The sequence below is a fragment of the Eleutherodactylus coqui genome, chromosome 1 (assembly GCF_035609145.1).
Source record: "Eleutherodactylus coqui strain aEleCoq1 chromosome 1, aEleCoq1.hap1, whole genome shotgun sequence".
Lineage (NCBI taxonomy): Eukaryota > Metazoa > Chordata > Amphibia > Anura > Eleutherodactylidae > Eleutherodactylus > Eleutherodactylus coqui.
Genome location: NC_089837.1, coordinates 5197851 through 5269939, shown reverse-complemented (window position 1 = coordinate 5269939; position 72089 = coordinate 5197851). Strand labels below are relative to the sequence as shown.

Here is a 72089-nt window from a genome sequence, read left to right as displayed (position 1 = left end):
TACCTGAAGTACGGATCCCTTGTTCTCTATCAGCGGTCGCGCTCGCGTACGGATGTGAGGTTAATACGGATCCGTAAATACCTGAAGTACTGACCCCTTGTTCTCTATCAGCGGTCGCGCTCGCGTGCGGATGTGAGGTTAATACGGATCCGTAAATAACTGAAGTACTGATCCCTTGTGTTCTATCAGCGGTCGCGCTCGCGTTGCGGATGTGAGGTTAATACGGATCCGTAAATACATGAAGTACTGATCCCTTGTTCTCTATCAGCGGTCGCGCTCGCGTGCGGATGTGAGGTTAATACGGATCCGTAAATACCTGAAGTACTGACCCCTTGTGTTCTATCAGCGGTCGCGCTCGCGTGCGGATGTGAGGTTAATACGGATCCGTATATAACTGAAGTACTGATCCCTTGTTCTATCAGTGGTCGCGCTCGCGTGCGGATGTGAGGTTAATACGGATCCGTAAATACCTGAAGTAATGATCCCTTGTGTTCTATCAGCGGTCGCGCTGGCGTGCGGATGTGAGGTTAATACGGATCCGTAAATACCTGAAGTACTGACCCCTTGTGTTCTATCAGCGGTCGCGCTCGCGTGCGGATGTGAGGTTAATACGGATCCGTATATAACTGAAGTACTGATCCCTTGTTCTATCAGCGGTCGCGCTCGCGTGCGGATGTGAGGTTAATACGGATCCGTAAATACCTGAAGTACTGATCCCTTGTTCTCTATCAGCGGTTGCGCTCGCGTACGGATGTGAGGTTAATACGGATCCGTAAATACCTGAAGTAACGATCCCTTGTTCTCTATCAGCGGTCGCGCTCGCGTGCGGATGTGAGGTTAATACGGATCCGTAAATACCTGAAGTAACGATCCCTTGTTCTCTATCAGCGGTCGCGCTCGCGTGCGGATGTGAGGTTAATACGGATCCGTAAATACCTGAAGTAATGACCCCTTGTTCTCTATCAGCGGTCGCGCTCGCGTGCGGATGTGAGGTTAATACGGATCCGTAAATACCTGAAGTAATGACCCCTTGTTCTCTATCAGCGGTCGCGCTCGCGTGCGGATGTGAGGTTAATACGGATCCGTAAATACCTGAAGTACTGACCCCTTGTTCTATCAGCGGTCGCGCTCGCGTGCGGATGTGAGGTTAATACGGATCCGTGAATACCTGAAGTACTGACCCCTTGTTCTCTATCAGCGGTCGCGCTCGCGTGCGGATGTGAGGTTAATACGGATCCGTAAATACCTGAAGTACTGATCCCTTGTGTTCTATCAGCGGTCGCGCTCGCGTGCGGATGTGAGGTTAATACGGATCCGTAAATACCGGAAGTAATGATCCCTTGTTCTCTATCAGCGGTCGCGCTCGCGTGCGGATGTGAGGTTAATACGGATCCGTAAATACCTGAAGTAACGATCCCTTGTTTTCTATCAGCGGTCGCGCTCGCGTGCGGATGTGAGGTTAATACGGATCCGTAAATGCCTGAAGTACTGACCCCTTGTGTTCTATCAGCGGTCGCGCTGGCGTGCGGATGTGAGGTTAATACGGATCCGTAAATACCTGAAGTAACGATCCCTTGTGTTCCATCAGCGGTCGCGCTCGCGTGCGGATGTGAGGTTAATACGGATCCGTAAATACCTGAAGTAACGATCCCTTGTTCTCTATCAGCGGTCGCGCTCGCGTGCGGATGTGAGGTTAATACGGATCCGTAAATACCTGAAGTAACGATCCCTTGTTTTCTATCAGCGGTCGCGCTCGCGTGCGGATGTGAGGTTAATACGGATCCGTAAATACCTGAAGTAACGATCCCTTGTGTTCCATCAGCGGTCGCGCTCGCGTGCGGATGTGAGGTTAATACGGATCCGTAAATACCTGAAGTAACGATCCCTTGTTTTCTATCAGCGGTCGCACTCGCGTGCGGATGTGAGGTTAATACGGATCCGTAAATACCTGAAGTAACGATCCCTTGTGTTCTATCAGCGGTCGCGCTGGCGTACGGATGTGAGGTTAATACGGATCCGTAAATACCTGAAGTACTGACCCCTTGTTCTCTATCAGCGGTCGCGCTCGCGTGCGGATGTGAGGTAAATACGGATCCGTAAATACCTGAAGTAACGATCCCTTGTTTTCTATCAGCGGTCGCGCTCGCGTGCGGATGTGAGGTTAATACGGATCCGTAAATACCTGAAGTACTGACCCCTTGTGTTCTATCAGCGGTCGCGCTCGCGTGCGGATGTGAGGTTAATACGGATCCGTAAATACCTGAAGTAACGATCCCTTGTGTTCTATCAGCGGTCGCGCTCGCGTACGGATGTGAGGTTAATACGGATCCGTAAATACCTGAAGTACTGACCCCTTGTTCTCTATCAGCGGTCGCGCTCGCGTACGGATGTGAGGTTAATACGGATCCGTAAATACCTGAAGTAACGATCCCTTGTGTTCTATCAGCGGTCGCGCTCGCGTGCGGATGTGAGGTTAATACGGATCCGTAAATACCTGAAGTACGGATCCCTTGTGTTCTATCAGCGGTCGCGCTCGCGTGCGGATGTGAGGTTAATACGGATCCGTAAATACCTGAAGTACTGACCCCTTGTGTTCTATCAGCGGACGCGCTGGCGTGCGGATGTGAGGTTAATACGGATCCGTAAATACCTGAAGTACGGATCCCTTGTGTTCTATCAGCGGTCGCGCTCGCGTGCGGATGTGAGGTTAATACGGATCCGTAAATACCTGAAGTAACGATCCCTTGTTCTCTATCAGCGGTCGCGCTCGCGTGCGGATGTGAGGTTAATACGGATCCGTAAATACCTGAAGTAATGACCCATTGTGTTCTATCAGCGGTCGCGCTCGCGTGCGGATGTGAGGTTAATACGGATCCGTAAATACCTGAAGTAACGATCCCTTGTTCTCTATCAGCGGTCGCGCTCGCGTGCGGATGTGAGGTTAATACGGATCCGTAAATACCTGAAGTACTGATCCCTTGTTCTCTATCAGCGGTCGCGCTCGCGTGCGGATGTGAGGTTAATACGGATCCGTAAATACCTGAAGTAACGATCCCATGTTCTCTATCAGCGGTCGCGCTCGCGTGCGGATGTGAGGTTAATACGGATCCGTAAATACCTGAAGTAACGATCCCTTGTGTTCTATCAGCGGTCGCGCTCGCGTGCGGATGTGAGGTTAATACGGATCCGTAAATACCTGAAGTAACGATCCCTTGTGTTCTATCAGCGGTCGCGCTCGCGTGCGGATGTGAGGTTAATACGGATCCGTAAATACCTGAAGTAATGACCCCTTGTTCTCTATCAGCGGTCGCGCTCGCGTGCGGATGTGAGGTTAATACGGATCCGTAAATACCTGAAGTAACGATCCCTTGTTCTCTATCAGCGGTCGCGCTCGCGTGCGGATGTGAGGTTAATACGGATCCGTAAATACCTGAAGTAACGATCCCTTGTGTTCTATCAGCGGTCGCGCTCGCGTGCGGATGTGAGGTTAATACGGATCCGTAAATAACTGAAGTACTGATCCCTTGTGTTCTATCAGCGGTCGCGCTCGCGTTGCGGATGTGAGGTTAATACGGATCCGTAAATACCTGAAGTACTGATCCCTTGTTCTCTATCAGCGGTCGCGCTGGCGTGCGGATGTGAGGTTAATACGGATCCGTAAACACCTGAAGTACTGACCCCTTGTGTTCTATCAGCGGTCGCGCTCGCGTGCGGATGTGAGGTTAATACGGATCCGTAAATACCTGAAGTAATGATCCCTTGTGTTCTATCAGCGGTCGCGCTCGCGTGCGGATGTGAGGTTAATACGGATCCGTAAATACCTGAAGTAACGATCCCTTGTTTTCTATCAGCGGTCGCGCTCGCGTGCGGATGTGAGGTTAATACGGATCCGTAAATACCTGAAGTACTGACCCCTTGTGTTCTATCAGCGGTCGCGCTGGCGTGCGGATGTGAGGTTAATACGGATCCGTAAATACCTGAAGTAACGATCCCTTGTGTTCCATCAGCGGTCGCGCTCGCGTGCGGATGTGAGGTTAATACGGATCCGTAAATACCTGAAGTACTGACCCCTTGTGTTCTATCAGCGGTCGCGCTCGCGTGCGGATGTGAGGTTAATACGGATCCGTAAATACCTGAAGTACTGACCCCTTGTGTTCTATCAGCGGTCGCGCTCGCGTGCGGATGTGAGGTTAATACGGATCCGTAAATACCTGAAGTAACGATCCCTTGTTTTCTATCAGCGGTCGCGCTCGCGTGCGGATGTGAGGTTAATACGGATCCGTAAATACCTGAAGTAATGATCCCTTGTGTTCTATCAGCGGTCGCGCTCGTGTGCGGATGTGAGGTTAATACGGATCCGTATATACCTGAAGTAACGATCCCTTGTGTTCCATCAGCGGTCGCGCTCGCGTGCGGATGTGAGGTTAATACGGATCCGTAAATACCTGAAGTACTGACCCCTTGTGTTCTATCAGCGGTCGCGCTCGCGTGCGGATGTGAGGTTAATACGGATCCGTAAATACCTGAAATACTGATCCCTTGTTCTCTATCAGCGGTCACGCTCGCGTGCGGATGTGAGGTTAATACGGATCCGTAAATACCTGAAGTAACGATCCCTTGTTTTCTATCAGCGGTCGCACTCGCGTGCGGATGTGAGGTTAATACGGATCCGTAAATACCTGAAGTACTGACCCCTTGTGTTCTATCAGCGGTCGCGCTCGCGTGCGGATGTGAGGTTAATACGGATCCGTAAATACCTGAAGTAACGATCCCTTGTTTTCTATCAGCGGTCGCACTCGCGTGCGGATGTGAGGTTAATACGGATCCGTAAATACCTGAAGTAACGATCCCTTGTTTTCTATCAGCGGTCGCGCTCGCGTGCGGATGTGAGGTTAATACGGATCCGTAAATACCTGAAGTAACGATCCCTTGTGTTCTATCAGCGGTCGCGCTCGCGTACGGATGTGAGGTTAATACGGATCCGTAAATACCTGAAGTAATGATCCCTTGTGTTCTATCAGCGGTCGCGCTCGCGTGCGGATGTGAGGTTAATACGGATCCGTAAATACCTGAAGTAATGATCCCTTGTGTTCTATCAGCGGTCGCGCTCGCGTACGGATGTGAGGTTAATACGGATCCGTAAATACCTGAAGTACTGACCCCTTGTTCTCTATCAGCGGTCGCGCTCGCGTACGGATGTGAGGTTAATACGGATCCGTAAATACCTGAAGTACGGATCCCTTGTTCTCTATCAGCGGTCGCGCTCGTGTGCAGATGTGAGGTTAATACGGATCCGTAAATACCTGAAGTACTGATCCCTTGTGTTATATCAGCGGTCGCGCTCGCGTGCGGATGTGTGGTTAATACGGATCCGTAAATACCTGAAGTAATGACCCCTTGTGTTCTATCAGCGGTCGCGCTCGCGTGCGGATGTGAGGTTAATACGGATCCGTAAATACTTGAAGTAACGATCCCTTGTTCTCTATCAGCGGTCGCGCTCGCGTGCGGATGTGAGGTTAATACGGATCCGTAAATACCTGAAGTAACGATCCCATGTTCTCTATCAGCGGTCGCGCTCGCGTGCGGATGTGAGGTTAATACGGATCCGTAAATACCTGAAGTAACGATCCCTTGTGTTCTATCAGCGGTCGCGCTCGCGTGCGGATGTGAGGTTAATACGGATCCGTATATAACTGAAGTACTGATCCCTTGTGTTCTATCAGCGGTCGCGCTCGCGTGCGGATGTGAGGTTAATACGGATCCGTAAATACCTGAAGTACTGATCCCTTGTTCTCTATCAGCGGTCGCGCTCGCGTGCGGATGTGAGGTTAATACGGATCCGTAAATACCTGAAGTAACGATCCCTTGTGTTCTATCAGCGGTCGCGCTCGCGTGCGGATGTGAGGTTAATACGGATCCGTAAATACCTGAAGTAACGATCCCTTGTGTTCTATCAGCGGTCGCGCTCGCGTGCGGATGTGAGGTTAATACGGATCCGTAAATACCTGAAGTAACGATCCCTTGTTCTCTATCAGCGGTCGCGCTCGCGTACGGATGTGAGGTTAATACGGATCCGTAAATACCTGAAGTACTGACCCCTTGTTCTCTATCAGCGGTCGCGCTCGCGTGCGGATGTGAGGTTAATACGGATCCGTAAATACCTGAAGTAACGATCCCTTGTGTTCTATCAGCGGTCGCGTGCGGATGTGAGGTTAATACGGATCCGTAAATACCTGAAGTAATGATCCCTTGTTCTCTATCAGCGGTCGCGCTCGCGTGCGGATGTGAGGTTAATACGGATCCGTAAATACCTGAAGTAATGATCCCTTGTGTTCTATCAGCGGTCGCGCTCGCGTGCGGATGTGAGGTAATACGGATCCGTAAATACCTGAAGTACTGATCCCTTGTGTTCTATCAGCGGTCGCGCTCGCGTGCGGATGTGAGGTTAATACGGATCCGTAAATACCTGAAGTAATGATCCCTTGTTCTCTATCAGCGGTCGCGCTCGCGTGCGGATGTGAGGTTAATACGGATCCGTAAATACCTGAAGTAATGATCCCTTGTGTTCTATCAGCGGTCGCGCTCGCGTGCGGATGTGAGGTAATACGGATCCGTAAATACCTGAAGTACTGATCCCTTGTGTTCTATCAGCGGTCGCGCTCGCGTACGGATGTGAGGTTAATACAGATCCGTAAATACCTGAAGTACTGACCCCTTGTGTTCTATCAGCGGTCGCGCTCGCGTGCGGATGTGAGGTTAATACGGATCCGTAAATACCTGAAGTAATGATCCCTTGTTCCCTCTCAGCGGTCGCGCTCGCGTGCGGATGTGAGGTTAATACGGATCCGTAAATACCTGAAGTACGGATCCCTTGTTCTCTATCAGCGGTCGCGCTCGCGTGCGGATGTGAGGTTAATACGGATCCGTAAATACCTGAAGTAACGATCCCTTGTGTTCTATCAGCGGTCGCGCTCGCGTGCGGATGTGAGGTTAATACGGATCCGTAAATACCTGAAGTAATGACCCCTTGTTCTCTATCAGCGGTCGCGCTCGCGTGCGGATGTGAGGTTAATACGGATCCGTAAATACCTGAAGTAACGATCCCTTGTGTTCTATCAGCGGTCGCGCTCGCGTGCGGATGTGAGGTTAATACGGATCCGTAAATACCTGAAGTACTGATCCCTTGTTCTCTATCAGCGGTCGCGCTCGCGTGCGGATGTGAGGTTAATACGGATCCGTAAATACCTGAAGTACTGACCCCTTGTTTTCTATCAGCGGTCGCGCTCGCGTGCGGATGTGAGGTTAATACGGATCCGTATATAACTGAAGTACTGATCCCTTGTGTTCTATCAGCGGTCGCGCTCGCGTGCGGATGTGAGGTTAATACGGATCCGTAAATACCTGAAGTACTGATCCCTTGTTCTCTATCAGCGGTCGCGCTCGCGTGCGGATGTGAGGTTAATACGGATCCGTAAATACCTGAAGTACTGATCCCTTGTTCTCTATCAGCGGTCGCGCTCGCGTGCGGATGTGAGGTTAATACGGATCCGTAAATACCTGAAGTACTGACCCCTTGTTTTCTATCAGCGGTCGCGCTCGCGTGCGGATGTGAGGTTAATACGGATCCGTAAATAACTGAAGTAATGATCCCTTGTTCTCTATCAGCGGTCGCGCTCGCGTGCGGATGTGAGGTTAATACGGATCCGTAAATACCTGAAGTACTGATCCCTTGTTCTCTATCAGCGGTCGCGCTCGCGTACGGATGTGAGGTTAATACGGATCCGTAAATACCTGAAGTACTGATCCCTTGTGTTCTATCAGCGGTCGCGCTGGCGTACGGATGTGAGGTTAATACGGATCCGTAAATACCTGAAGTACTGACCCCTTGTGTTCTATCAGCGGTCGCGCTCGCGTGCGGATGTGAGGTTAATACGGATCCGTAAATACCTGAAGTACTGACCCCTTGTGTTCTATCAGCGGTCGCGCTCGCGTACGGATGTGAGGTTAATACGGATCCGTAAATACCTGAAGTACGGATCCCTTGTTCTCTATCAGCGGTCGCGCTCGCGTGCGGATGTGAGGTTAATACGGATCCGTAAATACCTGAAGTACTGATCCCTTGTTCTCTATCAGCAGTCGCGCTCGCGTGCGGATGTGAGGTTAATACGGATCCGTAAATACCTGAAGTAATGACCCCTTGTGTTCTATCAGCGGTCGCGCTGGCGTACGGATGTGAGGTTAATACGGATCCGTAAATACCTGAAGTACTGACCCCTTGTTCTCTATCAGCGGTCGCGCTCGTGTGCGGATGTGAGGTTAATACGGATCCGTAAATACCTGAAGTAACGATCCCTTGTTCTCTATCAGCGGTCGCGCTCGTGTGCGGATGTGAGGTTAATACGGATCCGTAAATACCTGAAGTACTGACCCCTTGTGTTCTATCAGCGGTCGCGCTCGCGTGCGGATGTGAGGTTAATACGGATCCGTAAATACCTGAAGTACTGATCCCTTGTGTTCTATCAGCGGTCGCGCTCGCCTGCGGATGTGAGGTTAATACGGATCCGTAAATACCTGAAGTAACGATCCCTTGTTTTCTATCAGCGGTCGCGCTCGCGTGCGGATGTGAGGTTAATACGGATCCGTATATAACTGAAGTAACGATCCCTTGTGTTCTATCAGCGGTCGCGCTCGCGTGCGGATGTGAGGTTAATACGGATCCGTAAATACCTGAAGTACTGATCCCTTGTTCTCTATCAGCGGTCGCGCTCGCTTGCGGATGTGAGGTAAATACGGATCCGTAAATACCTGAAGTACTGATCCCTTGTGTTCTATCAGCGGTCGCGCTCGCGTGCGGATGTGAGGTTAATACGGATCCGTAAATACCTGAAGTACTGATCCCTTGTTCTCTATCAGCGGTCGCGCTCGCGTGCGGATGTGAGGTTAATACGGATCCGTAAATACCTGAAGTAACGATCCCTTGTTCTCTATCAGCGGTCGCGCTCGCGTGCGGATGTGAGGTTAATACGGATCCGTAAATACCTGAAGTAACGATCCCTTGTGTTCCATCAGCGGTCGCGCTCGCGTGCGGATGTGAGGTTAATACGGATCCGTAAATGCCTGAAGTACTGACCCCTTGTTCTCTATCAGCGGTCGCGCTCGCGTGCGGATGTGAGGTTAATACGGATCCGTAAATACCTGAAGTAACGATCCCTTGTTCTCTATCAGCGGTCGCGCTCGCGTGCGGATGTGAGGTTAATACGGATCCGTAAATACCTGAAGTACTGACCCCTTGTGTTCTATCAGCGGTCGCGCTCGCGTGCGGATGTGAGGTTAATACGGATCCGTAAATACCTGAAGTAACGATCCCTTGTTTTCTATCAGCGGTCGCGCTCGCGTGCGGATGTGAGGTTAATACGGATCCGTAAATACCTGAAGTAACGATCCCTTGTGTTCCATCAGCGGTCGCGCTCGCGTGCGGATGTGAGGTTAATACGGATCCGTAAATACCTGAAGTACTGACCCCTTGTGTTCTATCAGCGGTCGCGCTCGCGTGCGGATGTGAGGTTAATACGGATCCGTAAATACCTGAAGTACTGACCCCTTGTGTTCTATCAGCGGTCGCGCTCGCGTGCGGATGTGAGGTTAATACGGATCCGTAAATACCTGAAGTAACGATCCCTTGTCTTCTATCAGCGGTCGCGCTCGCGTGCGGATGTGAGGTTAATACGGATCCGTAAATACCTGAAGTACTGACCCCTTGTTCTCTATCAGCGGTCGCGCTCGCGTACGGATGTGAGGTTAATACGGATCCGTAAATACCTGAAGTACGGATCCCTTGTTCTCTATCAGCGGTCGCGCTCGCGTACGGATGTGAGGTTAATACGGATCCGTAAATACCTGAAGTACTGACCCCTTGTTCTCTATCAGCGGTCGCGCTCGCGTGCGGATGTGAGGTTAATACGGATCCGTAAATAACTGAAGTACTGATCCCTTGTGTTCTATCAGCGGTCGCGCTCGCGTTGCGGATGTGAGGTTAATACGGATCCGTAAATACATGAAGTACTGATCCCTTGTTCTCTATCAGCGGTCGCGCTCGCGTGCGGATGTGAGGTTAATACGGATCCGTAAATACCTGAAGTACTGACCCCTTGTGTTCTATCAGCGGTCGCGCTCGCGTGCGGATGTGAGGTTAATACGGATCCGTATATAACTGAAGTACTGATCCCTTGTTCTATCAGTGGTCGCGCTCGCGTGCGGATGTGAGGTTAATACGGATCCGTAAATACCTGAAGTAATGATCCCTTGTGTTCTATCAGCGGTCGCGCTGGCGTGCGGATGTGAGGTTAATACGGATCCGTAAATACCTGAAGTACTGACCCCTTGTGTTCTATCAGCGGTCGCGCTCGCGTGCGGATGTGAGGTTAATACGGATCCGTATATAACTGAAGTACTGATCCCTTGTTCTATCAGCGGTCGCGCTCGCGTGCGGATGTGAGGTTAATACGGATCCGTAAATACCTGAAGTACTGATCCCTTGTTCTCTATCAGCGGTTGCGCTCGCGTACGGATGTGAGGTTAATACGGATCCGTAAATACCTGAAGTAACGATCCCTTGTTCTCTATCAGCGGTCGCGCTCGCGTGCGGATGTGAGGTTAATACGGATCCGTAAATACCTGAAGTAACGATCCCTTGTTCTCTATCAGCGGTCGCGCTCGCGTGCGGATGTGAGGTTAATACGGATCCGTAAATACCTGAAGTAATGACCCCTTGTTCTCTATCAGCGGTCGCGCTCGCGTGCGGATGTGAGGTTAATACGGATCCGTAAATACCTGAAGTACTGACCCCTTGTTCTCTATCAGCGGTCGCGCTCGCGTGCGGATGTGAGGTTAATACGGATCCGTAAATACCTGAAGTACTGATCCCTTGTGTTCTATCAGCGGTCGCGCTCGCGTGCGGATGTGAGGTTAATACGGATCCGTAAATACCGGAAGTAATGATCCCTTGTTCTCTATCAGCGGTCGCGCTCGCGTGCGGATGTGAGGTTAATACGGATCCGTAAATACCTGAAGTAACGATCCCTTGTTTTCTATCAGCGGTCGCGCTCGCGTGCGGATGTGAGGTTAATACGGATCCGTAAATGCCTGAAGTACTGACCCCTTGTGTTCTATCAGCGGTCGCGCTGGCGTGCGGATGTGAGGTTAATACGGATCCGTAAATACCTGAAGTAACGATCCCTTGTGTTCCATCAGCGGTCGCGCTCGCGTGCGGATGTGAGGTTAATACGGATCCGTAAATGCCTGAAGTACTGACCCCTTGTGTTCTATCAGCGGTCGCGCTCGCGTGCGGATGTGAGGTTAATACGGATCCGTAAATACCTGAAGTAACGATCCCTTGTTCTCTATCAGCGGTCGCGCTCGCGTGCGGATGTGAGGTTAATACGGATCCGTAAATACCTGAAGTAACGATCCCTTGTTTTCTATCAGCGGTCGCGCTCGCGTGCGGATGTGAGGTTAATACGGATCCGTAAATACCTGAAGTAACGATCCCTTGTGTTCCATCAGCGGTCGCGCTCGCGTGCGGATGTGAGGTTAATACGGATCCGTAAATACCTGAAGTAACGATCCCTTGTTTTCTATCAGCGGTCGCACTCGCGTGCGGATGTGAGGTTAATACGGATCCGTAAATACCTGAAGTAACGATCCCTTGTGTTCTATCAGCGGTCGCGCTGGCGTACGGATGTGAGGTTAATACGGATCCGTAAATACCTGAAGTACTGACCCCTTGTGTTCTATCAGCGGTCGCGCTCGCGTGCGGATGTGAGGTTAATACGGATCCGTAAATACCTGAAGTAACGATCCCTTGTGTTCTATCAGCGGTCGCGCTCGCGTGCGGATGTGAGGTTAATACGGATCCGTAAATACCTGAAGTACTGATCCCTTGTTCTCTATCAGCGGTCGCGCTCGCGTGCGGATGTGAGGTAAATACGGATCCGTAAATACCTGAAGTACTGACCCCTTGTTCTCTATCAGCGGTCGCGCTCGCGTGCGGATGTGAGGTTAATACGGATCCGTAAATACCTGAAGTAACGATCCCTTGTGTTCTATCAGCGGTCGCGCTCACGTGCGGATGTGAGGTTAATACGGATCCGTAAATACCTGAAGTACTGATCCCTTGTTCTCTATCAGCGGTCGCGCTCGCGTGCGGATGTGAGGTTAATACGGATCCGTAAATACCTGAAGTAATGACCCCTTGTTCTCTATCAGCGGTCGCGCTCGCGTGCGGATGTGAGGTTAATACGGATCCGTAAATACCTGAAGTAACGATCCCTTGTTCTCTATCAGCGGTCGCGCTCGCGTGCGGATGTGAGGTTAATACGGATCCGTAAATACCTGAAGTACTGATCCCTTGTGTTCCATCAGCGGTCGCGCTCGCGTGCGGATGTGAGGTTAATACGGATCCGTATATAACTGAAGTACTGATCCCTTGTGTTCTATCAGCGGTCGCGCTCGCGTACGGATGTGAGGTTAATACGGATCCGTAAATACCTGAAGTACGGATCCCTTGTTCTCTATCAGCGGTCGCGCTCGCGTGCGGATGTGAGGTTAATACGGATCCGTAAATACCTGAAGTAACGATCCCTTGTGTTCTATCAGCGGTCGCGCTCGCGTGCGGATGTGAGGTTAATACGGATCCGTAAATACCTGAAGTACGGATCCCTTGTTCTCTATCAGCGGTCGCGCTCGCGTGCGGATGTGAGGTTAATACGGATCCGTAAATACCTGAAGTAACGATCCCTTGTTCTCTATCAGCGGTCGCGCTCGCGTGCGGATGTGAGGTTAATACGGATCCGTAAATACCTGAAGTAACGATCCCTTGTGTTCTATCAGCGGTCGCGCTCGCGTGCGGATGTGAGGTTAATACGGATCCGTAAATACCTGAAGTAATGATCCCTTGTTCTCTATCAGCGGTCGCGCTCGCGTGCGGATGTGAGGTTAATACGGATCCGTAAATACCTGAAGTAATGACCCCTTGTTCTCTATCAGCGGTCGCGCTCGCGTGCGGATGTGAGGTTAATACGGATCCGTAAATACCTGAAGTAACGATCCCTTGTTCTCTATCAGCGGTCGCGCTCGCGTGCGGATGTGAGGTTAATACGGATCCGTAAATACCTGAAGTACGGATCCCTTGTGTTCTATCAGCGGTCGCGCTCGCGTGCGGATGTGAGGTTAATACGGATCCGTAAATACCTGAAGTACTGACCTCTTGTTCTCTATCAGCGGTCGCGCTCGCGTGCGGATGTGAGGTTAATACGGATCCGTAAATACCTGAAGTAACGATCCCTTGTTCTCTATCAGCGGTCGCGCTCGCGTGCGGATGTGAGGTTAATACGGATCCGTAAATACCTGAAGTAACGAACCCTTGTGTTCCATCAGCGGTCGCGCTCGCGTGCGGATGTGAGGTTAATACGGATCCGTAAATGCCTGAAGTACTGACCCCTTGTGTTCTATCAGCGGTCGCGCTGGCGTACGGATGTGAGGTTAATACGGATCCGTAAATACCTGAAGTACTGACCCCTTGTGTTCTATCAGCGGTCGCGCTCGCGTGCGGATGTGAGGTTAATACGGATCCGTAAATACCTGAAGTAACGATCCCTTGTGTTCTATCAGCGGTCGCGCTCGCGTACGGATGTGAGGTTAATACGGATCCGTAAATACCTGAAGTACTGACCCCTTGTTCTCTATCAGCGGTCGCGCTCGCGTACGGATGTGAGGTTAATACGGATCCGTAAATACCTGAAGTACGGATCCCTTGTTCTCTATCAGCGGTCGCGCTCGCGTGCGGATGTGAGGTTAATACGGATCCGTAAATACCTGAAGTACGGATCCCTTGTTCTCTATCAGCAGTCGCGCTCGCGTGCGGATGTGAGGTTAATACGGATCCGTAAATACCTGAAGTAATGACCCCTTGTGTTCTATCAGCGGTCGCGCTGGCGTACGGATGTGAGGTTAATACGGATCCGTAAATACCTGAAGTACTGACCCCTTGTTCTCTATCAGCGGTCGCGCTCGTGTGCGGATGTGAGGTTAATACGGATCCGTAAATACCTGAAGTAACGATCCCTTGTTCTCTATCAGCGGTCGCGCTCGTGTGCGGATGTGAGGTTAATACGGATCCGTAAATACCTGAAGTACTGACCCCTTGTGTTCTATCAGCGGTCGCGCTCGCGTGCGGATGTGAGGTTAATACGGATCCGTAAATACCTGAAGTAACGATCCCTTGTTTTCTATCAGCGGTCGCGCTCGCGTGCGGATGTGAGGTTAATACGGATCCGTATATAACTGAAGTAACGATCCCTTGTGTTCTATCAGCGGTCGCGCTCGCGTGCGGATGTGAGGTTAATACGGATCCGTAAATACCTGAAGTACTGATCCCTTGTTCTCTATCAGCGGTCGCGCTCGCTTGCGGATGTGAGGTAAATACGGATCCGTAAATACCTGAAGTACTGATCCCTTGTGTTCTATCAGCGGTCGCGCTCGCGTGCGGATGTGAGGTTAATACGGATCCGTAAATACCTGAAGTACTGATCCCTTGTTCTCTATCAGCGGTCGCGCTCGCGTGCGGATGTGAGGTTAATACGGATCCGTAAATACCTGAAGTAATGACCCCTTGTTCTCTATCAGCGGTCGCGCTCGCGTGCGGATGTGAGGTTAATACGGATCCGTAAATACCTGAAGTAACGATCCCTTGTGTTCCATCAGCGGTCGCGCTCGCGTGCGGATGTGAGGTTAATACGGATCCGTAAATGCCTGAAGTACTGACCCCTTGTTCTCTATCAGCGGTCGCACTCGCGTGCGGATGTGAGGTTAATACGGATCCGTAAATACCTGAAGTAATGACCCCTTGTTCTCTATCAGCGGTCGCGCTCGCGTGCGGATGTGAGGTTAATACGGATCCGTAAATACCTGAAGTAACGATCCCTTGTTCTCTATCAGCGGTCGCGCTCGCGTGCGGATGTGAGGTTAATACGGATCCGTAAATACCTGAAGTACTGACCCCTTGTGTTCTATCAGCGGTCGCGCTCGCGTGCGGATGTGAGGTTAATACGGATCCGTAAATACCTGAAGTAACGATCCCTTGTTTTCTATCAGCGGTCGCGCTCGCGTGCGGATGTGAGGTTAATACGGATCCGTAAATACCTGAAGTAACGATCCCTTGTGTTCCATCAGCGGTCGCGCTCGCGTGCGGATGTGAGGTTAATACGGATCCGTAAATACCTGAAGTACTGACCCCTTGTGTTCTATCAGCGGTCGCGCTCGCGTGCGGATGTGAGGTTAATACGGATCCGTAAATACCTGAAGTACTGACCCCTTGTGTTCTATCAGCGGTCGCGCTCGCGTGCGGATGTGAGGTTAATACGGATCCGTAAATACCTGAAGTAACGATCCCTTGTCTTCTATCAGCGGTCGCGCTCGCGTGCGGATGTGAGGTTAATACGGATCCGTAAATACCTGAAGTACTGACCCCTTGTTCTCTATCAGCGGTCGCGCTCGCGTACGGATGTGAGGTTAATACGGATCCGTAAATACCTGAAGTACGGATCCCTTGTTCTCTATCAGCGGTCGCGCTCGCGTACGGATGTGAGGTTAATACGGATCCGTAAATACCTGAAGTACTGACCCCTTGTTCTCTATCAGCGGTCGCGCTCGCGTGCGGATGTGAGGTTAATACGGATCCGTAAATAACTGAAGTACTGATCCCTTGTGTTCTATCAGCGGTCGCGCTCGCGTTGCGGATGTGAGGTTAATACGGATCCGTAAATACATGAAGTACTGATCCCTTGTTCTCTATCAGCGGTCGCGCTCGCGTGCGGATGTGAGGTTAATACGGATCCGTAAATACCTGAAGTACTGACCCCTTGTGTTCTATCAGCGGTCGCGCTCGCGTGCGGATGTGAGGTTAATACGGATCCGTATATAACTGAAGTACTGATCCCTTGTTCTATCAGTGGTCGCGCTCGCGTGCGGATGTGAGGTTAATACGGATCCGTAAATACCTGAAGTAATGATCCCTTGTGTTCTATCAGCGGTCGCGCTGGCGTGCGGATGTGAGGTTAATACGGATCCGTAAATACCTGAAGTACTGACCCCTTGTGTTCTATCAGCGGTCGCGCTCGCGTGCGGATGTGAGGTTAATACGGATCCGTATATAACTGAAGTACTGATCCCTTGTTCTATCAGCGGTCGCGCTCGCGTGCGGATGTGAGGTTAATACGGATCCGTAAATACCTGAAGTACTGATCCCTTGTTCTCTATCAGCGGTTGCGCTCGCGTACGGATGTGAGGTTAATACGGATCCGTAAATACCTGAAGTAACGATCCCTTGTTCTCTATCAGCGGTCGCGCTCGCGTGCGGATGTGAGGTTAATACGGATCCGTAAATACCTGAAGTAACGATCCCTTGTTCTCTATCAGCGGTCGCGCTCGCGTGCGGATGTGAGGTTAATACGGATCCGTAAATACCTGAAGTAATGACCCCTTGTTCTCTATCAGCGGTCGCGCTCGCGTGCGGATGTGAGGTTAATACGGATCCGTAAATACCTGAAGTAATGACCCCTTGTTCTCTATCAGCGGTCGCGCTCGCGTGCGGATGTGAGGTTAATACGGATCCGTAAATACCTGAAGTACTGACCCCTTGTTCTATCAGCGGTCGCGCTCGCGTGCGGATGTGAGGTTAATACGGATCCGTGAATACCTGAAGTACTGACCCCTTGTTCTCTATCAGCGGTCGCGCTCGCGTGCGGATGTGAGGTTAATACGGATCCGTAAATACCTGAAGTACTGATCCCTTGTGTTCTATCAGCGGTCGCGCTCGCGTGCGGATGTGAGGTTAATACGGATCCGTAAATACCGGAAGTAATGATCCCTTGTTCTCTATCAGCGGTCGCGCTCGCGTGCGGATGTGAGGTTAATACGGATCCGTAAATACCTGAAGTAACGATCCCTTGTTTTCTATCAGCGGTCGCGCTCGCGTGCGGATGTGAGGTTAATACGGATCCGTAAATGCCTGAAGTACTGACCCCTTGTGTTCTATCAGCGGTCGCGCTGGCGTGCGGATGTGAGGTTAATACGGATCCGTAAATACCTGAAGTAACGATCCCTTGTGTTCCATCAGCGGTCGCGCTCGCGTGCGGATGTGAGGTTAATACGGATCCGTAAATACCTGAAGTACTGATCCCTTGTGTTCTATCAGCGGTCGCGCTCGCGTGCGGATGTGAGGTTAATACGGATCCGTAAATACCTGAAGTAACGATCCCTTGTTTTCTATCAGCGGTCGCGCTCGCGTGCGGATGTGAGGTTAATACGGATCCGTAAATACCTGAAGTAACGATCCCTTGTGTTCCATCAGCGGTCGCGCTCGCGTGCGGATGTGAGGTTAATACGGATCCGTAAATACCTGAAGTAACGATCCCTTGTTTTCTATCAGCGGTCGCACTCGCGTGCGGATGTGAGGTTAATACGGATCCGTAAATACCTGAAGTAACGATCCCTTGTGTTCTATCAGCGGTCGCGCTGGCGTACGGATGTGAGGTTAATACGGATCCGTAAATACCTGAAGTACTGACCCCTTGTTCTCTATCAGCGGTCGCGCTCGCGTGCGGATGTGAGGTAAATACGGATCCGTAAATACCTGAAGTAACGATCCCTTGTTTTCTATCAGCGGTCGCGCTCGCGTGCGGATGTGAGGTTAATACGGATCCGTAAATACCTGAAGTACTGACCCCTTGTGTTCTATCAGCGGTCGCGCTCGCGTGCGGATGTGAGGTTAATACGGATCCGTAAATACCTGAAGTAACGATCCCTTGTGTTCTATCAGCGGTCGCGCTCGCGTACGGATGTGAGGTTAATACGGATCCGTAAATACCTGAAGTACTGACCCCTTGTTCTCTATCAGCGGTCGCGCTCGCGTACGGATGTGAGGTTAATACGGATCCGTAAATACCTGAAGTAACGATCCCTTGTGTTCTATCAGCGGTCGCGCTCGCGTGCGGATGTGAGGTTAATACGGATCCGTAAATACCTGAAGTACGGATCCCTTGTGTTCTATCAGCGGTCGCGCTCGCGTGCGGATGTGAGGTTAATACGGATCCGTAAATACCTGAAGTACTGACCCCTTGTGTTCTATCAGCGGACGCGCTGGCGTGCGGATGTGAGGTTAATACGGATCCGTAAATACCTGAAGTACGGATCCCTTGTGTTCTATCAGCGGTCGCGCTCGCGTGCGGATGTGAGGTTAATACGGATCCGTAAATACCTGAAGTAACGATCCCTTGTTCTCTATCAGCGGTCGCGCTCGCGTGCGGATGTGAGGTTAATACGGATCCGTAAATACCTGAAGTAATGACCCATTGTGTTCTATCAGCGGTCGCGCTCGCGTGCGGATGTGAGGTTAATACGGATCCGTAAATACCTGAAGTAACGATCCCTTGTTCTCTATCAGCGGTCGCGCTCGCGTGCGGATGTGAGGTTAATACGGATCCGTAAATACCTGAAGTACTGATCCCTTGTTCTCTATCAGCGGTCGCGCTCGCGTGCGGATGTGAGGTTAATACGGATCCGTAAATACCTGAAGTAACGATCCCATGTTCTCTATCAGCGGTCGCGCTCGCGTGCGGATGTGAGGTTAATACGGATCCGTAAATACCTGAAGTAACGATCCCTTGTGTTCTATCAGCGGTCGCGCTCGCGTGCGGATGTGAGGTTAATACGGATCCGTAAATACCTGAAGTAACGATCCCTTGTGTTCTATCAGCGGTCGCGCTCGCGTGCGGATGTGAGGTTAATACGGATCCGTAAATACCTGAAGTAATGACCCCTTGTTCTCTATCAGCGGTCGCGCTCGCGTGCGGATGTGAGGTTAATACGGATCCGTAAATACCTGAAGTAACGATCCCTTGTTCTCTATCAGCGGTCGCGCTCGCGTGCGGATGTGAGGTTAATACGGATCCGTAAATACCTGAAGTAACGATCCCTTGTGTTCTATCAGCGGTCGCGCTCGCGTGCGGATGTGAGGTTAATACGGATCCGTAAATAACTGAAGTACTGATCCCTTGTGTTCTATCAGCGGTCGCGCTCGCGTTGCGGATGTGAGGTTAATACGGATCCGTAAATACCTGAAGTACTGATCCCTTGTTCTCTATCAGCGGTCGCGCTGGCGTGCGGATGTGAGGTTAATACGGATCCGTAAACACCTGAAGTACTGACCCCTTGTGTTCTATCAGCGGTCGCGCTCGCGTGCGGATGTGAGGTTAATACGGATCCGTAAATACCTGAAGTAATGATCCCTTGTGTTCTATCAGCGGTCGCGCTCGCGTGCGGATGTGAGGTTAATACGGATCCGTAAATACCTGAAGTAACGATCCCTTGTTTTCTATCAGCGGTCGCGCTCGCGTGCGGATGTGAGGTTAATACGGATCCGTAAATACCTGAAGTACTGACCCCTTGTGTTCTATCAGCGGTCGCGCTGGCGTGCGGATGTGAGGTTAATACGGATCCGTAAATACCTGAAGTAACGATCCCTTGTGTTCCATCAGCGGTCGCGCTCGCGTGCGGATGTGAGGTTAATACGGATCCGTAAATACCTGAAGTACTGACCCCTTGTGTTCTATCAGCGGTCGCGCTCGCGTGCGGATGTGAGGTTAATACGGATCCGTAAATACCTGAAGTACTGACCCCTTGTGTTCTATCAGCGGTCGCGCTCGCGTGCGGATGTGAGGTTAATACGGATCCGTAAATACCTGAAGTAACGATCCCTTGTTTTCTATCAGCGGTCGCGCTCGCGTGCGGATGTGAGGTTAATACGGATCCGTAAATACCTGAAGTACTGACCCCTTGTTCTCTATCAGCGGTCGCGCTGGCGTGCGGATGTGAGGTTAATACGGATCCGTAAATACCTGAAGTAACGATCCCTTGTATTGTATCAGCGGTCGCGCTCGCGTGCGGATGTGAGGTTAATACGGATCCGTAAATACCTGAAGTAATGATCCCTTGTGTTCTATCAGCGGTCGCGCTCGTGTGCGGATGTGAGGTTAATACGGATCCGTATATACCTGAAGTAACGATCCCTTGTGTTCCATCAGCGGTCGCGCTCGCGTGCGGATGTGAGGTTAATACGGATCCGTAAATACCTGAAGTACTGACCCCTTGTGTTCTATCAGCGGTCGCGCTCGCGTGCGGATGTGAGGTTAATACGGATCCGTAAATACCTGAAATACTGATCCCTTGTTCTCTATCAGCGGTCACGCTCGCGTGCGGATGTGAGGTTAATACGGATCCGTAAATACCTGAAGTAACGATCCCTTGTTTTCTATCAGCGGTCGCACTCGCGTGCGGATGTGAGGTTAATACGGATCCGTAAATACCTGAAGTACTGACCCCTTGTGTTCTATCAGCGGTCGCGCTCGCGTGCGGATGTGAGGTTAATACGGATCCGTAAATACCTGAAGTAACGATCCCTTGTTTTCTATCAGCGGTCGCACTCGCGTGCGGATGTGAGGTTAATACGGATCCGTAAATACCTGAAGTAACGATCCCTTGTTTTCTATCAGCGGTCGCGCTCGCGTGCGGATGTGAGGTTAATACGGATCCGTAAATACCTGAAGTAACGATCCCTTGTGTTCTATCAGCGGTCGCGCTCGCGTACGGATGTGAGGTTAATACGGATCCGTAAATACCTGAAGTAATGATCCCTTGTGTTCTATCAGCGGTCGCGCTCGCGTGCGGATGTGAGGTTAATACGGATCCGTAAATACCTGAAGTAATGATCCCTTGTGTTCTATCAGCGGTCGCGCTCGCGTACGGATGTGAGGTTAATACGGATCCGTAAATACCTGAAGTACTGACCCCTTGTTCTCTATCAGCGGTCGCGCTCGCGTACGGATGTGAGGTTAATACGGATCCGTAAATACCTGAAGTACGGATCCCTTGTTCTCTATCAGCGGTCGCGCTCGTGTGCAGATGTGAGGTTAATACGGATCCGTAAATACCTGAAGTACTGATCCCTTGTGTTATATCAGCGGTCGCGCTCGCGTGCGGATGTGTGGTTAATACGGATCCGTAAATACCTGAAGTAATGACCCCTTGTGTTCTATCAGCGGTCGCGCTCGCGTGCGGATGTGAGGTTAATACGGATCCGTAAATACTTGAAGTAACGATCCCTTGTTCTCTATCAGCGGTCGCGCTCGCGTGCGGATGTGAGGTTAATACGGATCCGTAAATACCTGAAGTAACGATCCCATGTTCTCTATCAGCGGTCGCGCTCGCGTGCGGATGTGAGGTTAATACGGATCCGTAAATACCTGAAGTAACGATCCCTTGTGTTCTATCAGCGGTCGCGCTCGCGTGCGGATGTGAGGTTAATACGGATCCGTATATAACTGAAGTACTGATCCCTTGTGTTCTATCAGCGGTCGCGCTCGCGTGCGGATGTGAGGTTAATACGGATCCGTAAATACCTGAAGTACTGATCCCTTGTTCTCTATCAGCGGTCGCGCTCGCGTGCGGATGTGAGGTTAATACGGATCCGTAAATACCTGAAGTAATGACCCCTTGTTCTCTATCAGCGGTCGCGCTCGCGTGCGGATGTGAGGTTAATACGGATCCGTAAATACCTGAAGTAACGATCCCTTGTTCTCTATCAGCGGTCGCGCTCGCGTGCGGATGTGAGGTTAATACGGATCCGTAAATACCTGAAGTAACGATCCCTTGTGTTCTATCAGCGGTCGCGCTCGCGTGCGGATGTGAGGTTAATACGGATCCGTAAATAACTGAAGTACTGATCCCTTGTGTTCTATCAGCGGTCGCGCTCGCGTTGCGGATGTGAGGTTAATACGGATCCGTAAATACCTGAAGTACTGATCCCTTGTTCTCTATCAGCGGTCGCGCTGGCGTGCGGATGTGAGGTTAATACGGATCCGTAAACACCTGAAGTACTGACCCCTTGTGTTCTATCAGCGGTCGCGCTCGCGTGCGGATGTGAGGTTAATACGGATCCGTAAATACCTGAAGTAATGATCCCTTGTGTTCTATCAGCGGTCGCGCTCGCGTGCGGATGTGAGGTTAATACGGATCCGTAAATACCTGAAGTAACGATCCCTTGTTTTCTATCAGCGGTCGCGCTCGCGTGCGGATGTGAGGTTAATACGGATCCGTAAATACCTGAAGTACTGACCCCTTGTGTTCTATCAGCGGTCGCGCTGGCGTGCGGATGTGAGGTTAATACGGATCCGTAAATACCTGAAGTAACGATCCCTTGTGTTCCATCAGCGGTCGCGCTCGCGTGCGGATGTGAGGTTAATACGGATCCGTAAATACCTGAAGTACTGACCCCTTGTGTTCTATCAGCGGTCGCGCTCGCGTGCGGATGTGAGGTTAATACGGATCCGTAAATACCTGAAGTACTGACCCCTTGTGTTCTATCAGCGGTCGCGCTCGCGTGCGGATGTGAGGTTAATACGGATCCGTAAATACCTGAAGTAACGATCCCTTGTTTTCTATCAGCGGTCGCGCTCGCGTGCGGATGTGAGGTTAATACGGATCCGTAAATACCTGAAGTACTGACCCCTTGTTCTCTATCAGCGGTCGCGCTGGCGTGCGGATGTGAGGTTAATACGGATCCGTAAATACCTGAAGTAACGATCCCTTGTATTGTATCAGCGGTCGCGCTCGCGTGCGGATGTGAGGTTAATACGGATCCGTAAATACCTGAAGTAATGATCCCTTGTGTTCTATCAGCGGTCGCGCTCGTGTGCGGATGTGAGGTTAATACGGATCCGTATATACCTGAAGTAACGATCCCTTGTGTTCCATCAGCGGTCGCGCTCGCGTGCGGATGTGAGGTTAATACGGATCCGTAAATACCTGAAGTACTGACCCCTTGTGTTCTATCAGCGGTCGCGCTCGCGTGCGGATGTGAGGTTAATACGGATCCGTAAATACCTGAAATACTGATCCCTTGTTCTCTATCAGCGGTCACGCTCGCGTGCGGATGTGAGGTTAATACGGATCCGTAAATACCTGAAGTAACGATCCCTTGTTTTCTATCAGCGGTCGCACTCGCGTGCGGATGTGAGGTTAATACGGATCCGTAAATACCTGAAGTACTGACCCCTTGTGTTCTATCAGCGGTCGCGCTCGCGTGCGGATGTGAGGTTAATACGGATCCGTAAATACCTGAAGTAACGATCCCTTGTTTTCTATCAGCGGTCGCACTCGCGTGCGGATGTGAGGTTAATACGGATCCGTAAATACCTGAAGTAACGATCCCTTGTTTTCTATCAGCGGTCGCGCTCGCGTGCGGATGTGAGGTTAATACGGATCCGTAAATACCTGAAGTAACGATCCCTTGTGTTCTATCAGCGGTCGCGCTCGCGTACGGATGTGAGGTTAATACGGATCCGTAAATACCTGAAGTAATGATCCCTTGTGTTCTATCAGCGGTCGCGCTCGCGTGCGGATGTGAGGTTAATACGGATCCGTAAATACCTGAAGTAATGATCCCTTGTGTTCTATCAGCGGTCGCGCTCGCGTACGGATGTGAGGTTAATACGGATCCGTAAATACCTGAAGTACTGACCCCTTGTTCTCTATCAGCGGTCGCGCTCGCGTACGGATGTGAGGTTAATACGGATCCGTAAATACCTGAAGTACGGATCCCTTGTTCTCTATCAGCGGTCGCGCTCGTGTGCAGATGTGAGGTTAATACGGATCCGTAAATACCTGAAGTACTGATCCCTTGTGTTATATCAGCGGTCGCGCTCGCGTGCGGATGTGTGGTTAATACGGATCCGTAAATACCTGAAGTAATGACCCCTTGTGTTCTATCAGCGGTCGCGCTCGCGTGCGGATGTGAGGTTAATACGGATCCGTAAATACTTGAAGTAACGATCCCTTGTTCTCTATCAGCGGTCGCGCTCGCGTGCGGATGTGAGGTTAATACGGATCCGTAAATACCTGAAGTAACGATCCCATGTTCTCTATCAGCGGTCGCGCTCGCGTGCGGATGTGAGGTTAATACGGATCCGTAAATACCTGAAGTAACGATCCCTTGTGTTCTATCAGCGGTCGCGCTCGCGTGCGGATGTGAGGTTAATACGGATCCGTATATAACTGAAGTACTGATCCCTTGTGTTCTATCAGCGGTCGCGCTCGCGTGCGGATGTGAGGTTAATACGGATCCGTAAATACCTGAAGTACTGATCCCTTGTTCTCTATCAGCGGTCGCGCTCGCGTGCGGATGTGAGGTTAATACGGATCCGTAAATACCTGAAGTAACGATCCCTTGTGTTCTATCAGCGGTCGCGCTCGCGTGCGGATGTGAGGTTAATACGGATCCGTAAATACCTGAAGTAACGATCCCTTGTGTTCTATCAGCGGTCGCGCTCGCGTGCGGATGTGAGGTTAATACGGATCCGTAAATACCTGAAGTAACGATCCCTTGTTCTCTATCAGCGGTCGCGCTCGCGTGCGGATGTGAGGTTAATACGGATCCGTAAATACCTGAAGTAACGATCCCTTGTGTTCTATCAGCGGTCGCGTGCGGATGTGAGGTTAATACGGATCCGTAAATACCTGAAGTAATGATCCCTTGTTCTCTATCAGCGGTCGCGCTCGCGTGCGGATGTGAGGTTAATACGGATCCGTAAATACCTGAAGTAATGATCCCTTGTGTTCTATCAGCGGTCGCGCTCGCGTGCGGATGTGAGGTAATACGGATCCGTAAATACCTGAAGTACTGATCCCTTGTGTTCTATCAGCGGTCGCGCTCGCGTGCGGATGTGAGGTTAATACGGATCCGTAAATACCTGAAGTAATGATCCCTTGTTCTCTATCAGCGGTCGCGCTCGCGTGCGGATGTGAGGTTAATACGGATCCGTAAATACCTGAAGTAATGATCCCTTGTGTTCTATCAGCGGTCGCGCTCGCGTGCGGATGTGAGGTAATACGGATCCGTAAATACCTGAAGTACTGATCCCTTGTGTTCTATCAGCGGTCGCGCTCGCGTACGGATGTGAGGTTAATACAGATCCGTAAATACCTGAAGTACTGACCCCTTGTGTTCTATCAGCGGTCGCGCTCGCGTGCGGATGTGAGGTTAATACGGATCCGTAAATACCTGAAGTAATGATCCCTTGTTCCCTCTCAGCGGTCGCGCTCGCGTGCGGATGTGAGGTTAATACGGATCCGTAAATACCTGAAGTACGGATCCCTTGTTCTCTATCAGCGGTCGCGCTCGCGTGCGGATGTGAGGTTAATACGGATCCGTAAATACCTGAAGTAACGATCCCTTGTGTTCTATCAGCGGTCGCGCTCGCGTGCGGATGTGAGGTTAATACGGATCCGTAAATACCTGAAGTAATGACCCCTTGTTCTCTATCAGCGGTCGCGCTCGCGTGCGGATGTGAGGTTAATACGGATCCGTAAATACCTGAAGTAACGATCCCTTGTGTTCTATCAGCGGTCGCGCTCGCGTGCGGATGTGAGGTTAATACGGATCCGTAAATACCTGAAGTACTGATCCCTTGTTCTCTATCAGCGGTCGCGCTCGCGTGCGGATGTGAGGTTAATACGGATCCGTAAATACCTGAAGTACTGACCCCTTGTTTTCTATCAGCGGTCGCGCTCGCGTGCGGATGTGAGGTTAATACGGATCCGTATATAACTGAAGTACTGATCCCTTGTGTTCTATCAGCGGTCGCGCTCGCGTGCGGATGTGAGGTTAATACGGATCCGTAAATACCTGAAGTACTGATCCCTTGTTCTCTATCAGCGGTCGCGCTCGCGTGCGGATGTGAGGTTAATACGGATCCGTAAATACCTGAAGTACTGATCCCTTGTTCTCTATCAGCGGTCGCGCTCGCGTGCGGATGTGAGGTTAATACGGATCCGTAAATACCTGAAGTACTGACCCCTTGTTTTCTATCAGCGGTCGCGCTCGCGTGCGGATGTGAGGTTAATACGGATCCGTAAATAACTGAAGTAATGATCCCTTGTTCTCTATCAGCGGTCGCGCTCGCGTGCGGATGTGAGGTTAATACGGATCCGTAAATACCTGAAGTACTGATCCCTTGTTCTCTATCAGCGGTCGCGCTCGCGTACGGATGTGAGGTTAATACGGATCCGTAAATACCTGAAGTACTGACCCCTTGTGTTCTATCAGCGGTCGCGCTCGCGTGCGGATGTGAGGTTAATACGGATCCGTAAATACCTGAAGTAACGATCCCTTGTGTTCTATCAGCGGTCGCGCTCGCGTGCGGATGTGAGGTTAATACGGATCCGTAAATACCTGAAGTAACGATCCCTTGTTCTCTATCAGCGGTCGCGCTCGCGTGCGGATGTGAGGTTAATACGGATCCGTAAATACCTGAAGTACTGACCCCTTGTTTTCTATCAGCGGTCGCGCTGGCGTGCGGATGTGAGGTTAATACGGATCCGTAAATACCTGAAGTACTGACCCCTTGTTTTCTATCAGCGGTCGCGCTCGCGTGCGGATGTGAGGTTAATACGGATCCGTAAATACCTGAAGTAACGATCCCTTGTTCTCTATCAGCGGACGCGCTGGCGTGCGGATGTGAGGTTAATACGGATCCGTAAATACCTGAAGTACTGATCCCTTGTGTTCTATCAGCGGTCGCGCTCGCATGCGGATGTGAGGTTAATACGGATCCGTAAATACCTGAAGTAATGACCCCTTGTTCTCTATCAGCGGTCGCGCTCGCGTGCGGATGTGAGGTTAATACGGATCCGTAAATACCTGAAGTACTGATCCCTTGTTCTCTATCAGCGGTCGCGCTCGCGTGCGGATGTGAGGTTAATACGGATCCGTAAATACCTGAAGTACTGACCCCTTGTGTTCTATCAGCGGTCGCGCTCGCGTGCGGATGTGAGGTTAATACGGATCCGTAAATACCTGAAGTAATGACCCCTTGTTCTCTATCAGCGGTCGCGCTCGCGTGTGGATACGAGGTTAATACCGGTTCCAGTGCAGTTTTCTGTTTTTCATATTAAAAGATGCGATTTTCATGTACGCGCACATAAAAACCGCCGTTGCAGAGATGTGATGTGTGTTTTCCACGCAAAATACATTACAATCGCCCTTTTGGGTGCGAGCTTCTCCGACTGACATGCGGCTCGCCCGTGGATTTACGGACGCATTTGTTTCAGTTTGGCGTCGGTTTAGATGGATCCATTAAAGCACAAGCGCAGATGTGAGCGGAGCCGGCGAGCGTTGGGTGAGCGGTCACACGTAATAATGATGTGGGGCGCAGCTCCTGACGGTGACCAGCAGGGGGAGCCTTTCCTGCTTCACCAAACACGCCGGCTGCGATCTCAGGTCTAATCGCTCGCACATCGCACTGTCTCTCGGCTGCGGTGTCACACTTGACACTCTACAGCAGACATTGCACTGCGGCTGGACCTCGCTCTGCAGAGCGTCGCGCAGGACTTTGCATCCCTCCTGACAGCACCTGCACCCCCCTGCACTGAATTATTGCACCAAAGCTTCTACCCCACCTGACACGGTGCCTGGACCGCTCTGCAGATTATTGCACCAAACCTGACACTGCACCAGACCTGCTCTGCAGAGTATTCCACACCTTCTGTCCCATCTGACTCTGCAGGTTATTGCACCAGACTGTATCCCTTGTGACGCTTTCTGCAGAGCATCGCCCGAGATATTTATCACACACTGCACCCGGACCTTGTATGACATAAGACACAGCGCCTGGAGCCCACTCTGCAGAGCATCTCACCAGACCTTGGATCGCACGCTGCACTGAGCCTTCTATCACACTGCGTCTGCATACAGGCGGACATGGGAGTGTAACCCCAAACTGGAGCCTGCAGTACAGAGAATGGAGCCCGGCGGAGACTCGGAGACCCAGAGACTTGTGGAGCCCAACAAGGGAGGGAGCACCCTGAAAATCAAGAGGTCAGTGACGATTCAGCCCTCATCCGCACCCCGTATACCTGCACCCATCGCAGCACGTACAGGGCATTAATCTCAGCACGCTTCACATATCACGCAGATCTCACAGCACATCCCAAATGCAGAACCCTATAAACCACATACAGCGTCACACCAAAATCCTCATACAGCCCCTATATACTAAGTATCCTCATATAATCCCTAGACACTGAAAATGCCCATATAGAACATATATACTAAATATTCCCCCACACCCGGTATATACTAATTATCCCCATATACCCCCTGTATACTAAAAATCCCCATACACCTCTTATATACTAAATATCCCAATCTACTCTCTGTATACTGAAAATCCACAAACATCCCATATATACGGAAGATCCCAATATGCCCCTATACACTACATATCCCCATATACCCCTATATATTACATATCCCATATATCCTTATATATTTTATATCCCCATATACCCCTATATATTACATATCCCCCTATACCCCCTATACACTACATATTCCCACATAGCCCTACATATTACATATCCCCATATATCCCCTATATATTACATATCCCCCTATACACTACATATTCTCATATACCCCTATATATTACATATCCCCATATACCCCCTATATATTACATATCCCCATCTACTCTCTGTATACTGAAAATCCACAAACATCCCATATATACTGAAGATCCCAATATGCCCCCTAGACACTACATATTCCCATATACCCTTATATATTACATATCCCCCTATACCCCCTATACACTACATATCCCCATATAGCCCTGTATATTACATATCCCCCTATACCCCCTATACACTACATATCCCCATATAGCCCTATATATTACATATCCCCATATATCCTTATATATTACATATCCCCATATATCCTTATATATTACATATCCCCATATACCCCCTATACACTACGGTACATATCCCCATATACCCCCCATATATTACGTATCCCCATATATCCCCTATACAATACATATCCCCATATACCCCTATATATTACATATCCCTATAACTCCCTGTATAATAATAAGAACCCTATATCCCCCGCATACGTAATACCTCCGTACTCGCTCTACTTCCCCTACATACCCTAGACATGTATACAAACATCACGTAATAATGTCCCGTCACCCAAACCTGACGTCACACTATAACCCCCCCCCCCCCCCCTCACAAGTGGCATCACCTCATATCACCTGCACCCCTAAACAGGGTTGTTTGTCGTGATCAGTCGGTGCATAAAATCAGGCTGCGTCGCCCCAACTGAATTTTTGCCAAAAATTGCTGAAAAATCAGCAGTCCCATAATGTGTGGTGGGGATGGTTGTGCTTCAATGATTGTGGCTCAGTGGTTAGCAGCGCTGGAGTCCTGGGTTCTCATCAAGGACAACATCTGCATCAACTTGGGAAAACCACATGCAGGTGTTCCCATTCGGCAGGTTTGAACCCTAGCACCCCAGCACGGCAAGAGTGCTAACCACTGAGCCACCACACTTGTACGATCGGCTCCAGAAGGGAGGAGGAAAAACACAAAGAGAGCATAAAACTCCATACAGATGTTGTCCATGTGAACCGTGAATGCCAGCGCTGCATGCTAACCACTGAGTCACCATGATTGTTCTTCCTCCTTCTTCTCCTATAGAGGAGAAGAAGAATCATGAGAGGAAAAGGTCCTTCTGCTTCTTCTCCACCACAGGCGAAGGAAGAAGCTTGTTGGCTCAGTGGCTAGCACTGCTGCCTTATGGCATTAGGGTTCATGTCTGACTAAGGACAACATGCATGGAGTCTGCCTGTCCTACCTGTGTTCATCCTCCACCTCCTCTCCTTGCAGCGCTGGAGTTCAAGTTCATATCTGTCCAAGGGCAACATCTGGATGGAGTTTTTATGTTCTCTTTGTTTTCATTCTTCTTGTTCTCCTCTGGAGAAGAAAGACAAAACATGGTGGCTCAGTGGTTAGCACTGTTGCCTTGCAGCGCTGAAGTTTTAGGTTTAGATCTGACGAACGGCAACATCTGGAGGCAGTTTTTCTAACTCCGTACAGATGTTGCCCTTGATGTGATTTGAACCTAGGACCCCAGCACTGCAAGGTGACAATGCTAACCACTGAGCCACATTTATTAAAGAGGCAGCAACAGCGCCGCCACAGTAGGGACCTTCTGGAGGCCAAATTAATGTACCCAAATGTTACTTGACTTTAATGGGAATCGGGATCAAGTCATCAAGACTATTTTTGGAAAATCGGGTTGATCACTTCCGACCTGAATATTTCGATTATTGCACATCACTACTTCTAAAGTCACCCAATAAGGTTAGTAGAGATGAGCGTGCCCCATATAATAAGAGGAAATCAAACTGAGCCCATATACTAAGGGAGCACACAGAGATCAACGTGATCCCATCTACTAAGAGGAAATTAGAGTCACTACATATAGTAAGAGATCAGGGTGACCCCATATAATAATTATTATATAGATCACAGAGATCAGAGTGACACCATGTAATAGGAGATCACAGAGATCAGAGTGACACCATGTAATAAGAGATCACAGAGATCAGAGTGACACCATGTAATAAGAGATCACAGAGATCAGAGTGACACCATGTAATAAGAGATCACAGAGATCAGAGTGACATCATGTAATAACAGATCACAGAGATCAGAGTGACACCATGTAATAACAGATCACAGAGATCAGAGTGACACCATGAAATAACAGATCACAGAGATCAGAGTGAAACCATTTAATAACAGATCACAGAGATCAGAGTGACACCATGTAATAAGAGATCACAGAGATTAGAGTGGCACCATGTAATAAGAGATCACAGAGATCAGAGTGACACCATGTAATAAGAGATCACAGAGATCAGAGTGGCCATCAGAGTGACACCATGTAATAACAGATCACAGAGATCAGAGTGACACCATGTAATAAGAGATCATAGAGATCAGAGTGACACCATGTAATAAGAGATCACAGAGATCAGAGTGACACCATGTAATAAGAGATCATAGAGATCAGAGTGACACCATGTAATAAGAGATCACAGAGATCAGAGTGACACCATGTAATAAGAGATTACAGAGATCAGAGTGACACCTTGTAATAAGAGATCACAGAGATCAGAGTGGCCATCACAGAGTGACACCATGTAATAAGAGATCACAGAGATCAGAGTGACACCATGTAATAGGAGATCACAGAAATCAGAGTGGCCATCAGAGTGACACCATGTAATAACAGATCGCAGAGATCAGAGTGGCCATCACAGAGTGACCTTATGTAATAACAGATCACAGAGATCAGAGTGACACCATGTAATAACAGATCACAGAGATCAGAGTGAAACAATTTAATAACAGATCACAGAGATCAGAGTGACACCATGTAATAAGAGATCACAGAGATTAGAGTGGCCATCACAGAGTGACACCATGTAATAAGAGATCACAGAGATCAGAGTGACACCATGTAATACGAGATCACAGAGATCAGAGTGACACCATGTAATAAGAGATCACAGAGATCAGAGTGACACCATGTAATAACAGATCACAGAGATCAGAGTGACACCATTTAATAACAGATCACAGAGATCAGAGTGACACCATGTAATAACAGATCACAGAGATCAGAGTGACACCATGTAATAACAGATCACAGAGATCAGAGTGACACCATGTAATAACAGATCACCAAGATCAGAGTGACACCATGTAATAAGAGATCACAGAGATCAGAGTGACACCATGTAATAAGAGATCACAGAGATCAGAGTGACACCATGTAATAAGAGATCACAGAGATCAGAGTGGCCATCAGAGTGACACCATGTAATAACAGATCACAGAGATCAGAGTGACACCATGTAATAAGAGATCACAGAGATCAGAGTGATTCCGTATAATAATTATTATATAGATCACAGAGATCAGAGTGACCCCATGTAATAACAGATCACAGAGATCAGAGTGATTCCGTATAATAATTATTATATAGATCACAGAGATCAGAGTGACCCCATGTAATAACAGATCACAGAGATCAGAGTGACCCCATGTAATAACAGATCACAGAGTTCAGAGTGACACCATGTAATAACAGATCACAGAGATCAGAGTGGCCATCACAGAGTGACACCATGTAATAAGAGATCACAGAGATGAGAGTGACACCATGTAATAAGAGATCACAGAGATCAGAGTGACACCATGTAATAAGAGATCACAGAGATCAGAGTGACACCATGTAATAAGAGATCACAGAGATCAGAGTGACACCATGTAATAAGAGATCACAGAGATCAGAGTGGCCATCACAGAGTGACACCATGTAATAAGAGATCACAGAGATCAGAGTGACACCATGTAATAAGAGATCACAGAGATCAGAGTGGCAATCAGAGTGACACCATGTAATAAGAGATCACAGAGATCAGAGTGACACCATGTAATAACAGATCACAGAGATCAGAGTGACACCGTGTAATAAGAGATCACAGAGATCAGAGTGATTCCGTATAATAATTATTATATAGATCACAGAGATCAGAGTGACCCCATGTAATAAGGGGAAATCAGGGTCATCGCAAATAATTACAGAAGATCATAGTGTGTAACAGAGTGACCCTATGTAATAAGAAGTGTTCAAAGGGACCCACTATAATAAGAGATCAGTAGCCATCTAATAAGAGGAGATCCCAGGCAGACAAGAGTGACACCATATAATACAGATCACCAAGCGATCAGATGACGCTGTGCAACAAGGGAATATTAGAGAGAATAACCCCATATAATATCAAAGATCAAAAAGAGATCACACAGATCTAACAGTAAAATATGACTGAGAGGTGAGTGACCCCATACAACAAGAGATCACATCGATCAATATGAGAATATCAGGGAGATCAGAATGACCCCATATAGTGAAAGTAGATTACATAAAGATTAGTGACATCATACAGTAAGAGAGGATCAGAGTGATCCTATATAGGAAGAAGAAGAGATCACTGAAAGATCAGAGTGAGCCCATACAATAAAAGGAGATCATCGAGAGACCAGAGCGCCCTCACCCAATCCGGAGAGATCACTGAGATCAAAGTGACTCCATATAATAAGAAAAGAGTTCATAGAGAGACCATAAAATCATAAGAGATCACTTAGGAATTATAGGGATTGTGCATAAGAGGAAATCACTGACAGATCAGAGTGATCCACTATAAAAGAGATCATAGAGAGGTCAAAATTACCCCATATAATGACAGGAGATCAGTGGGAGACTGGGGGGACCACATATTATATTAGGAGATTACAGGGAGACTGGGGTCACATATAATAGTAGGGGATCACAGGGAGACTGGAGGGCCACATATAATAGTAGGAGATTACAGGGAGACTGGGGGCCACATATAATAGTAGTAGATCACAGGGAGACTGAGGGGGCCACATATAGTAGTAGGGGATTACAGTGAGATGGGGGGCCACATATTATATTAGGAGATTACAGAGAGACTGGGGGCCACATATAATAGTAGGAGATCACAGGGAGACTTGGGGGCCACATATAATAGTAGGGGATCACGGGGAGACTGCGGGCCCACATATAATAGTAGGAGATCACAGGGAAATGGGGGGGGGGCACATATTATAATAGGAAATCACACGGAGACCGGGGGGAGGCACATATAATAGGAAATCGCTGGGGGGCCCCCTATATTAGTAGGAGATCACAGTGAGACTGGAGGGCCACATATAATACTAGGAGATCACTGGGAGACCGGGGGGCCATGTATAATAGTAGGGAATCACAGGAAGACTGGGGGTGGCCACATATAATAGTAGGTGATCACAGGGAGACTGGGGGGCCACATATAATAGTAGGAGATCACAGTGAGACTGGGGGGCCACATATAATAGTAGGAGATCACAGGGAGACTGGGGGGCCACATATAATAGTAGGAGATCACTGGAAGACCGGGGGGCCACATATAATAGTAGGGGATCACAGGGAGACTGGGGGGGCACATATAATAGTAGGGGATTACAGGGAGACTGGGGGGGGGGGCACATGTAATAGTAGGAGATCACTGGGAGACCGGGGGCCACATATAATAGTAGGGGATCACAGGGAGACCGGGGGGCAACATATAATAGTAGAGGAGTTCACAGTGAGACTGGGGGGCCACATAATAGTAGGGGATCACAGGGAGACTGGGGGGGGGGGCACATATAATAGTAGGGGATCACTGGGAGACTGGGTGCCACATACAATAGTAGGGGATCACAGAGAGACCGGGGGGGGGGGGGGCACATATAATAGTAGGGGAATACAGAAAGACTGGGGGGCCACATATAATAGTAGGGAATCACAGGGAGACTGGGGGGGCACATATAATAGTAATAGATCACAGTGAGACTGGGGGGCCACATATAGTAGGAGATCACAGGAAGACTGGGGGCCACATATAATAGTAGGAGATCACAGGGAGACTGAGGGCCACATATAATATTAGGAGATCACAGTGAGACTGGGGGGCCACATATAATAGTAGGAGATCACAGGGAGACTGGGGGGCCGCATATAATAGTAGGAGATCACAGGGAGACTGGGGGGCCACATATAATAGTAGGGGATCACAGGGAGACTGGGGGAGCACATATAATAGTAATAGATCACAGTGAGACTGGGGGGCCACATATAGTAGGAGATCATAGGAAGACTGGGGGCCACATATAATAGTAGGAGATCACAGGGAGACTGGGGGCCACATATAATATTAGGAGATCACAGTGAGACTGGGGGGCCACATATAATAGTAGGAGATCACAGGGAGACTGGGGGGCCACATATAATAGTAGGAGATCACAGGGAGACCGGGCGGCCACATATAATAGTAGGGGATCACAGGGAGACTGGGGGGGCAAATATAATAGTAGGGGATTACAGGGAGACTGGGGGGGGGGCACATATAATAGTAGGAGATCACAGGGAGACTGGGGGGCCACATATAATAGTAGGAGATCACTGGGAGACCTGGGGCCACATATAATAGTAGGGGAACACAGGGAGACCGCGGGGCAACATATAATAGTGGGAGATCACAGTGAGACTGGGGGGGGGCACATATAATAGTAGGGGATCACAGGGAGATGGGGGGGCCCCATATAATAGTAGGGGATTACAGGGAGACTGGTGGGCCACATATAATAGTAGGGGATTACAGGGAGACTGGGGGCGCCACATATAATAGTAGGAGATCACTGGGAGACCGGGGGCCACATACAATAGTAGGGGATCACAGGGAGACCGGGGGGGGGGGGGCACATATTATAGTAGGCGATTACAGGGAGACTGGGGGGCCACATATAATAGTAGGAGATCACAGGGAGACTGGGGGGCCACATATAATAGTAAAAGATCACAGTGAGACTGGGGGGCCACATATAATAGTAGGAGATCACAGGGAGACTGGGGGGCCACATATAATAGTAGGAGATCACTGGAAGACCGGGGGGCCACATATTATAGTAGGGGATCACAGGGAGATTGGGGGGCCACATATAATAGTAGGAGATCACAGGGAAACTGGGGGGCCACATATAATAGTAGTAGACGATCACAGTGAGACTGGGGGGGCCACATATAATAGTAGAAGATCACAGTGAGACTGGGGGCCACATATAATAGTAGGGGATCACAGGTAGACTGGGGGGGCACATATAATAGTAGGGGATTACAGGGAGACTGGGGGGGCCACATATAATAGTAGGAGATCACAGGGAGACCGGGGGCCACATACAATAGTAGGAGATCACAGAGAGACCAGGGGGCCACATATAATAGTAGGGGATCACAGGGAGACTGGGGGGCCACATATAATAGTAGGAGATCACAGGGAGACTTGGGGGCCACATATAATAGTAGGAGATCACAGGGAGACTGGGGGGCCAAATATAATAGTAGGAGATCACAGGGAGACTGGGGGCCACATATAATAGTAGGAAATCACAGGGAGATGGGGGGGCCCCATATAATAGTAGATCACAGGGAGACCAGGGGGCCACATATAATAGTAGGAGATCACAGGGAGATGGGGGGCCCCATATAATAGTAGATCACAGGGAGACTGGGGGGCCACATATAATATAAGGAGATCACAGGGAGACCGGGGGGCCACATATAATAGTAGGGGATCACAGGGAGATGGGGGGGCACATATAATAGTAGGAGACCACAGGGAGATGGGGGGGCTCCATATAATACTAGGAGACCACAGGGAGACTGGGGGGGGGGGCACATATAATAGTAGGAGATCACAGGGAGACCGGGGGGCCACATATAATAGTAGGAGATCACAGAGAGACCAGGGGGCCACATATGATAGTAGGAGATCACAGAGAGACTGGGGGGGGGGGGACATATAATAGGAGATCGCCAGGGGGCCACATATAGTAGTAGATCGCAGAGGGGCCACATGTACTAGTAGATCGCAGAGGGGCCACATATAGTAGTAGATCGCCGGGGGGCCACATACAGTTGTAGATCACTGGGGGGCCACATATAGTAGTAGATCGCCGGGGGCCACATATAGTAGTAGATCGCAGAGGGGCCACATATAGTAGTAGATCGCCGGGGGCCACATATATTAGTAGATCACTGGGGGGCCACATGTAGTAGTAGATCGCAGAGGGGCCACATATAAGAGTAGATCGCAGAGGGGCCACATATAGTAGTAGATCACTGGGGGGCCACATGTAGTAGTAGATCGCAGAGGGGCCACATATAGTAGTAGATCGCAGAGGGGCCACATATAAGAGTAGATCGCAGAGGGGCCACATATAGTAGTAGATCGCAGAGGGGCTTATGAGGTGGGATAGATGATAACTGACGTCTGCTGCAGGATTCGGTGTCAGTTATATGCAGGTAATTATGGGCTCTGGAGGCGGCAGATAATGGGGTCATTATTAGGGTGGCTCAGCACATCAGTGGGAGGGGGAGAGGAGTCCTCGCCTCGCTGCCCCTCTATGGATTAATGAGCCGTGTCCCTCCTGATAAGACCCCTCTGTCTGCTGAGGGTCTCCTTATTTCCATTGTTCCTAGGGCGCCTGTATACATAATGAGGGGCTTCTGTACAGCGGGACGTCCTCCCCCCTCACTGCCTTATATGTTATATTGTGTCCCCTCACTGCCATATATGTTATATTGTGTCCCCTCACTGCCTTCTATGTTATATTGTGTCCCCTCACTGCCTCATATGTTATATTGTGTCCCCTCACTGCCATATATGTTATATTGTGTCCCCTCACTGCCTCATATGTTATATTGTGTCCCCTCACTACCTCATATGTTATATTGTGTCCCCTCACTGCCTCATATGTTATATTGTGTCCCCTCACTGCCTCATATGTTATATTGTGTCCCCCCTCACTGCCTCATATGTTATATTGTGTTCCCTCACTGCCTCATATGTTATATTGTGTCCCCCCACTGCCTCATATGTTATATTGTGTCCCCCCACTGCCTCATATGTTATAGTGTGTCCCCCCACTGCCTCATATGTTATAGTGTGTCTCCTCACTGCCTTATATGTTATATTGTGTCCCCTCACTGCCTCATATGTTATAGTGTGTCCCTCTCACTGCCTCATATGTTATATTGTGTGACCTCACTGCCTCATATGTTATGTTGTGTCCCCTCACTGCCTCATATGTTATGTTGTGTCCCCTCACTGCCTCATATGTTATGTTGTGTCCCCTCACTGCCTTATATGTTATATTGTGTCCCCTCACTGCCTCATATGTTATATTGTGTCCCCTCACTGCCTTATATGTTATATTGTGTCCCCTCACTGCCTCATATGTTATATTGTGTCCCCTCACTGCCTCATATGTTATATTGTGTCCCCCCACTGCCTCATATGTTATATTGTGTCCCCTCACTGCCTCATATGTTATATTGTGTCCCCTCACTGCCTTATATGTTATATTGTGTCCCCCCACTGCCTCATATGTTATATTGTGTCCCCCCACTGCCTCATATGTTATATTGTGTCCCCTCACTGCCTTATATGTTATATTGTGTCCCCTCACTGCCTTATATGTTATATTGTGTCCCCTCACTGCCTCATATGTTATGTTGTGTCCCCTCACTGCCTTATATGTTATATTGTGTCCCCTCACTGCCTCATATGTTATATTGTGTCCCCTCACTGCCTTATATGTTATATTGTGTCCCCTCACTGCCTTATATGTTATATTGTGTCCCCTCACTGCCTTATATGTTATATTGTGTCCCCTCACTGCCTCATATGTTATATTGTGTCCCCCCTCACTGCCTCATATGTTATATTGTGTTCCCTCACTGCCTCATATGTTATATTGTGTCCCCCCACTGCCTCATATGTTATAGTGTGTCCCCCCACTGCCTCATATGTTATAGTGTGTCCCTCTCACTGCCTCATATGTTATATTGTGTGACCTCACTGCCTCATATGTTATGTTGTGTCCCCTCACTGCCTCATATGTTATGTTGTGTCCCCTCACTGCCTCATATGTTATGTTGTGTCCCCTCACTGCCTTATATGTTATATTGTGTCCCCTCACTGCCTCATATGTTATATTGTGTCCCCTCATTGCCTTATATGTTATATTGTGTCCCCTCACTGCCTCATATGTTATATTGTGTCCCCCTCATTCTGCACTCAGGACCCTATAATGACAAAGTGACAACAGAAACGGAAAAATCTTTGTAAATGTCTCAAAATGTAAAACTTCCACCCTGTAGTGCCCTGAGTATTCACACCCTGTACTCAGTATTAGTTGGAGCCGCTCTGGCAGTGATTCCAGCCTCCAGTCTTCTTGGGGATGATGGCACAAAGTTTGCAGCCCTGGATTTGGGGGATTTCCTGCCCTCCTTCAGGTTCGATGGGGGCCGTCTGTGGACAGACATTATCAGGTCTCTCCAGAGATGTCCCATTGGGTTCAGGGCTCTGGCAGGGCCGCTCAAGGACATTCATGAGTTATCACCACTCATGGGTGGTCTTTGCCGGGGTCTTGGGGCCATTGTCTTGTTGGAAGGTGACCCTTCTGCCCGGTCTGAGGTCCCTTGTGTTCTGGATTAGGTTGTCATCTCTGTACTTTGCTCCATTCAGTTTTCCATCCACCCTGACTGGTCTCCCCTCCCCCAGCATGATGCTCCACCACCGGGCTTCACTGTAGGGATGGTATTGGGCAGGTGATGAGCGGCGCCTGGCTTCCTTCATGTCTTTTTGGTAACTCCAAGGGGCTTTCGATGTGTCTTACTAAGGAGGCTTCTTTCTGGCTCCTCCACCATAAAGCCCAGATTGGTGGAAGCTGTAGTGATGGTCGATCTTCTGGAAGTTTTTCTCACCTGCAGACAGGATCTTTGGAGCTCAGCCAGAGTGACCGTTGGGTTCTTGATCTCCTCTTTTACAAGACCCTTCTCCCCTTAGTTTGGGGGTTGGCGGCTCTAGTGTCAGGGTAAAATTCTAAGTACAGCACCAATCAGGCCCACCCCACTTGCCCCGCTGTCGGCCGTAAAGAAAGAAACACCACACGGAGGTCTGGTATCGTTCCTCACACGGGGACATGGCTGCGCTTCGCGCTTTATTACAGATTACATGAGATCTTATACCCTTTGTCCCATCACCAGGAATGTGTGATGGGCTCATAACCATATATGGGAAGTCCGGATTTCCGGCCTGAGACAGTGAAAACAGTCGTTATCTTGCTACGGCGCCTCTGGAAAAACAGCCAAGTATGCGTCCTTGTGTCTGGTTCTTCCTTTGCTGGGTTTTAAGATACATTTTGTTCAAGATACATTTTGTCTTCGCCTTGCAAGGCCTTTGGAATATCTGATGTAAGGCGACATATAAGTTTTTTTCTCATTTGGAATTGAATAGAACTTGCATATAGGTATAAAGCATAAAAAACATATGGCAATATATACATATACCCTCACAAACCCCCCTAAAAAACTTATATGGAGATCAAGTACCAGACCTTGCACTCTTCCTCGGTCGTCTCTCCCTTGCGTCAGGGTTTTCTCCACTGCCCGTAAGTCCCTACTCCTAAAAGGGGGGATCCCTACCTCACCTCAGAAGGAGGCCATGGATTCCCTGGGCTTATTTCCGGGCATCCATACCCTCTATCTGTACGAGTTAACACCCCACAGGGTGTGCCCTCGCCGGAACCTAAGGTCTTCTGCACTATCCCTAGGCATATGGGAAGTCCACTGACAATCCATCTTAGGAGATCGGGGCGGCGCAGTACTAGTACATCTCTCCATTCTTCTGGTAACGTACGTGGTTGGCATTATCGGAACTGGCTCTTCATCTTTTTCAAACAAGGGAAATGTTGGTGTCACATTATCCAGTCCCTTACTCATACACTTTTTGATCAAAGGGATAATACACATACAGGAAGTTACATACCCCACCTCTTTCTGCTAAAATCATATCCACGGCCACTCTATTTTGGAACACCATGGATGCAGTGGGCTCTAACTGGTCAGCTAACCCTTGCAAAGCATCTCTGGTGTAGTTTACAAACCTCTGCTGATTGTAATAGATATAATTCATCTAATCTACATTATTATTAACAGTGACAATAGCAAATAAGGACTCAAAACCTGCTTTAACCTGATCTCTAGAATTAAATTCATCTGGCACCCCCCTTGGCACTCCTATTACATCTATGTGTACGTGTGGATCAAAGTTACCACCTGGAGCGTCAACTTCTCTCTTAGCACGATGCGGTGTTGGATTCTCACCCTCAGTGTACTCTTGTTGATTGTATTAATTTGTTCTGAAACAGGGGGCTAGTGTACAGTAGTCAAAGGTGTGTGTTAGAGGAATTGTACCAAATTATAGCATGTAAAGGATATACAGGATCATTAGTTCTTTCAGTGCGAAGTGTGGATCCAAGTGGGCTTTCCTTCGAGCTTGACTGCAGTTGGGGTGGTAAGCAACATCTGGTAAGGACATTCAAACCGGGTTTCTCTCTCAAACTTTTTCCACATAGACCCTGTCACCTGGTTTTAGATTGTGACACTCATCTGTAGGACCTGGGAGAAAAGCAGAGACTACAGAATACATTACTAACAATTCCTTGGAGAGGCCTATGACAAAATTAACAAGAAAATCATTCCCCAAATTCAGCCACTGTGGCATGTACCCTCCTAGAAAAAGAAAAACTAATGGGAGACACTCAATTCAAAATTTGCCCATTTTCTTCATTACCTTTTGTATCTACTTTCCCCCTACTCCGCGGATGGTAGGGTGTGTGAAAAGCCTGGAATATACCCAAAGCAGACATGATGTGTTGCATTATTTCACCTGTGAAGTGTGTACCTTTGTTTGACTCAATCACTTCCGGTGCCCCATATCTGCGGATTACCTCATTCATGAGCTTCTGTAGGGTTACCTGCTTATTTACTTTGGTAACAGGGTAGGTCTCTCCAACCTGAAAAGACATCAACAACAACAAGCACATATTCATGCTTCCCAACAAGTGGGAGCTGAGTGTAGCCAAATTTGCAATCCCTGAAATGGGTAGGGTGGCCTAGGCAAGTGTTATGTGGCAAATTTGACTTCTGCCCTGTTGCTTACGGCAAAGGTCATGTAAAATTGGACAAATGATGCAGCAGCTACAGAAAACCCAGGAGCCCCCCGTCCTCGTTCAAGCATCGACATCTTACTGCTTTGAGAGGTGCGTATTTCCGTGCGTCAGCTGGGCCATCATGGGGCACAGGGATCGTGGTGGGCAAGTGCTGTTGACTGTTCACCATACGCCGTCCCTTTTTAGTCCATTTTTCCTTTTTCTTCCTTGCTGGCTTGTAACTGTAAAGTCTTTAGCATATCAAAGTCCAAGTTTTTATCAAAGTCCAAGTTCATATCAAAGTCCAAGTTCATATCAAAGTCCAAGGTTATTATCAAAGTCCAAGGTTTAGTCAAAGTCCAAAGTTATTATCAAATTCTTCTTTTCTTCTTTCTTCCACGGCTTAAGGGCCGCTGCCTTTGCTGTGTGGCCTGTGATGGCATTACCTCTCGCTTCTCCGGTGTAGGAATTGGTGTGAGCTTTCCACCTTGTCAGGTAGAAGTAGGGTCTCCATGAGACTGCACCGCTGCATCATTCTTAATTGGCTGTCCTGCTGAGGTAACAAGCTGTCTGGCCTTCCATGTTGGGCCTTAATCATGAGCTATGCCAAATGCATACCGGGAGTCAGTGTAAATGTTTGCCGTCTTACCTTCCTCCACTCTACACGCCTCAGCGAGGGCTTTTAGTTCCGCTTCTTGTACTGCGACATGCGGAGACATTCTGCTTTTAGGACATCTTGTTGTGTGACCACTGCATATCCAGTGTGGAGTCGTCAATCACCCTGGTACCATCTATAAAAAACAACTCAAAATATGCATTATTAACAAGGGCTTTCAGTAACTTTTTAAAACTTAAATTTTCTTGTTGCATCACTGCTAGACAATCAGGCTGATATTCTATTTCAAAAAGATCAGAATCTTGTTGCAAAAAATTTAAAAATGGCTTGCAAAAAATTTTTTAAAAATGGCCGACTTGCAATACCTAGATCACCTATGCCTTCTCCTCCCCCCCTTTAAACCAGGGTACTCAATTGGAAGAATAGTAGCCGGGTTTAAGGTAGTACAACATTGTAAAAAGATTTGATGGATGCAGATAAGGCCTGTAAAATGTTAGCACCAATACCAGAGACATGAGTTACACCGGGGAAGAATAACCTACAAAACATCTACTAATATTGGAAATGTGATATCCCTTTAAGTGAATTCATTATTAGTCTGTTCCTGCCTGCAATGTCTTATCAAAATTTGAGACAGGAGAAAAAACAAAACAAAAACTTTTACTAGCTGCTCAAGATTCTCACCCCCTCCCTTGGACAAGAGGGATGAAACATTACTACGTACTATTACATCATCTAGCTCCACCCCTTCAATATTGGCTCCTTGCGTCTTTCTTCACAGCTCATTTCAGCTTAACAGGCTACACGTCCACATCTCAACCAAGCAAAGTCCCATGCATGGGGAGGACTTTTATCCCCAGTCATTACCTGCATCACACACTCACCACAGCCCGAACACGGGTCACTAACTCACATCCATCCATGCTTTCAAGTCTGCTCCGCCACCCCCCCCCCCCCGAAGGTGCACCCAGTCCATACAGACGCACAGACAAAAAAAAGTTTGACAAACATACATACATCAGTTGAAAAACATTGAGGTGAGTGCTATAATGTTACAAAATACATGATTCTATTGAGATGAGATTGTGAATGAGCGCTATTTATGACAAATTATGTGAAAAAAAGTTTGCTGAGTGACTGAGACATTCTATATTTCTTATCTACTGAAACTATTATATGCTGTATTAAACACTGAAGTATTTTAGAATGCGTGACCCTGAGTTTGAGTCAAGTCTGAAAGCCCCCACCTTTTTAAAACATGTGTTATCTCTCTACGAATATGAAACACAGACTGAATTGTTTTAGTTTAACTATTGCCTGCATTTGAACTCATAATTAACACATATGCTGGGACCTTGCAACATTCATTTTCAACCCCTGTATAAGTAAGAATATAACTTAGAAATTGCTATATTTCTTGCCTTGTAAGACAGTATAATTAATTAAATTCATTTCAATTCATTTTAAGCAAGCAGAGATATTTTCCAGGGTTATTATTGCATTCTCTCTCGCTTTATCTTCTTGACCTTGAAAAGCTTACACAGACTCTACAGCTACATGTCAACAAAACCTTCTCTTCTAAAAGCAAGCTCAGTTAACCGTTTGCACATACAGTATATACATATATACACACATATATCCACCTAGTATGGATTATACATATTATACACCTTTCCCTCTCTCTTTGCCAACAAATCACATGTTTTATAACCTTCTGCTCGCCTTTGCTTGTTACTTCACCACTTTCTAGCAACCCTTGGTCTTCCTAAAAGACCTCCTAAAGACCTCCTCCCAGACTCCATTTTTGTAATCTACCGTGCGGGTCGATGTCACACATTTTCATTAGAGTTTTCTTACAGTTTACAAATTCATCCACACGGCGGCGGCCCATAAGGGGCTCTGTCTTCTTTAATAAGATCTTACGCATATTACAACAACAACAATAATAATAATAATAACACGCTCCATAGAATGCATCCCTCTTAATTTTCAAATTGTCAGCCCCTTATATACCGGCAAAACAACCGAGGGTCCCTTCTCCTATGTAACCAGCCTCAAAAAATGCATCTCTCTGAAATCAAATCGTTAGCCCCATATATAAGGCAAAACAACCGAGAGTCCCTTCCCCTATGAAGCCTGTCTCATAAAATGCATCCCTCTTAAATCAAATCGTCAGCCTGGGATATATATATATATGGCAAAACAACCGAGGGTCCCTTCTCTTATGAAACCTGTCTCACAAAATGCATCCCTCTCAGCATGCATCCTTCTTAATTTTCAAATTGTTAGTCCCTTATATACTGGAAAAACAACCGAGGGTCCCTGCTCTTGTGAGACTAAATACAACAAACAACCTTCACTATCGTTAAAACACCATGGACTTCAAAGTACAAATAAACTACAGACTAGTTTCTGGGTGACCGATTGGTGCGCATATCACGGTCAGTGGTCCATGACGGCAAACCCGAAGCCCACACGAGTTACCGTGTAGAACACTTAACCCAACCCGTCCGGTCACAAACCACAGATAGTCCCTCCTGCTGCAAGACTCTCAGCGTAAAACACAACATAAATATATGCTGGTCTTACCTGGAGTTCTGTGAGTTGATCAGGCTCGGTTTGCAGCAGGACGGCTTCTCCGCGGCGTGGATCCTGGTGGAATGCGTTGTAAGCTCCGGTGTTTTACCGCCCCACGTTGGGCGCCAAATTGTCAGGGTAAAATTCTAAGTACAGCACCAATCAGGCCCACTCCACTTGCCCCGCTGCCGGCCGTAAAGAAAGAAACACCACACGGAGGTCTGGTATCGTTCCTCACACGGGGACATGGCTGCGCTTCGCGCTTTATTACAGATTACATGAGATCTTATACCCTTTGTCTCATCACCAGGAATGTGTGATGGGCTCATAACCATATATGGGAAGTCCGGATTTCCGGCCTGAGACAGTGAAAACAGTCGTTATCTTGCTACGGCGCCTCTGGAAAAGCAGCCAAGTATGCGTCCTTGTGTCTGGTTCTTCCTTTGCTGGGTTTTAAGATACATTTTGTTCAAGATACATTTTGTCTTCGCCTTGCAAGGCCTTTGGAATATCTGATGTAAGGCGACATATAAGTTTTTTTCTCATTTGGAATTGAATAGAACTTGCATATAGGTATAAAGCATAAAAAACATATGGCAATATATACATATACCCTCACACTAGGAAGAGCAGTGTTTGTTTTTCTATGTAAGTATTATGGGTGCTGCTTGGTTCTTGGTCTCTTCTCTTACAAGACCCTTCTTCCCCTTAGTTTGGGGGTCAGCGGCTCTAGGAAGAGTCCTGGTTGTTCTTCCATGTAAGTTTTATGGGGACCGCTGAGCTCTTGGTCTTCTCTTTTACAAGACCCTTCTCCCCTTAGTTTGGTAGGTCGGCGGCTCTAGGAAGAGTCCTGGTTGTTTTTCCATGTAAGTATTATGGGGACCGCTGAGCTCTTGGTCTCCTCTTTTACAAGACCCTTCTCCCCTTAGTTTGGTAGGTCGGCGGCTCTAGGAAGAGTCCTGGTTGTTTTTCCATGTAAGTATTATGGGGGCCGCTGGGCTCTTGGTCTCCTCTCTTACAAGACCCTTCTGCCCTTAGTTTGGTAGGTCGGCGGCTCTAGGAAGAGTCCTGGTTGTTTTTCCATGTAAGTATTATGGGGGCCGCTGGGTTCTTGGTCACCTCTCTTACAAGACCCTTCTCCTCTTAGTTTGGGGAGTTGGTGGCCGCTGGGCTCTTGGTCTTCTCTCTTACAAGACCCTTCTCCCTTAGTTTGGTGAGTCGGCAGCTCTAGGAAGAGTCCTGGTTATTCTTCCATGTAAGTATTATGGGGGCCGCTGGGCTCTTGGTCACCCCTCTTACAAGACCCTTCTCCCGTTAGTTTGGTGGGTCGGCAGCTCTAGGAAGAGACCATAAATATGTAGATGAGAAGCAGCACACCAAAAAAAGAAGAAAGATTCTTCACGGCATTCTCTTTAAAAAGTAAAAAATACTTAGCTTTATTGGGACATCCAGGGTAAAAGGCAGAGCAGAGCTACGTTTCGGCTGATACGTCCGCCTTTCCCAAGTGTATCAGCCAGGCTCACTACCTTCGAACAGACCATCAGTAGAGAGGAGCATCTGACCAAACTGTTAGGAGGTGTTGGGACCAGTGGGTGTGTGAGGGTACACAAGGTGATCGCTCTCAGGACGTCCCGACAGACCATCAGTAAAGAGCACCGTCTGACTAGACTGTTAGCGGCTGTTTAGACCAGTGGATAGGGGCACACAAATTGACCAGGCTCAGGATGCCCCCACAGACCACCAGTAGAGAGGAGCATCTGACCAAACTGTTAAGAGGTGTTCGGACCAATGAATGGGGGCACACTAAGGGATCACTCTCAGTATGTCCCGACAGACCGTCAGTAGAGAGGAGCATCTGACCAGACTGCTAGGAGGTGTTGGGACCATTGGATAGGGGCACACAAGGTGACTGGGCTCAGGATGCCCCCTGTGGACCACAAGTAAATAGGACCGTCTGATCAGACTATTAGGAGGTGTTGGGACCAGTGAATGTGTGAGGGCACACAAGGTGACTGGGCTCAGGATGCCGCATCCAAACCACCAGTAGAGAAGAGCTTCTGATCAGACTGTTAGGAGCTGTTGGGGCCAATGGATGGGGGCAAATTAGGTGACTGGGCTCTGGAACCCCCAACAAACCACCAGTACAGAAGACCTTCTGATCAGACTGTTAGGAGTTCTTAGGACCAGTCGATGGGGGCACACAAGGTGACCAGGCTCAAGACGCCCCCTACAGACCACCAGTAGAGAGGAGCATCTGACCAGACTGTTAGAAGGTGTTGGGACCAGTGTATGGGGGCACAGAACGTGACTGCGGTCAGGATGCCCTCTACAGACCACCAGTAGAGAGGAGCATCTGACTAGACTGTTAGGGGGTGTTGGGACCAGTGGATGTGTGAGGGCACACAAGGTGACTGGGCTCAGGACGCCCCCTAAAGACCACCAGTAAAGAGGAGCGTCTGACCAGACTGTTCGGAGGTGATTTTGTGACCAAGGGATGTGTGAGGGCACACAAGGTGACCGGGATCAGGAAACCCCAACAGACCACCAATAGAGAAGACCATCTGATCAGTGGATGGGGGCACACAAGGTGACCAGGTTCAAGATGCCACCTACAGACCACCAGTAGAGGGGAGCGTCTGAACAGACTGTTAGGAGTTGTTCAGACCAGTCGATGGGGGCACACAAGGTGACCAGGCTCAAGACGCCCCCTACAGACCACCAGTAGAGAGGAGCGTCTGACCAGACTGTTAGAAGGTGTTGGGACCAGTGGATGGGGGCACAGAACGTGACTGCGGTCAGGATGCCCTCTACAGACCACCAGTAGAGAGGAGCATCTGACTAGACTGTTAGGGGGTGTTGGGACCAGTGGATGTGAGGGCACACAAGGTGACTGGGCTCAGGACGCCCCCTAAAGACCACCAGTAAAGAGGAGCGTCTGACCAGACTGTTCGGAGGTGATTTTGTGACCAAGGGATGTGTGAGGGCACACAAGGTGACCGGGATCAGGAAACCCCAACAGACCACCAATAGAAAAGACCATCTGATCAGTGGATGGGGGCACACAAGGTGACCAGGTTCAAGATGCCACCTACAGACCACCAGTAGAGGGGAGCGTCTGAACAGACTGTTAGGAGTTGTTCAGACCAGTGGATGGGGGCACACAAGGTGACAGGGCTTAGGACGCCCCCTACAGACCACCAGTAGAAAAGAGTGTCTGACCAGACTGTTAAGAGGTGTTGGGACCAGTGGATGTGTGAGGGCACACAAGGTGACCGGGCTCAGGATGCCCTCTACTGACCACCAGTAGAAAGGAGCATCTAAATAGACTGTTAGGAGTTCTTCGGACCAGTGGATAGCTGTACACAAGGTGACTGGGCTCAGGACGCCCCATATACACCATCAGTAGAGCAGACTGTCTGACCTGACCGTTAGGAGGTGTTGGGACCAGTTAATGGGGGCACACAATGTGACCGGGCTCAGGATGCCCCCAACAGACCACAAGTAAAGAGAAGCATTTGACCAGACTGTTAGGAGGTGTTTGGATGGGGACACAAGGTGACCAGGCTCAGGACCCCCCGTCAGACCATCAGAAGAGAGGAGTGTCTGACCAGACTGTTAGGAGGAGTTGGGACCAGTGGATAGTAGGCACAGAACATGAGCGGGGTCAGGACGCCCCCTACAGATCACCAGTAGAGAGGAGCATCTGACCAGAGTGTTATGGGGTGTTGGGATCTTGATATGTGAGGGTACACAAGGTGACCGGACTCAGGATGACCGCTAAAGACCACCACTAAAGAGGAGCATCTGACCAGAGTGTTCGGAGGTTATTTTGTGACCAGGGGATGTATGAGGGCACACAAGGTGCCCGGGCTCAGGACGCATACTATAGACCACCAGTAGAGAGGAGCGTCGGACTGGACTGTTAGGTGATGTTGGGGTCAGTGGATGGGGACAGACAAGGTGACTAGTTTCAGGACGCCCCCAACAAACCATCAGTAGAGAGGAGCTTCTGACCAAACTGTTAGGAGGTGTTGGGATCAGTGGATGTGTGAGAGCACACAAGGTGACCAGGCTCAGGATGCACCGACAGACCACCAGCAGAGAGAAGCATTTGACCATACTGTTAGGAGTTGTTGGGACCAGTGGATGTGTGAGGGCACACAAGGTGATCGCTCCCGACAGACCATCAGTAGACAGCACCGTCTCACCAGACTGTTAGGAGGTGTTGGGACCAGTGGATAGGGCACACACGGTGACCAGGCTCAGAATGCCTTGACAGACCACTAGTAGAGAGGAGCATCTGACCACACTGTTAAGAGGTGTTGGGACCAGTGAATGGGGGCACACTAGATGATTGCTCTCAGGATGTCCTGACAGACCATCAGTAGAGAGGAGCGTCTGACCAGATTGTTAGGAGGTGTTGGGACCAGTGGATAGGGGCACACAAGGTAACCAGGCTCAGGACGCCTCCTAGAGACCACCAGTAGAGAGGAGTGTCTGACCAGACTTTTAGGAGGTGTTGGCACCAGTGAAAGGGGGCACACTAGGTGATTGCTCTCAGTATGTCCTGACAGACCACCAGTAGAGAGGAGTGTCTGACCAGACTTTTAGGAGGTGTTGGGACCAGTAGATGGGGGCACACAAGGTGACTGGGCTCAGGATGCCCCTACGGACCACCAGTAGAGAGGAGCATATGACCAGACTGTTAGGAGTTGTACGGATCAGTGGAGGGGGGCATACAAGGCGACCAGGCTGAGGACGCCCCTGCCAGACTACCAGTAAAGAGGCGCGTCTGACCAAACTGTTAGGGGTGTTGAGACCAGTGGATGTGTGAGAGCACACAAGGTGACCAGGCTCAGGATGCACTGACAGACCACCAGCAGAGAGAAGCATTTGACCATACTGTTAGGAGTTGTTGGGACCAGTGGATGTGTGAGGGCACACAAGGTGATCGCTCCCGACAGACCATCAGTAGACAGCACCGTCTCACCAGACTGTTAGGAGGTGTTGGGAACAGTGGATAGGGGCACACAAGGTGACCAGGCTCAGAATGCCTTGACAGACCACCAGTAGAGAGGAGCATCTGACCACACTGTTAAGAGGTGTTGGGACCAGTGAATGGGGGCACACTAGGTGATTGCTCTCAGGATGTCCTGACAGACCATGAGTAGAGAGGAGCGTCTGACCAGACTGTTAGGAGGTGTTGGGACCAGTGGATAGGGGCACACAAGGTGACCAGGCTCAAGACGCCCCCTGCAGACCACCAGTAGAGAGGAGCATCTGACCAGACTGTTAGAAGGTGTTGGGACCAGTGGATGGGGGCACAGAACGTGACTGCGGTCAGGATGCCCTCTACAGACCACCAGTAGAGAGGAGCATCTGACTAGACTGTTAGGGGGTGTGGGACCAGTGGATGTGTGAGGGCACACAAGGTGACTGGGCTCAGGACGCCCCCTAAAGACCACCAGTAAAGAGGAGGGTCTGACCAGACTGTTCGGAGGTTATTTTGTGACCAAGGGATGTGTGAGGGCACACAAGGTGACTGGGATCAGGATGCACCCTACAGACCACCAGCAGAGAGGAGCTTCTGATCTGACTGTTAGAAGGTGTTGGGGCCAGTAGATAGGGGCAAATAAGGTGACCGGGCTTAGGAACCCCCAACAGACCACCAATAGAAAAGACCATCTGATCAGTGGATGGGGGCACACAAGGTGACCAGGCTCAAGATGCCACCTACAGACCACCAGTAGAGGGGAGCGTCTGAACAGACTGTTAGAAGTTGTTCGGACCAGTGGATGGGGGCACACAAGGTGACAGGGCTCAGGACGCCCCCTACAGACCACCAGTAGAAAAGAGTGTCTGACCAGATTGTTAAGAGGTGTTGGGACCAGTGGATGTGTGAGGGCACACAAGGTGACCGGGCTCAGGATGCCCTCTACTGACCACCAGTAGAAAGGAGCATCTAAATAGACTGTTAGGAGTTCTTCGGACCAGTGGATAGCTGTACACAAGGTGACTGGGCTCAGGACGCCCCCTACAGACTACCAGTAGAGACGCGCGTCTGATTAGACTGTTAGGAGGTGTTGGGACCAGTCGATGTGTGAGGGCACACAAGTTGACCAGGCTCAGGACGCGCCAACAGACAACCAGCAGAGAGGAGCGTCTGACCATACTGTTAGGAGGTGTTGGGACCAGTATATGAGGACACATAAGGTGACCGGGCTCAGGACTCCCCATATAGACCATCAGTAGAGCAGACTGTCTTACCTGACTGTTAGGAGGTGTTGGGACCAGTTAATGGGGACACACAATGTGACCGGGCTCAGGACCCCCGGACAGACCATCAGAAGAGAGGAGTGTCTGACCAGACTGTTAGGAGGAGTTGGGACCAGTGGATGGGGGCACAGAACATGAGCGGGATCAGGACGCCCCCTACAGACCACCAGTAGAGAGGAGCATCTGACCAGACTGTTATGGGGTGTTGGGATCAGTGGATGTGTGAGGGCACACAAGGTGACCGGACTCAGGATGACCGCTAAAGACCACCACTAAAGAGGAGCGTCTGACCAGACTGTTTGGAGGTTATTTTGTGACCAGGGGATGTGTGAGGGCACACAAGGTGCCCGGGCTCAGGACGCATCCTATAGACCACCAGTAGAGAGGAGCGTTGGACTGGACTGTTAGGTGGTGTTGGGGTCAGTGGATGGGGACAGACAAGGTGACTGGTTTCAGGACGCCCCCAACAAACCATCAGTAGAGAGGAGTGTCTGACCAAACTGTTAGGAGGTGTTGGGATCAGTGGATGTGTGAGAGAACACAAGGTGACCAGGCTCAGGATGCACCAACAGACCACCAGCAGAGAGAAGCATTTGACCAGACTGTTAGGAGGTGTTGGGCCAGTGGATAGGGCACACACGGTGACCAGGCTCAGAATGCCTTGACAGACCACTAGTAGAGAGGAGCATCTGACCACACTGTTAAGAGGTGTTGGGACCAGTGAATGGGGGCACACTAGATGATTGCTCTCAGGATGTCCTGACTTACCATCAGTAGAGAGGAGCGTCTGACCAGATTGTTAGGAGGTGTTGGGACCAGTGGATAGGGGCACACAAGGTAACCAGGCTCAGGACGCCTCATAGAGACCACCAGTAGAGAGGAGTGTCTGACCAGACTTTTAGGAGGTGTTGGCACCAGTGAAAGGGGGCACACTAGGTGATTGCTCTCAGTATGTCCTGACAGACCACCAGTAGAGAGGAGTGTCTGACCAGACTTTTAGGAGGTGTTGGGACCAGTAGATGGGGGCACACAAGGTGACTGGGCTCAGGATGCCCCTACGGACCACCAGTAGAGAGGAGCATATGACCAGACTGTTAGGAGTTGTACGGATCAGTGGAGGGGGGCATACAAGGCGACCAGGCTGAGGACGCCCCTGCCAGACTACCAGTAAAGAGGCGCGTCTGACCAAACTGTTAGGGGTGTTGAGACCAGTGGATTTGTGAGGGCACACAAGGTGATCGCTCCCGACAGACGATCAGTAGAGAGCACCATTTCACCAGACTGTTAGGAGGTGTTGGGACCAGTGGATAGGGGCATACAAGGTGACCAGGCTCAGAATGCCTTGACAGACCACCAGTAGAGAAGAGCATCTGGCCAAACTGTTAAGAGGTGTTAGGGCCAGTGGATGGGGGCAAATAAGGTGACCGGGCTCAGGAACCCCCAACAGACTACCAGTAGAGAAGACCATCTGATCCGACTGTTAGGAGTTGTTGGGACCAGTGGATGGGGGCACACAAGGTGACAGGGCTCAGGACGCCCCCTATAGACCATCAGTAGAAAGGAGTGTCTGACCGGACTGTTAAGAGGTGTTGGGACCAGTGGATGTGTGAGGGCACACAAAGTGATCAGGCTCAGGAAGCCCTCTACTGACCACCAGTAGAGAGGAGCATCTGACCAGACTGATAGGAGTTGTTGGGACCAGTGGATAAGGGCGCACAAGACAAATGGGCTCACTACCCTCCAACAGACCAGCAGTAAAGAGTAGCATCTGACCAAACAGGTAGGAGGTGTTGGGATCAGTGGGTGTGTGAGGGCACACAAGGTGACTAGGCTCAGGACGCGCCGACAGACCACTAGCAGAGAGGAGCATCTGACCATACTGTTAGGAGGTGTTGGGAGCAGTGGATGTGTGAGAGCACACATGGTGACAGGGCTCGGGACGCCCCCGACAGACCACCAGTAGAGAGGACCGTCTGATCGTCCAACAAGCACCAGCAGCTCCAATTGTTTCATTGTTCGACTTCCACAGACAGTGGGCGCCATCATGTTTGTAAGAACCATTTCCAGGTGCTGGGCTGAAGGACATTTGGTGTCACGGCCCCCATTACATGTACGGTCTCTGACATCCAAGTCACCTCCGTTTGCAGTGATGTTGTGAACAATGAAACTGGATGCTACGGAGGGGAACCGGGGTGTCTTCAGCGATGAATTTAGGTTTAGTTTGGGACCTGACGAAAGCCATGTTCATGTCTGGAGACCTGGTGGTGACCTCGATCCTGCCCCCTGCTGGTATGATGGTCTGAGTATCCATCGTATACGAAAGTCGGTACCCCCAAGTAGTGGTACGAGGGGCAATGATAGCTCAGTGATATATTCAGGACATCCTGCAGCCACATGTGTTCCTGTCTTAGTGGCTTCCAAGAGGCAGCAGGATAATGCTCAGCCGCACACACAAGGAGGTCACAGGAGCCCCCCACAACATAGTCACACTTCGTGCCCGGTTGCCACATTTATCACCAATACAAAGGTATGGAGATATCCAGATGCTCCTATTGTTAGTCTCTTTGGCAGTCACTTCAGTCTTTCCGCAGGATCTGGTCCAGGATTCCATTCTCAGGGTCTGTCTCGGCTCTGCACTCTGTCTCTGGAATCAGCTGGAGTCCATACACATCACACCTCTGCAGTACTCTGTGCTGCTCTCACCAGTACCGGGCTCCCCCTGCTCAAACAAGCTTCAGCATCAATCACCCAAGGCTCTCTCTCAGGGATACTTACAAGTCCAGCTACAGGTCAGCTCTGCTGCAGCTCCCACTAGCTGAGTCTCTCTCTTTTCTGCACTCTGTGCAGAGTCACACCAGAGTCGGGGAACAAGAGCTCGTTTTTATACCCAAACATTCAGCCAATCAGTGTGCAGATCAGGTGTTGTCAGTCCATAGCCACGAAGTCATGTGATCACTCTCTAATGGTCCCGACATGAACATAAGACAATATGCAACAATATACATTTATATAATAATGTGGGCATTTAACCCCTTACATTTTCACCCCACTTAAAATTTGTTGTCCTTAGAAATGGCTTTAAGTCCAGACACTATCATCAGCTGCATAGCTCTTTGGTGGAACCCCCACATATGGTTTATAGATCTATGGAGCGCCTCCCTATGTGGAAGTGCCATATGTTCATTAATCAGGCTTTCTGAAGGTAATATTTAAACCGTTTTTTAGTTCTTGTGGGGAGCGGGATAATGAATAGTCGCAAAATTTAGTGCCAAAAGGGGCTTGCGGTAAAAATTGTTACTGTTATAACCCAGTATTCTGGCACAGGTGAGGGAGTAAATGTCCCCCAGTGCTCCTGTGACAGACAACCACCAAGATCTCAAGGGACAGAGTAAGGTTAAAGACAGAGGAACGGGTCTGGAAAGTAATGTAGAAGGAGGAGGACGGAGCTAGAAAGAGGAGCGCAGAGTAATGCAGAAGAGAGAGAATGAGTTTAGAAGCAGGAGCACAGAGTAATATCAGAGGAAGAGAACAGAGTAATATAGACGGCAGAGGACAGGTCTAAAAGGAGGAGCACAGAATCATATAGAAGGTGGAGGTTTGGTCTAGAAGAAGGAGCATAGAGCAACGTAGGAGGATGACAGGTCTAGGAGGAGAAACACAGAATAATGTAGAAGGAGGGGGACAGGTCTAGGAGGAGCAGAGAGTAAAGTAGAAGGAGGAGGACAGGTCTAGAAGGAGCAGAGAGTAATGTAAAAGGAGGAGGACAGGTCTAGAAGGAGCAGAGAGTAATGTAGAAGGAGGAGGACAGGTCTAGAAGGAGCAGAGAGTAATGCAGAAGAGAGAGAATGAGTTTAGAAGCAGGAGCACAGAGTAATATCAGAGGTAGAGGACAGAGGAATGTAGACTGCAGAGGACAGGTCTAAAAGGAGGAGCACAGAATCATATAGAAGAAGAAGGAGCATAGAGTAACATAGGAGGATGACAGGTCTAGGAGGAGAAACACAGAATAATGTTGAAGGAGGAGGACAGGTCTAGGAGGAGCAGAGAGTAAAGTAGAAGGAGGAGGACAGGTCTAGAAGGAGCAGAGAGTAATGTAGAAGGAGGAGGACAGGTCTAGAAGGAGCACAGAATAATGTAGAAGGAGCACAGAGTAATGTAGAAGGAGGAGGACAGATCTAGGAGGAGCAGAGAGTAATGTAGAAGGAGGAGGACAGATCTAGGAGGAGCAGAGAGTAATGTAGAAGGAGCAGAGAGTAATGTAGAAGGAGGAGGACGGGGCTAGAAGGAGCACAGAATAATGTAGAAGGAGCACAGAGTAATGTAGAAGGAGGAGGACAGATCTAGGAGGAGCAGAGAGTAATGTAGAAGGAGTAATAGAGAACTCATTGACATTGATTTCACTGAGTTCATTCACATGATGTAATTTTCACACAGCATGACATATATTGTTATATACTACGCACCGCAATAGACCATTGAAGTGAATGGCCTGCGCAAATACATGGTGAATGCCCAGGAAACCTATGTATTCACTGCATATTTGCGCACCATCTCAGTGGGTCCATCTGTGTTTTTTTCTGTGTGCCCAAATACATAGGCATAAGCGATTTTCAATTGCGCAAATACGCAGTGTATTTGTGCGACCGAAATACGATTATGCCTGTGTGAACTAGCCTTAATAGTGACCCCTATAGTGGTCGCAGTAGTAATAGTGACTCTGACAGTGGCCCCAGTAAAAATAGTGACCCCTATAGTGGTCTCAGTAGTAATAGTGACTCTCATACTGGCCCCAGTAACAATATTGACCCCACAGTGGGCCAATTGGAAATAGCGACCCCCACAGTGGCCCCAGTAGAAATAGCGACCCCCCCAAGTAATATTAACCCCCTCAGTAGTAATAAACCCTCAGCAATATTATCCGCGTCAGTAATAATATTATCCCTGTCAGTAATATTAACCCCCCAGCACCAATATTAACCCCCCCCCCCAGAAACAATATTAACACCCCGCCCCCCAGGCAACAATATTAACCCCCCCCCCCCCCGAAGCAACAATATTAACACCCCCCAGCAGCAATATCAACCCCCCCAGCAGAAATATCAACCCACCCAGCAGCAATATTAACCCCCCTAACAGCAATATCAACCCCCCCAGGAGACATATCAACCCCCTCCCCCAGCAACAATATTAACCCCCCCAGAAACAATATTAACCCCCCCAGCAGCAATATTTACCCCCTGCCCCCGACCCAGCAGTGATATTAACCTCCCTCCCCCACCCAGCAGCAAAATTAACCCCCTCCCAACAGCAATATTAACCCCCTCCTTCCCATCCAGCAGCAATATTAACCCCCTCCCCCCCACCCAGCAGCAATATTAACCTCCCTCCACCCACCCAGTAGCAATATTAAACCCCCAACTCATAAACGTACCTCCTCCTCTTTGCTGTCAGCGACGCTCCCCCTGCCACACGTGGACGTCAGTGTGTAGCCCGGAACGCTTCCTCCCTGAGTCCTCTCCTGCGGAACTGAAGAGTAGGGGACTCAGGGGAGGAGGATCCCGGCTGCACACTGATGTCAGAGTGTGCGCCAGGATCTGCGTCAAGAGCGCTATTACCAGCGGGGAGCTGCGGCACCCCCACTGGTAATCGCTTCAGTGGTGAGCGTCCATTGGCATGCCGCGGGTCACATAACATGAGGCAGTGGGCCGAATTCGGCCCGCGGGCCTTGTGTTTCACACACATGGTCTAGAAGAAGGAGCACAGAGTAATGTAGAAAGAGAGAACAGAGTAATGTAGAAAGTGGAGGACAGGTCTAGGAGGAGCACAATATAATGTAGAAGGAGGAGGACAGGTCTAGAAGGAGGAGCACAAGGTAATGTAGAAGGTGGAAGACAGGTCTAGGAGGAGCAGAGAGTAATGTAGAAGGAGGACGACAAGTCTAGAAGGAGCACAGAGTAATGTAGAAGTAGGGGAGGTCTAGGAGGTGCACAGAGAAATGTAGAATGTGGAGGGCAGGTCTAGAAGGAGGAGCACAGAGTAATGTAGAAGGAGGAGGACAGGTCTAGGAGGAGCAGAGAGTAATGTAGAAGGAGGACGGCAAGTCTAGAAGGAGCACAGAGTAATGTAGAAGGAGGGGAGGTCTAGGAGGTGTACAGAGAAATGCAGAAGGTGGAGGACAGTTCTAGGAGGAGCACAGAATAATGTTGAAGGAGGACGACTGGTCTAGAAGGACCACAGAGTAATGTAGAAGGAGGAGGACAAGTCTAGAAGGAGCACAGAGTAATGTAGAAAAAGGGTAGGTCTAGGAGGACCACAGAGTAATGCAGAAGGTGGAGGAAAGGTCTAGGAGGAGGACAGAGTAACGTAGAAGGAGGGGAGGTCTAGGAGGAGCACAGAGAAATGTAGAAAGAGGAGGACAGTTCTAGGAGGAGCACAGAGTAATGTAGAAGGAGGATGACAGGTCTAGGAGGACCACAGAGTAAAGTAGAAGGAGGAGGACAAGTCTAGAAGGAACACAGAGTAATGTAGAAGGAGGGGAGGTCTAGGAGGTGCACAGAGTAATGTAGAAGATGGAGGACAGTTCTAGGAGGAGCACAGAGTAATGTAGAAGGAGGGGAGGTCTAGGAGAAGCACAGAGTAATGCAGAAGGTGGAGGACAGGTCTAGGAGGATCAGAGTAATGTAGAAGGTGGAGGACAGGTTTAGAAGGAGCACAGAGTAATGTAGAAGGTGGAGGACAGGTTTTTCAAGCAGTTCGGAGTTGCCAGATTGGGCGAAAGATGATAAGTCAAGGGACAGCTTCTTAAGAATGTGTGTGAGATTTGTCCGCTCGGGTCCAGCTTCTGGAACAGACCATTGCTGGTACCCCAGTCACCATTGCTGCAGCTCCGGACTTGGGGGTCGAACCTAGGCTGGCGCTACCTGACGTGTTTTCGGGTGACCATATGTCGTTCTTCGTTTTCCATGATGCATGCCTGTTATATTTTGAATTATGCCCTCTCTCGTCTGGTTCAGAGTACCAGAAGGTGGACATAATCAATTCACGCTTGAGAGGCGACCCGCAACACTGAGCATTTTTGCTGCCTTCTGACTCAGCACCCCGCCAATCAGTTGACGCCCTTTTCTTGGCCCTTGGGCAGATATATGATGAGCCAGATAGAACGGGGTATGCTGTGAGTAAGTTGTTGGGCCTTCGGCACGGTAGTCGTTCTGCGGAAGAGTTCTGTTCTCAGTTTCGGCAGTTTTGTGTGGAGTCTAGATGGAATGACCGTGCTCTGAAAGATTTGTTTCTGGCTGGGTTGTCAGAGTCAGTTAAAGATCTGTTGTTGTCACATTCAAAACCCGAGACTTTAGAACAGGCTATGACGATTGCTGTAAAGGCCGACCATTGTCTTATGGCCCGACGCAAGACTCAGACCAAACCGCCCAAGATCCTATCCAAGAATTTGACCGTGACCTCTACCACCAATGATGTGGAGGCAAAGGACGTGGGCTCCTTGTCCCTGAAGGAGAGCAAGGAATTCCGGTTCAGGAACCAGTTATGCCTTTATTGCGGAGGTCCAGGTCATCGGGTTGCCAGTTGCCCCAAGAAAGAGCCGTCTGGAAACTTCCGCTCCTAGGCGATGTCCGGAGGGATCGCCTAGGAGCACAGGTACTTCAAGAATGTTCTAAAGTGTTGGTGCCATTCTCTATTATGTATTCCACCTATAACCTCAAAGGTCGGGCCTTCATTGATTCAGGGGCTGCCGCGAACTTTGTTAATTCTGAGTTTGTCAAGTCTATGTCCGCACACCTGTTACCTGTGAACCCTCCAATCAGGGTCTTGGGTATCGATTCCACCCCGTTGTCAGGGGGTCAATCAGTACAAAAGACCCATGAACTAGTTTTTTCTGTAGGAGTGCTACATTCAGAGGTGTGCTCATTCCTAGTGATAGAGAACCTTTCCATGGATTCCCTGGCTCCGGCAGCACAACCCCCAGTTTGATTGGTCCACCTCTGAACTAGTACAGTGGGGGCAAGGTTGTGGTGAGCACTTAGTCTCCGTCCATGTGCACTCCACTAAGTGTCAGGTCAAGGGGTTACTTCCGTATATTGAGGATTTTGCTGATGTCTCCTCCAAACAATTTTCTGAGACATTACCCCCACACCGGGAATGGGATTGTAAGATCGATCTTATTACCGGAACCAAGAACCCTAAAGGGGGAATATATAACGTAACTGTCCCTGAACGCGAGGCTATGAAGGAGTATATCAGTGAGAGTCTCGCCAAGGGACATATTCGTCCTTCTGAATCGTCTGCAGGGGTAGGGCTATTTTTTGTTGAAAAAAAGAATGGTGGGCTCCGGCCCTGCGTTGATTATGGAGCCTTGAACAGGATAACCATCAAGAATCAGTACTCCTTGCCGTTGATCCCTGATCTCCTCAACCAGGTTGTAGGGGCGCGTTGGTTCTCCAAATTAGACCTCCGGGGGACCTATAATCTCATCCATATCAGAGGGGGGGATGAATAGAAGACGGCATTTAATACTCCGTTGGGGCGTTTTGAATGTCTAGTCATGCCATTCAGCTTATGTAACGCGCCAGCTATTTTTCAAGGTTTTATGAATACCGTTTTCCATGATATTCTGGGCGCATTTATGGTTGCTTATTTGGATGACATCCTGATATTGTCTCGGAGAGCCATGTCAGGCATTTAAGGACCGTGCTGTTCCGTCTTCGAGCCCATCAATTATATGCTAAGTTGGAAAAATGCCTATTCGGTGTACAAGAGATTGCTTTTTTTAGGATATGTCATTTCAAGAGGGCTTTTTCTACAGCACCGGTGTTGGCTCAGCCAGAGCTAAATCGCCCATTCATCATAGAAGTAGATGCCTCCGAGCATGGTGTGGGTGCTGTTCTCTTGCAGGAATCACTGGGCCGACCTGGTCTCCAACCCTGTGCATTCTTTTCCAGAAAGTTCAACCCGGCAGAACGCAACTGTGATATTGGCAACAGGGAATTGTTAGCCATAAAATGGGCTTTTGATGCGTGGAGACATTTCTTAGTTTTCGCTCGTCATACTATTACAGTTCTCACTGACCATAAGAATCTGGTTTACCTGGAGTCCGCTAAGCACCTGAATGCACATCAGGCCAGTTGGGCATTGTTTTTTTCGTGTTTCAATTTTGTAGTCACTTATGTGCCAGGGTCCAAGAACGTCAAGGCTGATGCATTGTCAGGCAGCTTCCGAGCTCCCGAGGTAGAGGACCCTCAGAACATTCTAGGCCCGGGCGTGGTTGTCACCGTGCTTACATCTGACACTTCTGCTTGACTTCAGTCAGTCCAGCAGTCAGCCCCCCAGGGCCTTCCTGAGGGAAGGCTATTTGTACCCCAAGCCCTACGACTCCTCATACTGGAGAAGGTTCATTCGTGAGTGTTAGCTGGACATCCTGGGGTCCGAGGCACCCAGGAGCTGTGTGGCCATTGTTACTGGTGGCCACAAATGTCTCGGGACGTCCGGGAGTTCGTCAAGTCCTGCCAGATCTGTGTCCGAGGGAAGAGTGTACAGAGGAGTCCTGAAGGTCCGCTTTGTCCTCTTCCTGTTCCAGAGAGACCATGGACCCATCTGTCGATGGATTTTATTACCAACCTGCCCGAGTTCCAGGGGTGCTCGGTTATCTGGGTGGTCGTTGACAGGTTTTCCACAATGGCACATTTTACCGCTCTTAAGTAGCTTCCGTCTGCACCTGAGTTAGCCACCTTGTTTATCAGGGAAATTGTGCGCCTGCATGGGGTCCCTGAGGATATTGTTTCTGACCGGGTTTGGACGGCGTTTTGCAAGAATGTCAGTATCAGATTGTCATTTTCCTCTGCCTTCCATCCGGAGTCAAATCAATAATCATACACATTCAGTGTCTGGTGTGTCTCCGTTTTTCAGTAATTATGGATTTAATCCCTGGTTTTCGGTGTCTTTCCCCTCCTCTTCCAATAATCCAGCTGATGACGGGAGGTGTGGGGGAAGGTGCAGAGCAACTTGGAGCAGTCCAAGGATGTGATGCTGAGGAGAAGTAGAGGTACTCGTACTATCTCTGAACCCCTGTCTGTGGGGCAGTTGGTGTACCTGTCTTTGAAAAATCTGAAGTTAAAGGTTCCTTCGTTGAAGCTGGCTCCCCGATTTGTGGGCCCATTTCCTATCATGAAAGTAATTAGTCTGTTGGCATACGAGCTAGCGCTACCGGATACATGGAGAATCCACAGGGTGTTCCACAAGTCACTCCTCAAGAGGTACGTCCCTCCAGTGGTGCTCAACTACGGTCTCCCGCCCACCCTAGTTCAGGGCAAAAAGGAATACGGGTGGATAAGGTCCTGGATTCTAGAAGAGTACAGGGTGCCCTCCAGTATCTCATTTTCGCTCCACGTTTAGTCCGCTTCTTCCACAGGACTCATCCCCTTAAACCCGCTCGGGTTCTAGGGGGTCCCGAGGCCCCCTGTAAGAAGGGGGGGCGTACTGTTAGGACCGCCAGATGTGCTGGGGCCTGGGCTGGCGTCTCTGTACGGGGTTCCCCTACTCTGGTGGTTGGTTGTGGCGGCGCATCCTGCATCGTGTGCTGGCACACCCACCCGCACGGCGCTTGGCTCAGTGCGCGCCGCCGGGGGAGGCGGTTTCATGAGTTCCCCTGGTGGTCTTGTGAATTCTCCTCGCCCCCCTGGTCGGGGAGTTCCATATATGGACCATCTCAGCCAGTTCCTCCTTGCCAGTGTTTGGTTTAGCTTCTGTTCAGCTGGTCACCCGCTATCATTGACCTGACATTTAGTGCTTTGACTTCTGCTTGACTCTGACTTGCCTTTGGTTTATCCCCTCTGTACTGTGTATGTGCTTACTGGTTTTGACCCGGCCTGTTGTTACTTCTATTTGGTTGCTGTGTTGTCTCTGTCTGCTAGTCAGGTTCCCACTAGCCTGCTTCCCTGTCCCTCTTTCCTGGGGTCCCTGACACTAGTTCAGTGTAAAGATTGTCACCCAGTTGTCGCCCTGGGGTTTAGCCCACCTGGGCAAGTAGGTAGGGACACGGGAGAGGGTTGGCATAGGTTTCCCTGTCCACCAGTCCCTGGCCAGCCCTAGCATGACATTAATGCTGTGTTCATTGTCACTCACACATTTGGCTGGGTCCATATTCATTCAGTAACTTTCTCTCCACTGTAGTCTTTTCACAGGCACTAAGGACCTTTTTCCGGGGTTCCCTTTCCATAACGGGGGTTCAGCTGTGTCCATTGAGCTGGAGCGGACGGTGTCCCAGCACTGCCATGGCCCCTGCTCATCCTCCACCAATCAACTGAAGCTACAGGCTCGAAAGAAGCTGTACTTTGCCTGTGTGGTGTGTTTTATCTTCATGATCGGAGAAGTTGTAGGTAAGTTGAGGACTTAGAGTTGACTCTATGTGTCGTGCTATGTGCACTCCCATGATGCTTGTGTCTGCTTCTAGGAGGGTATATTGCCCATAGCCTGGCCATTATGACGGATGCAGCCCATCTCCTCACTGACCTGGGCAGTATGTGTGTTAGCCTTTTCTCCCTGTGGATATCCAGCCGGCCACCAACAAAGGACATGACGTTCGGCTGGCACCGGTCAGGTAGGTGTAGGACCGTCCCATTAACAAGGTCATATTATATAATGGATCTGACACCTGACCACTGACCTATCGTGATTTACCCAGTCATTACGTCTCAGAACCGGGTGATCTGCACCACTGAAGCCTGCAGACTTCCATGTCCTACAGTACAAGGTGTAGTCAAAAAGCCAGATCCATCGCTATATCTCAGTACTGGTGTCCTGCATGGGAATTACAATAGCACACTTGAATAGGAAAGCATAGATTACTACACAATAGTATGGCGCATGGACTCCAGTACATGGATTTCAATTGTAGCTCCTCCGTCTTTGTCGCCAAAAAATACTGACCAATGTAAAAATGGGTGTGCTCAGGGGCATGGCTTATGACAATGTAACATTTTACCTTTTAGTGGCTTCTATAGTAATAGTGTGCCATCATATTGCCTTGTTAATAGCCCCAATAATTACAGCGCCTCCAATAGTGTCCCAAATAATGACCATGTGGCTCTTAAGGCCGCCTGCAGACGAGTGGGTCGGATCCGGCGGCGAGAATTCTCGCCGCGAGACCCGACCCGAGCGCCTGCAGAGACGAGCATGTACTCACCCGCGCCCGGCGGCCCCGACTCTTTCATGTGCCGGCCAAACCGCGGCTGTCTGCATAGGAGTGCGTATTGTAATGCACTCCTATGCAGGCTTTGAGCGGCGGAAATCCCGCCAAAGGATTTCCGCCCGTGTGCAGGCGGCCTAAGAGGCCTAAGATCCCAATATTAGTAGTGCACCCTCGATAGTAATGTTGAGTAATGGTGCATTCCTTTAGTGGCCACATAAATACGATTGGGGCCACTATTGGAGATACATTATAAATGACACGCACCCTTAATTGCCCAATAGTAATAGTGCGCCCCCTTAGTACCCTTGAGCAACAATCATGGCTACAAGTATGGAGATACGCTGCTTTCTTCCCTGGCATTTGTGTTCCTGTACATACAGCACAGACCCTGAAGGGATGAAGCAGGTTCTCTATATACAGAAGCCACGGTGGCTGGAGCAGAGCTGCTTCGGTGGGTAAATCTACCTGCGACCATGGTTGCATCTACCACCGTTATCATAGCTTCCTACCAAACTTCTCTAGAGATGTCACAGAGAAGTTCCAGCTTGCAAAGCCCAAAGTCTAAAACATCTAGACAATTCGTCATTGTGGAAATCAACAAGAAAACTCCAGAAAATCACATGCCTTAGCATATGACCCTGTGATGTCTTCATATGTCTTCTAGAAATCCTGGGGGCATTGGCTTCCATCTTCTCCATCTGGGTTGTCACTGGGGTCCTGCTGTACCTAGCCACTGCCCGGATCATCAATAACGACTATGACATCGATGGACACGTCATGCTCATCACTTCAGGCTGTGCTGTCGTTGTCAACATCATGTGAGTGTCTTACACACCGTGTCAGTCCACCTCCTGGCGGTCACATCTCCATGTCCGATGACATTGTATATAGAGGCCAGAACTGGTCCATCCCAGTGACTGCTGACAGCTGAAACGCTTCATTAGATGTTCTGGTCTTGAATTTGGCTTCCCAGGGCCCTGGTGACTTATCCATAGGTCAGCACTTCATGCCTGGTATCTGCCCCTTGCGTAAAATAATCTGCTGTCTACAATCTTTTGTGTGAACTTTAGGCTAAGGAACAATATCATAGATCATTGTTTTTCCTGAATATCATAGATGTTTTCTGTACAAGATGGCGTTGTTCATCAGCTTTTATGTTGAATTTGCGGAGAATGTAAGATTAGGATTATTCCCTATTAGTGATACCTGATGTGTCTTGTATTTCGCAGTATGGCCTACATCCTCCACCAGTCCACCAGCTTTCATGGGCACAGCCACGGCTCAGGATATGAGAAGATCGGAGATAGTCAAAGCAGCGGGCTGTCTCTTCACCTGGGTCACCATGGCAATACAAGTGTCCGAGCAGCGTTCATTCATGTGATTGGAGACCTTCTACAGAGTATTGGCGTGATGGTGGCAGCCATCATTATTTACTTTAAAGTGAGTACCATGATCATGGGATGGGCTGCGGTACAAGGGTGCTCACCATAAACTGAAATTGCAAAATAGATGAGGGGCCAAACATAAAAGAGATGGAGTAAAGAAGGGACAACGACTGATGGGGTGTAAGGGGTGTACGCAAAGTTAGAGTGGATGACAAGAGGAAGAGTAGGGTAGATAATCAGGAGCTGACCAGATGACAAGAAGAGGAATGAGGGGGATAATGAGGATATTGAACAGAGGACGCGAGGGCAAGTGGAGGAAGACAATCTGGAGAGGGAGCAGAGGACGCGAGGGGAAGTTAAGGAGGACAATCTGGAGACGGAGCAGAGGACGCGAGGGGGAGTGGAGGACGACAATCTGGAGTCGGAGCAGAGGACGCGAGGGGGAGTGGAGGAGGACAATCTGGAGTCGGAGCAGAGGACGCGAGGGGGACGGAGCAGAGGACGCGAGGGGGAGTGAAGGAGGACAATCTGGAGACGGAGCAGAGGACGCGAGGGGGAGTGAAGGAGGACAATCTGGAGACGGAGCAGAGGACGCGAGGGGGAGTGAAGGAGGACAATCTGGAGACGGAGCAGAGGACGCGAGGGGGAGTGAAGGAGGACAATCTGGAGACGGAGCAGAGGACGCGAGGGGGAGTGAAGGATGACAATCTGGAGACGGAGCAGAGGACGCGAGGGGGAGTGGAGGACGACAATCTGGAGACGGAGCAGAGGACGCGAGGGGGAGTGGAGGACGACAATCTGGAGTCGGAGCAGAGGACGCGAGGGGGAGTGGAGGAGGACAATCTGGAGTCGGAGCAGAGGACGCGAGGGGGAGTGGAGGAGGACAATCTGGAGTCGGAGCAGAGGACGCGAGGGGGAGTGGAGGAGGACAATCTGGAGTCGGAGCAGAGGACGCGAGGGGGACGGAGCAGAGGACGCGAGGGGGAGTGAAGGAGGACAATCTGGAGTCGGAGCAGAGGACGCGAGGGGGAGTGGAGGACGACAATCTGGAGACGGAGCAGAGGACGCGAGGGGGAGTGGAGGACGACAATCTGGAGTCGGAGCAGAGGACGCGAGGGGGAGTGGAGGAGGACAATCTGGAGTCGGAGCAGAGGACGCGAGGGGGAGTGGAGGAGGACAATCTGGAGTCGGAGCAGAGGACGCGAGGGGGAGTGGAGGAGGACAATCTGGAGTCGGAGCAGAGGACGCGAGGGGGACGGAGCAGAGGACGCGAGGGGAAGTGAAGGAGGACAATCTGGAGACGGAGCAGAGGACGCGAGGGGGAGTGAAGGAGGACAATCTGGAGACGGAGCAGAGGACGCGAGGGGGAGTGGAGGACGACAATCTGGAGTCGGAGCAGAGGACGCGAGGGGGAGTGGAGGAGGACAATCTGGAGTCGGAGCAGAGGACGCGAGGGGGAGTGGAGGAGGACAATCTGGAGTCGGAGCAGAGGACGCGAGGGGGAGTGGAGGAGGACAATCTGGAGTCGGAGCAGAGGACGCGAGGGGGAGTGGAGGAGGACAATCTGGAGTCGGAGCAGAGGACGCGAGGGGGAGTGGAGGAGGACAATCTGGAGTCGGAGCAGAGGACGCGAGGGGGAGTGGAGGAGGACAATCTGGAGACGGAGCAGAGGACGCGAGGGGGAGTGAAGGAGGACAATCTGGAGACGGAGCAGAGGACGCGAGGGGGAGTGAAGGAGAACAATCTGGAGACGGAGCAGAGGACGCGAGGGGGAGTGAAGGAGGACAATCTGGAGACGGAGCAGAGGACGCGAGGGGGAGTGAAGGAGGACAATCTGGAGACGGAGCAGAGGACGCGAGGGGAAGTGAAGGAGGACAATCAGGAGTCGGAGCAGAGGACGCGAGGGGGAGTAGAGGACAATCAGAAGATGAAGTAGGGGACGTAGGGGGGGAGTGAGGAGGACAATCATGAGAAGGAGCAGAGGATACGAGGAGTGGATTCATCATTCTCTTTCTACTCTATAACTGGTCTTAAGTTGGAGTTGTATTTATTTTCTCATTACAGCCCCAGTACAAGATTGCTGATCCCATCTGCACCTTTCTCTTCTCCATCTTTGTACTGGGAACAACAGCCACCATTTTACGTGATGTGTTTTGGGTTCTGATGGAAGGTAAGTCTGGAAATTGGGCAGCTGGCAGAAATGGAGGATACATGGCAGAGAGTCCACTTCTGTACCTAGTAATGGAGCCAGACTGAGGTCATGCATAGTCCTGAACAGGACGTGTAGGCAGTAAAGAAACATATCTGGTCCTGTTGGGTCCTACGTGAAGGCTTTTTATTATGTTTTCAACCAGAAGCAGAACTTGAAGCTGCTTGGCCTCACTGCAGAATCTCTAACAGTGCCCCCAGACTATAATGCTTCATTCATTGTACCGATCTCCTTATGTGGGAAAGATTGCTTTTGGGCCCAGTAAGACTCATTAGTTCAAGCATGACCTGTGTGAGAGTAGTAAGAAATGTACAAAAAACTGAAAGTATCCTTCACCAATGAAAATACAGTAGGCTTAGGGTCAGGCACTTGATGTAGATCCCACAATGATGGGCAGAAGAAGGAAACTTCCCAAGTGATGTTTAGGTGTGGTTAACTCCAATGCCAACCCCTCTCACAGTCATATTGTCCCTAAAAGTTATCTCAGTTGCTCCTTAGCAATAGACTGAGAACTGTGGCTAAACAGTAACATTGCATAGTAAGTGGACTCTTCTGTTCTTTTTTTGACAACACTGAGGTGTTAAATGAGAAATGCTAGGTTCTTACCCCCTTGAAGGATCAGAGATGGTGCCAGCTTCATCTGGAGCCCTTCAACTTCACGGGCTCCTTAGCATTTGCATTAGGCTTGCCTGTGTGTTACGTATACATCAGGTTAATAGGACGTCCTGTATATATAAGTTTTTCCTGCACACTTTATGGTTTCCTCAATACTACTGTCTCTCCAGTCTCAAGCATTTTCAGGTTCATTTTATCCTTATTTCCGGTAACAGGCAGGCCCCGCAGTATCGCATATGGCACAGTGAAAGAAGTCCTCATGTCCGTACAAGGGGTCCGGTCTGTGCACAGTCTTCGGCTTTGGGCTCTCACCCTCAGTCAGAATGTGGTGTCTGTGCATCTGGCAATAGGTAAGTTGACAAAATTTACTGTGATCTAAGCAGAGACCCAACAGGAGAATTCTAAAATGCTTCCCATTCGCTTTGATCAACTGTTGCTCCTCTTCCACATTCACTTCTAGTGGACAATGCATCTTTTTTGCATCTGACCAATTCTCCATTTTCATTTGCAGATGAGACTCGTGAATCTGATGTTGTTCTCCAAGAAGCCACAGAACTTCTTCAAACCAAATTTGAGTTCTTTATTAGCACAATCCAAGTGGAGAGATATGTGGAAGACATGGCCGTGTGCCCACAGTGTCAAGACCCAACTGGATGACCAAAATGCCTTCTCAAAACCTCCCCATCCATCAGTCCAAGTGGAACCAGGAACTAGAGCATGCTAGACATTGGTCACAGACATGGGTTTCAAACCATCGGTCATTGATTCATGCTTTATCCAGAAATCTGATGAGATAGCCATTCTTCCTTCAGCTGATAAAGAGCTAGAGTCAAGCTAAATGCAGGAAATGTCTGAGAGCTTCAGCAAAATTCTCTGAGGAGCAAATCGCGGTGTCTCAGAGATTAGATCTGCAATGTACGTAATGTCTAAGGTAATATAGAACTTCAGGCATAGAGGAGAGCAATGTACCATAAGGAAGTATCTTCCTACAAGCAGCGCCAATCTTATCCATGGCCATGTCTAGTATTGCAGCTTAGTTACATTTGAGTTCATACTAGACACACAAAGAGGATGGCTTTAAGAGAATAAATGAGAGTCGGAGATCACAAGAAGTCACTTATTGCTGTCCCATTCCTCAGGATTCATATAACGCAATGAACCTGCAGTTGTACTAGTTTTTCCTCACCGTATGGCCAAAGCTTCTCCGTAATCCAAGAGTAAGGCGGTCCAGATTTTCATAGCAACACCTCCATACACATTGCCATGCCATCCCATCTCCCTCATGCAGTAGAAGTTTTGGCCTGATTCACTGAGACATTAGTTATAACTTTCATCATATCCCAACCTATTGGGCAGCACCATATCCATGATGCGCCACTCACAGCAGTCCCTGCCCATAGTGGCACATTTTCTTAGGAACATATGGGTCTCTGGAGCTTGGGAGAAAACCAGAGAGCATGAAGGAAACCCAAACTCTGTGCAGGTGTTTCTTGTATCACACAACCCAACAGCCGATTATGCCATCAGCTTGGTGTTTAGTCTAGATGACACCAGTCAGTTGAGCCTGAATTTCCAGGTACTGAGCAGAATTAACCAATTTGCCGGTTGTCCTTGATTGTGCTTCTCGCAGGACTTGTATAGTCACTATTCCACATTAAGTAGTCTTCCCAAGTGCCATGCCCAGATCGGGGTAACTCCATTTATCACCATCGCTCACCCCACCCCTATCATGTGATTGTGACCCATGCCCAGCCGTCACCTCTGGTTCCACTTCACCTATGCAGCGTTCTGCCGACATTCCAAAGTGAAGCGTGACGCCCCATCACTGCCGTGACGCCATATAATGTGAGCTCCCACCTTGGTCAGATATTGTGCAATCTATCGTGTCCTGTGATATGAGAGCTTTAATGTCATGTGTCGTACATATGTGTGTGTGGGCCAGACTGCCGGTTGTGATATGACCTCTGCAGGCCGAGTGTCAGAATTAAAATGTAGGGTATGAGTAGTGCCAAAGCCGAATACACCAGAAGGTCAGACGGATGGCGTGGCTGCTTCTTAATACTTCCTGCTTCTTCTGTTATGGAAGAAGATAGACAGGGTCTCTGCCTCGGACACTCCTGGTGGAGGTTGAAGACCTTTTGTACTTGGCCTCTTTGGGTGACCTTTGTCTCTGCTGCCCACAAATTTTGTAGATCAGGGAGGGAACGTACCGGCCTTAGGGATGGATATGTAGCCCATTGCGGTACCCTGCTGCCAATAAGAAGCAAACCCTAAGCTACATGGTGATATTACATAGGACAATCATGTCACCACAATCCCTCATAATGGAGCTTTTTAGGACTTTTCTTCTTAGCTTAGACCTCCGCGTTTCTCATCCACAGGGTGAAGAAGCTGATGTAAGGAACCTTTCTAAAACAGAGTTGGATGGCTATGGCTCTGGTTCGTTTGCTACCAATCGCATGGCATTCTTTTCATGTGTTTGAACGTGTTAAGCCTTTATGTAACGGAAGTGAAAACGTGAAGCCTATTTATGTAACGAGGTCATAAACTAGAGCAGCAGGGAATATAAACCACTGATCCAAAGTAGTGTTCAGGTCAAAAGACAAGCCCCCCAAAGGCTATCGGGCAGGTGACAAGTGTGTTTTCGTCTGTCCAGGGGTCATCTCCACACCGGCAGCGTCTTCATGTTGTGATGAAAGATTGTGTTTACAGAGCAAGAGACGCTCTCTAGTGTGACCGAAATCCACACCCTACAATCCGATACTCCATGAACGTAGCCTGAAATGATGGGTCAGACAAAAATACCAAGTCCTGAGCTATACGGTAAAGTCTCTAAATCAGCAGGAAGCTAGGGCTGTAATTCAGACTGATGGATGGAACAGCAGTAGACAGAGGTTCTAGCAGTCTGGTTATTCACACCAGCAGATTTGTTGTAGAAAGTTCTGCAATGGAGAATCTGTTTCATTCACATCAGGGCGGTTGTTTGGGCAGTAAGCGCATGGATTTCTGTACGCCTCAGTCTGATATGTGGAACAGTCGCTGAAATTTCTGGATCAAACCTGGAATGGGTTCCTGCAGCCTGAAGGCTCATTCACGTGAAGTCAACGGGAATGCGTAAATCCACATGTATGAAGGGCTGCCGATAAGTCTTTGGCTTTACCCAGAAAGAAATGAGATAGAAGATGAAACTTTACATTTCTCTCACATCCTCTCCACGGATGCCGACACACTTCTTACATCGGGATTCCAAGTTCTGTAAGCCTGATAAAAAGAAGGATTTCGGTTGTACCTCAGACCAGTCATCCGTAGCAGCCAGGGCATCAGAAATGGTGTGAAATTTGGTCCCCTTGAGGTGTTTCTTCAGGTTTGGAAACAGATGATAGTCACAGGTAGCTAGATCTGGTGAGTAAGGTGGGTGGTCCACCAGCTGGAAGCCTAGCTCCACCAGTTTTGCCGTGGTCGCTTGTGCAGTGTGAGCGGAGGCGTTGTCTTGCAGGAACAAAATTCCTTTGGACAGCTTGCCACGCCTTTTGGCCTTCAGAGCTGCCTTCAATTGGTCCAAAAGTTCAATGTAATCCCATGCATTGATGGTGGAACCATTGTGAAGGTCGTCCACTAGCAGCACGGCCTCCTTATCCCAGAACACAGACGCCATCACCTTAATGGCTGAGAACCACTGGGCCTCCCCTCTCTGACTGCTCCTTGGTTTCAGGGTCATACAAATAAATCCAGGTCTCATCCATAGTGACCAGTCGGTCCAGGAAGTTCTTATCAGTCCGGAAACGCTGACAAATGGAGCGGGAAGTTTTCACTTGATGCTTTTCTGATCTGTTGTCACACATTTGGGGACCCACTTTGCAGATAGCTTCTTCATGGATAATGACACAAACCCGTTCACCATAAACCCCCATGATGTCGGCTATTCCTGCAGCCGGCCGATCCTCCGGTATGAGGTTGTGCGCAGCATCGGCGATCTCCGGAACAACAACCCCTCTCGGTTGTCCAGGACGTTCCTCATCATTGGGGCTGAAGTGGCCACCCAGTTCATAACTGTAGAATATGAAGGGCATTGACCCCCCCGATGTCTGCCACATATCACCAGGAATATCCTGTGCCGACTTTATCACTCCTCTGCTCTCATTGGCTGTGAACATCGCCTTAGACGCCGCCATGTTGTTTTCCCGCGTGCCGAGATCACTGTTGTCATAAGCTACAAACACATATATTAGACATAAGGCTTTCATGTGATGTAACATTCGTTACCATAGAAGCAAAGCACACAAAGCCAAAGCCTTCTCAGCACCCCCTCGGATTATGCGTATTCATGCTTGATATCAGTCGGTGCACTTGCTTCTTTTGTGTGCATGAAAAACTGTAAATACGTGCGCAAAAATAAAACCACAAGCGGAGCCGGATACGCATTTTAAAACACGCGTTTTAAAACACGGCAGCACGTCTGTGCGAATTTGGCAGCTGCAGGTATCTTGGTATGGATGCCCGTAGCGGTTCCTCCATGTGAGAAGGTGGCCCAAGAGCCTCGCTAGGGTGAAGAACCTCCTGAGTAGCTCAGATCCTGCGCTG

The 72089-nt window shown here is 49.5% G+C and overlaps 1 protein-coding gene across 1 annotated transcript; it reads left to right on the top strand.

The window, feature by feature from the left end:
• The first annotated feature begins 27433 nt into the window (after window positions 1-27433).
• SLC30A3 (solute carrier family 30 member 3) lies at window positions 27434-71315 on the top strand. The gene is made up of 8 exons (XM_066594351.1): window positions 27434-27985; window positions 62282-62487; window positions 62562-62708; window positions 63964-64117; window positions 64529-64739; window positions 66749-66854; window positions 67724-67858; window positions 68020-71315. The coding sequence occupies exons 1-8, from the start codon at window positions 27909-27911 to the stop codon at window positions 68163-68165; spliced, it is 1182 nt and encodes a 393-aa protein (XP_066450448.1). The 5' UTR covers window positions 27434-27908; the 3' UTR covers window positions 68166-71315.
• The last annotated feature ends 774 nt before the right edge of the window (window positions 71316-72089 follow it).

Excerpts from the sequence above, each read along its gene's own strand:
- SLC30A3 (XM_066594351.1), top strand. The coding sequence starts at position 27,909 with ATGGAGCCCGGCGGAGACTCGGAGACCCAGAGACTTGTGGAGCCCAAC. Across the intron at positions 62,488-62,561 it reads CATGATCGGAGAAGTTGTAG|GAGGGTATATTGCCCATAGC; the intron begins GTAAGTTGAGGA and ends GTCTGCTTCTAG. Across the intron at positions 67,859-68,019 it reads GTCTGTGCATCTGGCAATAG|ATGAGACTCGTGAATCTGAT; the intron begins GTAAGTTGACAA and ends TTTCATTTGCAG.